At 39.7% G+C, this 72,089-nt stretch overlaps 1 protein-coding gene and 1 pseudogene across 1 annotated transcript; both read left to right on the top strand.

Annotated features, from left to right (window-relative positions):
- Positions 1-12,727: 12,727 nt before the first annotated feature.
- Msc (musculin) lies at positions 12,728-15,994 on the top strand. The gene is made up of 2 exons (XM_003480056.5): positions 12,728-13,918; positions 14,868-15,994. Exons 1-2 carry the CDS (start codon positions 13,382-13,384, stop codon positions 14,952-14,954), a joined length of 624 nt encoding a protein of 207 aa, XP_003480104.1. The 5' UTR covers positions 12,728-13,381; the 3' UTR covers positions 14,955-15,994.
- Positions 15,995-28,949: 12,955 nt separating this feature from the next.
- LOC100733472 (protein phosphatase methylesterase 1-like) lies at positions 28,950-46,363 on the top strand (annotated as a pseudogene).
- Positions 46,364-72,089: the final 25,726 nt, after the last annotated feature.

Genomic DNA, 72,089 nt, shown 5'->3' with positions numbered 1-72,089 from the left:
TACACAGTGCTGGGACTGTGTACATCTCACCCATGGTCTAAAAAGGCCCAAAGTTTCACCTAAGACTGGACTTAAGGTTCTGTGAAACCAGAAAGTGGAGGGATAAGACAGAATGATAAGCTGTCTGGTAAAGTGTTGAAGTTATGCCCCGACATGCATAGAGACAACTTCAGCAAAGACTGGGAAATTTATTGGTTGTAGGCATTTTTAAGGACATCTCTGTCCAATGATTAGATTACCTCTAAGGTAATCAAGTAAAGGCTAAAGTGACTACACATGATAAGTACAGACTCTACAAAATTAGTTCGGAAAAGTCAGCAAACAAAAATAAAAACAATCAGCAACACCAATCTGGATAAGGAAAAGAATCTGACTTCCAAAGTGGCTATACATACATTGTGTTCCGTTTTCTGTAAATATTTTTTTAAAAACCTTATGCATTATGTAAAGAAACAAGAAAACATGGTCCATTGATATGTTCTAGCTATCTCACTTTTGGATACATATCCAGGTGAAATAAAATCACATCAAAGAGGAACCTGCATAAAGGAAGAGAATCAACTGAAGCGTCCACTAATGGAAGATGTATACAATGCAATAATATTCAGATATAAAGAATAAAACCCTGTCATTTACACAAAGTGAATAAAAGTATCTTAAAAAGATAAATAGGACAAAGGAAGAAAAACACTAGATGTTGTCTCATGTAAAGCCAACGTATCAATCTCAAAGTAGAAGAGAATATAGTAGTGATTATTACATGGTATAAAGGGTAAGGGGTGGTGGAGAGAAGATGATGATGGATCACAAATAGATAGGAAGGAGAAGTTCTAGTTTTTCCCAGCATCATAGAGTGAGTATAATTTATAATAAGCTATTATATATTTTAAGAAGGGTTAGAGGAGAAAAGCTTGTATTCAAGTCGAAAAAACAGATAAAGAAATAGAAAGGATCACTACTCTGATTTTGTAGTACATATTGCATACATATATTGAGATATCACTGTACACTCAATGTACAATTACTCTGTGTTAATTAAAAAATAAAACATGCCCCACACATCCGATAGAAAACAGTTCCTTTGGAAGGCCAGACATTGCAGTTATCAGGTAAAATGTATACAATCAACTATTTCAAGTATGATATAAAATCTTTTAAAGGAAATCATGTCTCAAGCACTAGAGAATTATGAGAACCATGTTTCATCAAATAAAGAACGTCAACAAAGAGAAATTATAGGAAGTACCCAAAAGAAATTCTAGAGTTATGAATACAATAATTTAAGTTTCAAATTCAATAGATAAATTTCAATAGAAAATTTCAACAGATTTCCACCTAACTGAAAGAATTAGCGAACATGAGGACATTAAGATAGAGAATCCAGGCTGTCCAATTTGATAAATCATCTTTTTATGTAATTGGCACATTTTACATATACCAAACAATCACTTTCATCATAGAGAATTTGTACCTGTACATTATATATTTTGCTTCTTCTTTTTTTCCCCATTGCTATTTATCCTTTCCCTTTAACTCTCCTTCACCTCCTCATTTACAAAACCTTTGTTTCCATTTTTTCCTTCTGCTTTCTCTTTCCTTTCTCTCTCCTTCTGGTTCTCCTTTTCACTTGAACATTTTCTACCAATTTCCTAGTACCTATTATACCTTTGGACCTTACTTACACTTTTAGTTTCTCACACCAGAGAAAATGTAGCATTTAGGTATGTGTCTGATCTTTTTCTTAAGAGCATGGTCTTAAGGTGGATCCATTACTCAGAAAAGTCTTGATTTTATCCTTTCTGTTGCAAAGCAGTACTCCATTTAACTATTACAAACTCTGCTGCTATAAACATGAGTGTGCATATACAGAAGTACATAGCTGTGATATATGCTTTTAATTTTGAGGGGAAGAATCCAAGAAGGGAAATAGCTAGGTTGAATGGAAGCTCTAGTTTTAGTTTTTTGAGGAATCTTAGCACTGACTTCCACAGTGGTTGCACCACTCTACACACCCACTGCCCTATCAACACTTACTACTGGCTAATTTCTTGACAATAGCCATTCTTTCAGGAGCGAGATGAAATGTCAACCTTCTTATCATTTGCATCTCTTAAGACACCAGTGACAAAAAAAAGAAAAAAGAAAAAAAGAAAAAGAAAAAAGAAAAAGAGCTCTAATGGATATAACAGCAAGTGTGTTTGGGGGTGTTAAATAGCTGACTATATCAATGTTTTTGGAACATTGAACACAGCTGTTTGCAGTCTCCCTGTTTGAATGTCCACCTTGTGTTCTTTGATACTGTGATTTGAGGAACTATTTTCAAGAAGATAGTGTGTAATCTACTAGCAGGTGATTTCTTACTGATATGTTTTTTTGTTTTGTTTTGTTTTGTTTTGTTTTGTTTTGCTTTTTTGTAGTTCTGTATTGCGTGTACCCTTACGCCGCTTTGGTTTGTTTTGTGTTTTTCTCTTTTTCCTCTTAAATTAAAAAAAAAAAAAAAAAAAAAAAAAAGACACCAGTGACATTGAACATTTTTTTCACATATTTATTTGTCATTTCTACTACTTCATCTGAGAATGTCCATTCATTTTGCATGCTCATTTTTGGATTGAGTCTTTAAATTTTGGGGTTGTTGATTTTTTGGAGTCGTTTATGTATTCTAGATAATAGTCCTTGGTCTCAAAAGAACTGGCAAAAAATTTTCCCACTCTGTTGGTTGTCTCTTCACTCTGCTGGTGATTTCTTTTGCTGTGCCAGAGATTTTAATAACATGAGATCCCAGTTGTTGATTCTTTGTGGTATTTCCTGTATGAAAGATGATGAAAAATGACTTAGGCACCTGTAGTAGTCCATCAAGCATATCATATACTTTATAGAAATCCCAAAAGGAGATAACAGAGAGAAAGAAACAGAAAACTTATTTGAGTAATGCCTGAAATGTATTTGACCTTGAAAATGAAAGAAATCACTAGCACATGATAAAGCATAAGTGAATCTTAAAAACATAATGCTTGAGGAAATAAGATAATCAGAAAAAAACAAATACTGTATGACACGAGGAGATGAGTTATTATTTAATGGCTATAGAGTTTCATTTTACAAGATTAAAATGAGTTACAGGGATGGATAGTGGTTATGGCTGCTATCAAATATGTTTAATACCGCTGAGTACTATCTTAATCATTCTCAAATGTACTTATGTTCCTAGATTGCTAACCTAATGAGCCCAGTAATGAGTCGTTCTTACAACTCTTATTGCCAAAAAGGTATAGAGGTGATCTTAACCAGACTCAATCATTTTTTACCATAAATCATAGCATGTCAATTGCTGTGCTAGATCACTTGATGTTTATCAATGGTGTAGGTGTTGTCAGTTAACCTCAGCAATTGCTGGACACTCAGCACTGTTTGGAAATACTTTAACTTACCACTACTCAGATCCTTTTTTTATTGTTGAGTATTGTTACTCCACAATAGTTCCCATTTTTGGTCACCCTGAGTCCTAGTTATTTGAAGTAGTTATCTACTTTATACTCCATTGAGAGAATAGAGACTATTACGGAGTAATTTCTTTGACTGCCCAATGCAAATGAGCACTGGTCTGGAGAGGCATCCTACATTGTTTTCCTCTTTGTTTACCTCCTCTTCTTCAAGATAACCCATCTCTTTCCACTTAATGGAGGATTTTGTTCATGAAAGTTCACTTCTCTTTCTCATACTTTTAATATCTTTATATTATATATCCAACATCTTTCCTTAAAACAAAAGCATAGTGAAGCAACTCTCACCCTTAGAAATAAAATCAAAATTCCAATTAAGGGTCCAAAGACTTTCAATTATGCCAAGAATGAGATTTTATCTTTCTGCTAGAAACAACTGTAAAATAGGCAAAACATAAGAAGAAATGGATATGAAGAAGCAAAGGACAGTGAATCCTAAAAAAAGGAATCATACAAGTAATAGAGTCTGCCATCTGTGGAGTCAAAAGGAGGGGTTTAGGAGTTCGATAGACTCCCTGAGAACAGACAAAGCTGAGGGACTGAGGAGACCAAAGCAGCCAGCATTTGCAGAAAAAAGTGCTGCCAATCACCCTGGGGTCCTTTCCCTGGGCTCAGAGGAAAATCGTGAATCAGCAAAGTACATATTTGCTAGTAAGTAGTCTGATGTCACCAGATGCTGTTGGAAGCCAACAGTTGAGAGAGCCAACTGTTGCCTGCTGCATGATGTCAGCCCTTACCACCAGATAGCAACTAGTGCTGGACACTGTAGATCAAAATGTCCAGTGCTAGATTTTGTTGGCTGCTGATATCTGGAGCTCTTGGGTACTAACAACTGTAATGTTTACTGTTCTTTCTTTTGAGAAACAACTTCTCTGTCCACACTACTAGAAATAAAATTCCCAAGTAGATTTACAAGACTTTTGGAGTCCACACTATACAAAATATGAATCACGAGCAGGTTCACCAAAGCGATTCTTTATTTTAACTGGGCCTGTTCTGCAGCACACCGAAGCTGGTGAACTGGAGGAAGCCTTACTACACTAAGCCCAAGAAAAGGCTGGCGAGTGCCGCTTGTATAATAGCTGCAGGCTTATGTCAGTGCCGGGGGGCAGGCTGAAGCCTGAGAATCCTCTAGAAAGCTAGCTGTGATGATTAGAGATGTGAATAAGAGGCCCTGATTCCTCCCTTTCTGATCATAGGCAAGGTGCCCCTCCCCTGGTGACAGTGGCCTCTGAAGTGACCAGAGTGGGGGAGGAACACCACTGTGCTCATTTTGGAGTACAGCATGTCAGGTAGACTGCCAGAGAGGAAACTGCTGGACAGCCAGGGAGGAAACTAGCGCAAGTTGTTCCAGTCCACTGGGATATGAGGGGGAGCAAAGGGCAGGAGGAGGTCTGTGACAGCCTCTGCCAAGCTGTGTCCCCTCCAGATAGGGGCAAGGCAAGTGATAATGGGAAAGCCAGCCTGTATCAAAGGTACCAGAGAGCAGACAGACACACAGAGGCAAACCTGCAGAGGCTCCCCCGGAAGTAGTCAGCAAATCCTCAGAAGAGTGTGAGGAATTTACCAGGAGTGAAGGAAGAACCATCAAAAAAAGGGGTACTGGGTATCGATACGGAGCCAGGAATAACACCGGCCCCTGCCAGACTGAAAACTCTCATAAATCACTGGGCAGAGGGCTGTGTGTTCTGGAGAATCTCAGTTCAGTCATGAAGGCAAGTTATGAATATCTTAAAAATAAGACCCAAAAGGATCACACTTAACTATATCCCAAAACAAAGGCCAGTAGTACAATAAATATGAAAATACTTACAACCTAATAGGGAAAATTTACTATGCCTAGCATCAGACATCAAATTATCAGGCATGCAAAAAAGCAGGAAAATCTGGCCTTTAATTAGAGAAAAATGAAGTGAAACTGACCCGGGGAGAGCCAATATAATGGCTTGACCGGGCCACCCTGCCTTTGTTCCCTTACCTAGTCCCACATCCTAATATAAACAGTGACTCCGGTCAGTGTCCTTCCGCACATGGGACCATATTTTCCCTTTGTCAGCAAAGGAATTTAACTCCTGGATGCTCCTGTCTGGGAGAGGCTGGGGACCCTGGCCTGAGTGCCAGGCCCTCTCAGCGTTCACTTTCTGTTCCCTGGCTATTTCCACAAGACATGGTCCTCCTTCTGTTTTACCTTTTGGCTCTCATTAGGGTGCACAGCGAACCCTTCAAAATCTGACTAACAGAGAACCTCACCTGGAAATCCTCACTGTAATTTCCTAGAACTCCTCCCTGGCTTTCAGTAACACTAGTTTCTTGGTTTTCCTCTCAGCTGCTCTAATTATGACCCCTCTGTCTCTCAAACCCCCTTCCCCCTTCACGGTTACATCTGTAGACTTTTCAGTGCTCTGCACTAGGCCAGTTCTCTCCTGACTAGTATCTTTAGGAGGCATTATATATCTGTGTACTCCTGAAATTTTATGAAAATTTAGAATTTTTTTTCAAACAGGAAAGTAATTACAAAGTATACTTACAGATGGATTTCATTTTTATAAGAAGAAAGCTATGTTATTAGAAATAGTCCTAAAATTAGAGTTATAGTAAGTGTAAGTTTTCAGTTTCTCGGAAGAACTCTGGCAGTTGTGCCAAGCACAGTGTGTGATAAATGGGTATGTGAGCTACAGGCGAAGTAGCACATGTTCCTCAGAAGTCCATACACAGTCAAGGAGAAATACACTTGAGTTTCTCAGAGTACAGATAACAGGGTAGAACATAGAAATAAATCAAAGTTAAATGAAGAACAAATAATAAGTGCATAAATAAGACAGTATCTGACTTCCCTGAGCTTACATTTTAGTCTTTTTCTTTCCTTGTCTATTTTAATTCTGGAGCTCTGTTTCCTGAAAAGTGTTGCCTAAATATGATAATCTAAGAATAAGGGTGGGGGGGTGGTTGAAACATAGAATAAAAATACTTTATCTTCTGTTTCCAGCAGAAGTTCTCAACCTTAAGGAGGAACACAGTAGGACATGTTTCTTATTTTTTTTCTACTAAGTGGGCAGAGCAAGACAAATAAATCAACAAAAAAGAAAGCTTTCAATGTTTTTTTTAAAAAACAAGAAAAATTGGAGACTTTGTCCACCAAAGCTCCGTGTTCTGATAATCTATTAAAGTTCTTTTTGAAAGGCTGGGGGATGTGGGTAAGGGGTGAAAGAATTTAATCTCATATAATGCAAAAAGTCTAACCCAGGACATGCTATATGAGGGTAGCATATTTCTCTTACTAACTGCACACTTAAATTGAGCAAAACTGGAGACCACACACTGGAAACCAGAGCGATGAGTGCAATTTCAAGAGCTGTTTCAGTAACAGAGTATTTTCAGGTTTCCAAGTATTGCCAATAAAAATCAAAAGTATTTAAATATGGGAAATTCCCCCAAGAGGGAACTCTCTTAGATTCTACCTAAGAATGAAAGGGTGCCTAAAAGGATGTTTTAAAACAAGATTGCTCTCAGAACCATGAGCCACAGCCTTAACCCAGAATAGCGCATCCTTCGGGATTCTCTGACATCATATCTGAGCACCAGGGACCGTGTAAACAGGCCTCCTTTGGGCCCTTCCCCACAGGGCCTTTCCTTTCAGAACGCTGTGCTTTTTTTACTAACCAGGTATTTAAAGTCTTTTGCAGGAGATACATAACATTCTACTTGAGATTTGGTGTCTCTAAGATCAAAAAGACAATGCTTTAAAAAATGTACCTGAAGTCATCCACATTTTTAGCTGTCTAGACAGTAAATAAGGACTTTTTTTCTTCTATCTCAAATAGCAGAGAAAATTGTATCTCGACTGAATGTTATCACTTCCCCTCCTCTGCATGGCCCTGCTGTTCACTATTAACCTCAGCTTTTCTCCCTACTTTTGCCTCCAGAATCCTGATGCTCCTGTCACTGGCCTCCCTGCAGAGGCACAAAAGAGGGAGAAATATTAAAAATATTGTCACAAACTCTTTCATAAAAGCAACAGAGACAGATGCTTTCAGGGATGACAGGTGACTTCTGCCCTCCAGGCCAATTTTTCCCGAGGGGTCTGACCTCATGGCTGCCTGACCAGTGAATGGAGCTCTCTTTCTTCTCAGGTCAGAGAGTGGCAGGCAACATTCTTGGTGACTGCAAGTGGACTTGGACCCAGAGGAGGAACCAGGGTTTAACACTAAGTGTGAAAGTAAAGAACTTCTCAAGTTGGGGGAGGTCAGCCTCAATCCTGTACCCATCATGCAGCCACACACCCAGTGATCTCCATAACACGTGGCTGGCACACCACATGGGCTGGAACCGTCTTCTAGCTGTCCTGAAATAGTGTTTCAATCCCAGAGTTTCTGTGAAAAGACTCAAGAACTGGCAAGTGGAGCAGGAGGGCCTCACTCCAAAGCCGAGCATCCTGGCTGGGGAACCAAACCTTCCTCTGGCAGTGAGGGTTTCCCTGACAAAGGGCTGTGGAAATCCAACCAGAATCATCTCTCTGTGCTTGATGTGCAGGATGATTCAAAGTCACATAGTTGTGGAGATACAGGCCAGATGATAAGATGGAGTAAGGCAAGCACAATATAATGTGGGCTCCCCACACTATTGCTATTTCCCTCAAAGGGTGGAATTCAGAGTCCACACACCTCACCAAACAGGAGTGTCACAATGTACAGTCCCACAAGTAACCCATGCGATTAATCCCCCAATTGCAAAATGGCAGGGAATACATAGAGAATTTTAGATTTTTAGTAATCATGTAATTTAATATGTGAAATTAGTTTCAGCAATATATTTCATTTTAACTGAATATATCCAAAAATGTTAGGATTGTTTGACATATAGCTAGTAGTCTAAATATTCATGAGAAAGTTTACATTCTTTTCTTATAAGATGCTTTCACAAAAGTGCATGACTGGTCAGGTTTCAGGTGTCCACTAGCCTCATAGGGTTAGTGCCTTCCGTACTGGCCAGTGATAAACTAGCTGCTTTGGTCCTCCAGATCAAGGCACACAATTGCTCAAAAGCACAGGAAATTTCTGCTGTTGAAGATGTAGCTGAGTGGTAGAGCACTCACTTACCATGACAACAACACCCTGAGTTCAATCCCCAGTACCACTACCAAATAAAAACAGGGGGATGGGAAAGTATATCAGAAGGCTTTTGGGAGGGATATCAATGCCACCTGAAGAGCTCTCTACCCATTCACATGCATGGCCACAGCTGTTTTTGCAAACACCTACTCCTTGCAGAGACGTGGGGCAGCCTCTCTCCTTAACCCCTCAGCCCATCTCACCAGCACTCTAGGCTTCCTCAATCAGTATGACAGGTGGGGGGGGGTGAGGCCCTCTTTCTATGGTCTGTAATTGTCATCTGGCTATAGTGTACCTTTTCTAAAAGTCTACATTTTAAAGTATTTTTATATTATTAGGCAGATTATACATCAGCATGCTTATTTCCACATACATCAAGATCTCATTTAAAACTTCAACAGCTCTGATTTAAGCATTGTATTTCTTTTATTTTTCCAGTCACTAAAGTAAGGTGTGGAGAAGTGCTTGAAATTTATGAGAAAACTTAAGGGGCAAAAAAGTTCTGATGAAGGCCATCCATTTTTCCCTCAGTGAGGACTCTTGTGAAAGCTGTGGAAAATGTTTTTGGATACTGTGTACATCAGACCCTAGAGGCCTGCAGTCAAAGCAAATGAGACATTCTGCTGCCATCTGAAAATCAGAATAAGCCCTGAGGTCTAAAGCCTGAACAACTCCAGGCTCTGACACTAGCTGAGTAATAGGGCAAGGCAATTAATAGTAAAAACTAGCATTTGCTTATTTGCTCCCATATACCATGCTCTGATATAAAAAATTGCTCATATATTATTTATTCTCACAAAAAGATAATTCATTTTATATATTAGGAAACCAAGGCTCTACACTGCCAAAAGTCATGTAGCTAGTGAGCAGGAAAGCTAGGATTAGGAAATGTTATTAAATGTAATAACAATTGTTATTGTAGTCAGGGGTTGCAAGAAAAATGATTAAATACAGGACATATAATTTATAGTAGTAATTTATGCTAGTTGCCCAGAATCAAATACAAGAAATGCAGGAAATCTGCCTACACACTAAGGACCTAGAGAATCCAACTGAGGGCCTGAATCCCACAACAATATTCTGTATGAATTTATCTGAAAACCTAGAACCCAGGACAAAGCCTCCCAGGAGGCCTAGAGCCCACAACAATGACTCATGCAAGTCTATTTTATGGATCTGCCTTGGGAAGGCCCAAAGGTCAGTGGTAGAAGCTAGAAAGTCTGCATCAGCAGCAGGAAGGGTCTATGCCAGTAGGTAAAGAGTTCTTCACTGGAGCCAAGAAGCAACACTCAAAATAAGAACCAGGGCTCCCCAGAAAAGAGCTCCTCCAACAATGAGAACAATGGAGTTCATGTCAGGGAAGCCAGCATGACAAGCTCTTTCAGGAGAACAACTGCAAAATAACCAACAGAGCCAAACAGTCAACAACACTTAGGAGAATCCACAGTGCTCCTTTTTTCTCTGCCTGTCTCCTTTTCATGCTGACAACAGTCCTCAACTGGGACTCTGTACTTAGCACCATGCTGATTGAGTTCAGCTGGTGTTTAAATGGACCACCAGTTTTTACTCCACCACAACTGTTTAACAATGTAGTTTCAACCCCACTTATCCACTACTGCATATCTTAGAGAATGGCTATGTAAATGATAAACAGCAATATATACCTGCCATGAATATAAAAGTTTTTAAAAGCATAGCCAAATAAAAATTGGTGCCAATGTTCTTTATTTTATTTTAATTTTATTAGTACATACTGGCAGCACATAATGTTTACATTCCTTATGTGAAGTTCATACTTGTACATAATACATCTTAATTCCTTTTTTTTAATCCCCTATCCCTCTCCTATTTCTCTTCATTTCTTGATCCCCCTTTCACTTGAAAAAGATCTGTCTCCCTATTTATTATTATGTATCTTTTATTTTGTTCTGTATTTATAATTTTAGTTTCTTATATAAGAAAAACTATGGGAAAATTAAACGTGTATGTCTGATTTATTTCACTTAACATTATGGTCTCAAGATGCATCCACTATTTTTTATTTTAAACAGAGCCTCACTAAGATGCCTGAAATTTGTGATCCTCCTGCTTCAGCCTCCCAAGTATCTGGGTTTGCAAGCATGTTCCACCCTGGTCGACTCTGTACTGTTTTTTAATAGAAAAATCAAAGCTTTATTATTCAGTGATAGTGTGTGCTAACATCAATGAAAGAGAAAGTCAGCTTCTAAAAAAAGTAGTTACATTTACACGGTTCATCTCTCTGAGCACTGTAATCAGTCAGGGAGAAGCGAGAATAAGACTCATAAAAGAGTTTTTAAAAATCAAATATTACAAACATATAAACTGCAGTTACATACTATTGCGAAATAGTATATTTCTAAATCTTATTACCGATCTGTAACTTAACAAAAGGGTAAATGAAAGAAAATACAACTAGAAAAACCCTGAGGGGAAAATGAAAATGAAAGAAAAATAAATGCAGAAACAAAAATAATTGACTTTCTTATGTAAGTCAAGGGAGGGAGGAGGTGAAAAAAGAGAGGAAAGAGAGGGAAGGAAAAAGAGAAAGAGAAAGAAGGCAAGTGCTAGGAAATAATAAGCTCAAATTGTTAGGGTCAGGCTGTCTCTTCAAGAAAAGAAACTGGCCATGACCCCCTCAGCACTGAGTCTGGGTACAGTTTTGGCGGCTGTTTAGAGAAATGTAGTGCTCTACCCACCATTAATCTTTCCTAAAGAAAGACTTTGTTCTGCACCTGTATAAACAATCGGATTTTAAAAACCTATAGGCTTGCCCCTAATGTGTGAGACTCTGTATTTGTACTGATAGCCTCAAGTCATCCATAGGGGAGCAAAGACCTACCCTGTGCTCTTAGGCTCTCAGGGTGACATCTTTCTGCTCCCCACTCAGCTCTCTCCCTCCCTCACCTGGAAGCAAGTTCAAGTTCAAGGACTCCAGGAAAGAGTTCTATGCCCTGTCAACTAAATACTCCTGCCTCTGCTCAGGTCAGAGAGAACCCAGATAAGCAATGATCCTTTTCCTTAACTTGTCCCAGAATGAGCCCATCTCCAACCAAAGACAAAGATAGAAAAAAGAAACTTTTGAAAGAGACCAGGAGAGGAATCCTGTGAAACATAGCCCAAGAGGGCCACTCGGCCTGGTGAGAAGGTTAGACTGAGCCTAAGTGATGAGGTCCACCCTGGGCAGCACTCCAGGAGCACTGGTCTGCAGTGAGAATAGCAGAGCAGGTCTGGCCTGGCAGCATCAGGGCGCTTATGTCTCCTCTGTCCTGGACAGAGTGCGCCCACTCATTCACTTGCACTTTCATCTGGGGAGCCTGTGGACTCCTAGGGGAAAAGCAGATCAACAAAACCAGCTGCAAAAACTCAAGCTTTTTATTGTAAACCAGGATAACCACCTACACCAACTCTGGGTTTAGTTCCTCAGTAACCGCTCACCAGCCGCCAGATCCTCAGGCCATTGCTGGCCATTGCTATCCATTTCCACAGAGGAAAAGCTCGTCCACTGATCAGGTATGGCTACAGCCTGTCAGTTAGGAAACGCTGAAACCCCAAATCCTGTTGGTTGGAATGATGCTGTGGCTTTGCCCTTTAGCAGCACAATTGCGTAGACCTCACCCTCAGCACCTGGCAGCTTGCTCTTTAATACAGCCTCTAAGATAGTGAGGGACTCCCAGCACCACAAGTTAACCCTCTCTCAACTCCACGTTTGTAGTTTTAAAACCAAATCACACAGGAAACTCTCAAGACAATGGTAAACAATAAATTCAACATCCAGCGCTGTGGCTGTGGCAGGAGCCGTAGAGCTCCTGAAACACCAACGAGCCGGTGATTCGAAGCTCAGCTTTTTGAGTCCTTGTTTGTTTGTTTTAGTTGCTAGTGAGTCTGAAAATAACAAGTAGATTATAGCTGTTGTTAGAGGATAATGCAAAAAAAAAAGGGGGGGGGTGTAAGCGCCGTTTAAATCAGAAAGCTATATTGAAAGAAAAAAGAAAAAGCAAGTGAGATGTGCCTGGTGTATGTTGGAATTTTTTGCTTGTTTTGTATTTTCTCGCTGGAGCACAAGCTTTAGATGAGCAGTTATACACCCTGCGTGAGGAACTTGAAAAACTGAGTTCTCTTATAAGACTGGGAGAGAAGCAACAGTCGGGATACTGATTCTGCTCCTCCGAGTGTCCAGCAATGTTCGGTCCCCTGCTAAGACCAGCTGGAGGTGGGGTGAGTAGAAACAGGGTCTTCCTTTCCATTTCGCCACAGCACTTATCTTGCACAGACATTCTGGTTTCAGACGGGCATCGGGGCCCAGATCTCAGCTCGGGAGAGACATCCCTGACCCCCGCCCCCACCAGTCAGTCCTCGGGAGCAGAAAAGCGATTCCCACCCCTTCCACGCCCCTGCCCCACCTCTTGTCCCCCTTTTCAACCCCCTCTTCCTTGCCCGGTGTGGTTTGCTCCGCGGAGGACAGATAAATAGTCGTGTCAAAAGGCAGAGCTCGCGGCCGTGCGTGCGGAGCCTGGATCCTGGCGCCAGTGGCTGGGCTCCCTCCCCGGGGTCAGCGCCGGGGTGCGCGCGCTCACCGCCCACCGCGCTCTCCGGCCGCCGCCTCCGCCGGCGCTTCCCGGCCCCAGTCTGCAGTTCTCTGGGAGCTGTCCCTGGCCCCCGCCCCCGCCTCCGCCGGGGAGGGGAAGGCGGAGACCGTGGGAGACTGGCCAGGGCGGAGGAAGGCGGACGCGCGTGGGCGCGGGGGACGAGGAGATGTCCACGGGCTCGGTGAGTGACCCCGAGGAGATGGAGCTGCGGGGGCTGCAGCGAGGGTACCCGGTCCCCGCCTCCTCCAAGAAGCAGCCCCTCCGCGGCGCAGAGCGCAGCTACGCCTCGCCCAGTGACAACTCGTCGGCAGAGGAGGAGGACCCCGACGGCGAGGAGGAGCGGTGCGCCCTGGGCGCGACCCGCGAAGTTGGAGGCTGCAAGAAGAAGCGGCCTCGTGTGGCGGGGGGCGGCTGCCCAGGTGGCGGGGCCGGTGGCTGCAGTAAGAAGCCTCTCCCGCCCAAAGGCTCGGCAGCCGAGTGCAAGCAGTCACAGCGGAACGCGGCTAACGCCCGCGAGCGCGCCCGGATGCGTGTGCTGAGCAAAGCCTTCTCCAGGCTGAAGACCAGCCTGCCCTGGGTACCCCCCGACACCAAGCTGTCTAAACTGGACACGCTGCGGCTGGCTTCCAGTTACATCGCGCACCTGCGGCAGCTGCTGCAGGAGGACCGCTACGAAAACGGCTACGTGCACCCAGTGAACCTGGTAGGCAAACCTCGCTCGCTCGACCACAGGGCAAGGGGCCAGGAGGTGCCCAGAGCGCTCCCAGGCGCCGGGCAGGGGCACCGCGCTAGAAACAATCTGAAAGGGAAGTCTGTGGGACCAGTGATGGGAATTCCAGTTTAGTTTCTCCCAAATCAAGGGAAGAGGGACTGACCCTTTTCCTGGAAAGGACATCCAGTCTTCTGTGTTCGCATGATTCTGATCATATGCATGGTGATTTACCCAGTGACAGCTATTAGCTAACATTCTGCTTCCGGCATAAATCTTAGTTCCAACTGAGTTTATTACCCTGCTGCAAATTAAACAACAAATCCGACTCGCCCAGCATTTTCCAACAAAGAGCCTGGCAGGTTTGAACCAGCAACCCCTAGTTTCTTTAAAAGAGAAAACTAAGCTCTGTAAAAGAGCTTTTGGATTTTTAAAAAATGGGTGTGAGTAACACAGTTTCCACAGACCAGATTGTCTGGAAAGTCCCTGTGTGATCTGCCAACTCTCCAGGATTGGGAGAGACAGATCGCACCCCAACCTCCCAACCTATAGAATTTCCTACTTGGAATCTCTCTCTCTCTTCTCTCTCTCTCTCTCTCTCTCTCTCTCTCTCTCTCTCTCTCTAGTCTGTGTGTGTGTGTGTGTGTGTGTGTGTGTGTGTGTGCGTGTGTGACAGAGAGAGAAACCGAGAGAGAAACCAATTAAACAAACGACGAAATCTCAAACTCAAGAGTTTCAACGAATTTTCTTTAACCGACATCGAATGTCTGTCATAATCAATATATGCTAAGGTCACAAACTCAAATTAGAGACAAAATACATAAATTTCCAGAATGCGCGATAAAAAACTGAGCAAAGGATTTCTGGAGCTCACCTAAGAAAGTGGTTTCTGTTTGAGAAGCAGGTTTCTCGACAATATCTGACGCTCTTTTCAATTTTACAGACGTGGCCATTCGTGGTCTCTGGAAGACCCGACTCTGACACCAAAGACGTTTCTGCAGCGAGCAGATTATGTGGAACCACCGCGTAGACAGGACTCCAACTCACTTGATGGGATTGTTAACTCAAAGTGTTTGAGAACCACGGAGAACATGAACACCAGAGGATGGGTTGAAGGTCTTCCCTCTTCCCTGGACCTGAGAACTGGACAGTGGAAGTGCCCTGGTCCAGGCCACAACGCTGGAAAGAGTCTCCTTTTGTGTGGAGAGCAGCGTGAACCCAGGTTGGCCCCGAGTCTTAAAGCTGTACCCCAGACTACCATCTGAGCCCAGAGCCACAGGACTTAGGCCCAAGGGTTAGGGTTACTTTCCACCGGGTCAGATTTATCCTGTGCATCCTGGCAGATTTCCGCACAGCCCGGGGCCTCAAGGCTTTAGAAAATAAGAGTTCATTATGGAGCTTCCTAAAAGACAGCATCTTGATGTGAGGTACACTTGGGGATGTTTATCAAGAAAGACCAGTGGCATATCTGGCCAGTTGTCCATCCCCCAGGCAGCTCTCTGCAAGCTGACCGCCCAGGCGGGGCAGATAAAGTGTAATTCAGACTCAGCCCAGGCTGGTCTGCCAGGCCTGTGAGCCTTTCTGCTCTAAGGCTGCAGTCTGACCGGCCAGCCACTCTCCTAACGCTGGCGTCTCCTGTCCAAGCTCCCTCCTCCCTCTCATCGAGGCCGGCCCACCGGTTTCTCTCCTAGGCTCCCTCCACCCTCCACTCGCTGAGACAGAGGCAGCTCCTCTCTCAGGGGCCTCTCTCCCGTCCAGCTCAGGCTGCTAACTGCATGCAGTTCCCTCTTTCCACATTCCAGATTTTCCTCAACAAGCTTTCTCCCTCCAAGCTCTAGTCACTCCTTCCCCAGCACAGCCTTCTGCACCCACTTTCTTTCTGGCGCTCCAATTTTTCCCTGCGCGGCAGGCAGGCGCACTACAGGCGGCTGGAGCTATTGGCTGTCCGGTGACCTCGCACACTTAGGAGCCACACTGCCGCTGAGGCTGCACTTCCATAGGAATTAACATATGTAAATAAATTTATTTTTTTTATGAACAATAAAACTCGTGGTGAAGACTGTATGTCCATTGGGGCCTCAGGATGTGGTCTTTGTTTCCCTTTACTGAGAGTGTTTGGGTTGAAACTTAATTTTCAAGGTGCTGGTTTCAGCCTTGGGCAGGGCGTTGGCCCATTGTTTCTGGGACAGTCATATTCACATTTCCAAATGTCTGTATTGATGTCTGTATTTCCGATTCTCCTCCAGACAGGAATTCTGGGTCAGTGAAAACTTGAGTTCTAATAAAGCTCCTAAGAGGCATGCAGTCCTAAAGCTGATACAGGTGCACATCTCTTACACATGCGTGCGCGCACGCACACACACACACACACACACACACACACACACACACACACTCTGAATGCTTTTCCCAGGCTAAGGCACACCCCAGTGTTTATAGTTAAAAGTAGTTTAAGAATTCCTTCATTCAACTCTCCAGACTCCACAGAACCTACGTCTAACAGGCAGAAAAAAATGCAAGAAAACAACTTGTATTTCAGCAGAAATCTGTGTGGGTTTTATTTGTTTGTTCAATAAACTATTTGGGGTTCCTAATATACAGTACCTAATTTTCTATGCTTTTTTTTTCACTTTTTCTGCAGTAACTTGGAAAAATCCATACTAATTTTTAAAAGGTTGATCTTTTAAAAGCAACACTTTTGTACAACATTTACAAAAAAGTGAAGGATTAAAGCTACTTAAACCATGGCCCCATTTGGGGTTCTGCCCACTAATTTATAAAGCCAAAGAGCAGTGTTCTTGACCAGAGAAAACTCAGCTGGATTTTCCTCAGGAGGTGAGAGAGCAGTAGGGACCATAACTTCCTGTTTGAATGCTTCAGACATGCATTTACTGAGCCTTTATTTAGAGCCCAAGGAGGATCTGGCCCTTGGGGTCCAATCTTTAGCTGTCAGATACCCAGCTGGCAGTGGGAATTACACTGGACTCCGTGGCATCAGGGACTTTCCGGCAAAAGGGAACCATAAATACTGTAACTAGTGGTAGGAACATTTTGCATGGTCACAGACACTTCAGTTTTGAGTGCTGAGGGTGGTATGTCTGCTAAAGACCAGACCTTAACCAAGCTCATTTCCAAATCTTACAACAAATTAGGTCTGCTGAGGAAGGATAGGAGGCAGCTCAGTATGTTAACTAAAGAAAGCAAGAATGGCTAAAGAACCAACTTGCAACTGAAGCTCTGTGCCCCTCAGCCCAAGTTAGTTAACCTCTCTCAGCCTCAGTTCTCAGTGGCCCAATAACAGTGCCTACCTGAAAGACTGCATCAGGAATGAACGGCACAGTGCAGTGATGATGAACCTGTTAGTTTTCAGTGACACCAACAGTCCTGCGCAGCACACCACCATTGCCGGAGCACAGTCAGCCTTGGAGCAGTGCACTCAATGCTGGCCACAAAAATGTATCCAGAGGCATCCAGAGGAAACAGGGAGGCAAAGGGGGACAGGTTCAGGAGTGCAGTTTTAAGACTGGGTCCAAAGCTGAGCACAGTGGCACATGCCTTAATCTTACCTACTTGGGAGGCTGAAGTTGCAGACTGAGAAAGAATGAGCCCAGCCTGAGCAACACAGTGAGGTCTCAATTCCAAAACAGGCAGAAAAGACTGGGTCCAGTTTCAAGGCAACGGGACCACACTGTAAAAGAAGTGTCCCAAAGAGCAGACAAACAAAAAACAGAGAAGGAAAACCCAGAAAGGAGAAGTATGTTTATAGTGAATAGAAATTAGAACAAGTATTGGGATAAATGAGAAAATATTGGGGAAATTTTTCATAAGTAAAAGAACAAGATTTAAACTACTGTTTTTATAATTGTATTCCCTCAGGCATTTCAGGAGCAAAGACACAGATATTCTTCTTCTACCTCCCTTTCAGGTGCAAGTCACTGAGTCCCGTAGGTACAAAGTGGTGCTATTATACCCTGCGAGCTTATTTTTTAGGGCCACTGTATAAACCTATAAGTTTTCTTCCCCAACCAAAAAAAGAAAAATGTCTTCTCAAAATTTCTCTGATCCATGATTTCCCCATTAAAAGTCTAGAGCTAAGACTTACATTACTTTTTTTTTTTTAATTTTATTTAAGGAGAAAAGAAAAAAAAGCAGGGAAAGGGTACAAGTTATACAGATTTACAGAAAAAAAATGAACAGTAGGCAGTTACATTACTTTTTTAAAAAGAGAAAATGGCCAATTTCTAGTAAGTCTGAAGAATGAAAGTAAAATACTGAAGCTTTTGGGCAAAGGCCGTGGCTGGAAGAGACTCAAGCATCTAAAACAGCCTTTGCTGCCTCTGTCCTGACTGCAGTGTGCTCTGGGAGCCTCCCAAACCGTCCAAAAGCCTTCCTCAATTGGCCCTTTTCCCTTAGGAATCTGAGGTGGAGAAATGTGACCTGAGGCTGAGAACTGGACAGAAATGGGGCAGGGGTTGAGAGGAAAAGAGAAGTAAGTATATGCTGAGGGTTTCATCATTCCGATGCTGCCCAGAGAGGAGGGACATAGGGCAAAGAAAGTCTAAGAATGTAAAAAGGGCTGAATTACAAACAAAATGAGTAAACTGAAAAATGCTATTCGGGGGCTTTCTGAGGGAGCAAAGCTTCATTATTAGTGATTCTGACTCAATCTCAGAGAACAAAAAATCCCCTTCCACAGATACTTCCTAAGATGAATATTTTAAAAAGAAATGTTTGCAGCTCTGTAATTTTGAAACACTCAGGCGTTTCTCTTGGTTGTGGATGCTGAATCCATCATGTGCATGTTCTTCTGCACTGGGCAGGCTTCAACTCCAGTCTCACCTCAGTCTGCTTCTCCTTCGACACACAGTAAAAACGATGTCTGCAATCTCAAAGGCATTTTTACAGGCTCTGTCTTATTCTTTTATTAATAAATGCTTCAAAAATGAAAAGATAATAAACATCCCTGTCCATAAAAAGGAAACAACCAAGAGAAACACATTCTATTCTAGTAGGTAATAAGTAGATAATTTCGGTTGATACTTCTGGAAGATTTGGAAAATTACAATAATTCAGAAAGTTACTTTACTCATCATTGGAAGGGCCAAACTAAGTAAATTCATAATCTACTCCTCGTTGTCAAGTATCTAATTTGTAGAAAAAGTCTCTGCAAGGCATGCCATTGGCTCCTTTGGTGCCTGAGCACTTGCCTGCATCTCTTATTGGTGGGAACTTTGCATCTCAAACAGCCAAGGTAGCTGTATATTTTCACAAACCTCTCACCATATCTCTATCACTATTCTGCTTCATTTTTGTGGAGTTTTTCCTCTTTCTCTCACATATGTGAAAATTGATCCACAGAAATTCTTTGAGCTCATGACTCTAAGATCTAGAAAGAGCAAGGAATCTGCAAAATCATGTAAACATAATTAGTAATTGGCGGTCAACTGAATAGGCTCATCTCATCCTTCTCCTTTTCGGTTCTACCACCAAGATAGTTTGGGATCAGCTCTGGGATCTTCGCTGCTTGTGGTTAGGAAGACCATGAAGAGCTTAGGAGCTGGGGCTTTTGCTTGCTAAAAATAAAGTATCTGTATTGACTGCTACTCACTCATCATTTGTTAGATTAAAAAGATGATGTTTTATTTTTGGAATTAAAAGTCATTTTAAGGGATAAGAAAACCACAAGTTGCCAGGTCAGAAGTATCTGGTTTCTGTCCCATGTACCCTAGTTCTATGTTCTCAAGTACGTCACCTCTCCTTTTTGATACAAAAAAAAAAAAAAAATCCTACTTCACTGGCTGTTCTGAGAATGCAATTGAGTATGATCCTGTTACTGAACACTCGGACATGGATCTATAAGTGCTGATTTTAAAAACTAAAGTCTTGATTTTCTTTCCTTTTTTTGTACAGTACTTCAGATATTCTTCATCCTTGTCTGCAGATTTGTTCCACCATTCCCTGTTGCTCTTGTATCACCTTGCCCTTTTAAGCCATATCTACTTTTATCGTACTGACTTTTAGTTTTTGCCACTAAGGAAGGATTTTTATTTAGTTTCCTCTTAAAAATAAAGATTATGACACTGCATCAAAAACTATTCATGTGATTAAAAACAAGCTCATTTCAGAATGCTGGACAGACCAGTGAATTTTGAAGTAACTAACTATAAAAATTAATTGATATAATTTCAGATTCCTTGCTGCAGCCAATTGCTCAGAAACTGTACTTGGGAAGTTTGGATGTAGTATCAAAGGATATTTGTAATTACCTAAAATGACCATCAAAACAGTTTGCCTTTTACAACTATGTGTCTGAATAAGATTGGATTTCAACCGAAATAACATATCACAACAGAGTGAAACAGCGTGTATGAGAATCTGATTATCTTTTGTTAAGATAGAAGTCAAAGAAATTTGCAAAACAGTAAAACTATGCCTTTCTTCCAATTAAAGTGTTTTAAAAAACATTTTTCTTCAAAATGTAAATCATATTAACATGTAATTAGTTTATTAATTTAAATGAATTAAAAAGTAAATTTTTTTCTTAGTTTTGATTTCTAATCCAGTAAATGACAAAAGATATAAACCAGCTTCATAGAAAAAGTGTTTTTGAGTTTTTAACAATTTTTAAAAGGGTAAAGAAACCAAAAGAATTGGTGATGCCTTGCCTAGATAAACTTTTTCATTAATGAGTGTGCTTTCTTGACTTTGTAGAGGTCTCAGAAGGATGAGTCTGTAGATTGTGTCTGTGTTGGATGTAGGGGCAAACATTAGATCATAGAGATTTTCTAGAGTGTTCTGGGTAGACAGCTGGGCAGGCTTCCTCCACACGTACCTCTAAGTCATTTCAGGCATATCAGCAGGGTCAAAGTCAGAACTGGTTTCAGAGACTGGACTCAAAGATTTCTGTACCACTTGGTGCTCTTTCTGTCCTCGCCCCCGCTCTGTCTCCTGCTTTGGCTATGAATGTAGAGCCTTTGTGGCCCTCAGGGCTGACTTGGCTTTCCGATGAAAAAGAGAATGGCACTTCCAACTCCAGACTGTAAGACTCTTATTTCTTTTGCCTATATACTAACATTTCTGAGGGCCTTGTTAGAATCATGCCATTCCATTATCCCATTAGAGACTTTTATATCAGAAAACAAGAGAGTCATCTTCACTGATCCTCAAGAAAAAATCTTAATCTGTAGTTTTGCCAAGTGGTTTATCAGTATATTTATTCTTGATAAATAGGGTACATCACTAATGTAACTAAATACCTTGAGATGAAATTTGAGTACCAAAGAAACTAAAACAAATACGTAATAATAAACAAAACCCAGAGAATTCATAAATGCTTTGGAAGCAAGTCTTGTCAAATGCAAAGAAAGGACACAATAAAATAACAAATCCAGGAACATGAGGTTCAAGGAATTTGGATAATTCTTTAAAAACTAAGCAATAGCTTCTTATGGTGAGAAGAAGATCCCCTGCACAAAAAAAAAAAAAAAAAAAAAAAAAAAAAAAAAAAAAAAAGACAAACACTTCTCTGGCTAAGTCCAGTGAAAGGGCATCTAAATAAAAACTAGCAGTGATCTAAGAGGTGATAGGAATGGCCTTAAGAGCCTGAGGTGCAGGAGAGATAAACTGATATGAGAGAGCTTTAAGGGAAGGCAGAAACCAGTTTCGACACATACACAGAATCTAGACATTGCCAGAGATGTTTTGTTAGATAGGGGCTAATCTCACACTCTAAATGGAACATTGGAAGTATTTCTGTAAGTACCCTTGACTGGTTATTGATATGTCCCAACATCTCTGAGAACTCCAATTTTAATGTGCCTAATTTTAGGTTTTTCCTTAAGTTGTGGGGATGGGAGAGGCAAAGCTATCCATCTTGATGCTTTCAGGTGAGCCAGGGCCTTCAGAGTAAGCTACATTCCCAGTTCATTTTTAATATTCTGATTTTAATCCCGAGCAACTAAGCTGCCAGGGTTGGTCTAGGATTTGCGATCCTCCTGTCTCATCTTCCCTCTGAACTTGTAGAACCACACGTGTGGGCCAACACGTCACTATCAGTTTTTTTTTTTTTTTTCATTTATGTTTCTTTGGAGTTTGGGTATGAGATGGAAGTAAGTCTGTTAAATGATGGGCTGTTTGGCTGTCAAAAGTAATCCCCAGTGTACTAGACCCTTGTCTCCATGCTGTGTTATCATTCTGTACCTGTGCCTTGAGACTAGCTACTTCTGGGTTTAATGATTTGAGACCCATGTAGGGGTCTAGGAATGTTCCCAAAGCAACAGCACAGTGAAGTAAAAGAGACAGAGACCCTGAGACTTCCTGGGAGAGAACTGAGGACTTCACTGGCAGTGAAGACTGAGGCCCCAGACATAGGAACCCAGTGGTGCCTCTTTACTCAGCTCTGGAGTCATCTTAGTGGTGCATGAAGAAGCTAGGGAGGACAGACAGCTAAGATGAATGTCTTCCCAATGCCCTAATTCCTGAACCACAGAATCATGAGAGATTACAATATAGTTGTTCATTTAAGCCATAAAATGTAGCTAAATTTTTTACTCAACAGTAGATAGCCGAAACATATCACTGAATAAATTTTCATATTGGCCATATATTCAAGAATAACTGGTTTTTTCATCATCATCTGCTCTGAGCCAGAACCATGAGGTATAGACCTTAATGAACGACACAGTTGCCTCATCTCAGTGTTATGAGGGGGGAGTGGACAAATGGACCAATACTGAAGTGGTGTCACAAGTACCATGAGAGAAGATGGCACAACTGTTATGGGAGAAAGGGCACAAACTGAGCGTTGCATAATCATGGAGGACTTCTCAGAGAGCTGACGTGGTAGTTGAGCTCAGAGGCGAACTGGGAAGAAGGACATACCGGAAGGAACTATGAGTGATCCAGGCCTCATTCCTGACCCACTGACTGAATTTAGTGTCATGTGCTGGTAAAACTCAAAGAGTGACTTTAACTTTAGTGACTCAAACTCACTGAATCTCAGTTCTGTCACTTATAGAATGAGGATATAATAGAACCTACCTAAGCAATTTGTTGTAAAAATTAAATGCAACAGCAAATGTAAAATGCTTAGTACACCATTGGCAACAAACACACTAGCAAATGTTGGCCCTGAAGATGATGATGGTTATTACCATCACATCGGGATGACCTGGTATTCCTTTAGCATGCTTTGAGCAAGTGCCAAGCATATCTTTGACCACCTCAACTCTCTCATTTTTTCCTGGAGTTGGAAACATCTGAGCCCTTGAATGTGGTTTTATATCAGCTCTTCTCTAAAGAGGCTGATCTTTTCTGAGTTTTCAAAATCTTAAAATATTTACATAAAAAGCAACACATCATAATTATATAGGGGTTATCAGAATAGACTGTTAAAACATATTCAAGTCGTCAGAAGAGGTGGATTGCAAAATGCACAGATTATATGGCTTTTGTAACATACCAGAGTTAAAAACAATACCAACAACCAGAAGCCTCGGTGGTAGAAAAATTTGCTGCTTTTCAGTTCCTCGGGAACATGTCTCAGACCTCTGTTTGCTCCACCAGTTTGGAGCTTTCATCCCTTGCTTGCTTGACCAAGAAAGAGGTTGAGATGAAGAGAGGTCGTGGTGTTTTAAATATAAATATACATATATTTCCCAGATTTTGAGATTCCACCATGGCATTCAGCTCACTCAGTCTGCAGGCCACCAACAGGTTAAAAATGTGGCACCATGACCCCTTTCTCCACAGCTGTTGCCCCTGCCCAGTGGCCAAGGCCCACACCTGTCTGGCGTGGTCAGCGGAGCTTTTTGAGAACATGAGTTGTGGGATGACCTTGGGCAAACTCTTTTTCTCCCAACTGTGGTTCCTCACATAAAGCTAGGGGTACTGGGTCCACAAAGCCTTAAGTCTCTTTCGGTTCTAAAATGACTGATCTGCTTCTTGTTGGTCTTCTCAACAGGATCAACTATGTTTCCTGTGGCTGTTTGTGTGTCACAGTTCAGGGAGGCTGGAAACGGTGATTCCAGAGTGTTTTGTGCTGCTATAATAAAATCTCTGAGGTTCAGTAATTTGTAAACAACAGAAATTTCTCACTCTTCTGGAAGCTGGGAAGTCCAAGACCAAGGAGCTGGCATCTGGTGAGGGCCTTCACTGTGCCACCCCACAGCATCCCACAGCAGTAAATTCTCATGGTGCAAGAGCACATATGAATGATCAAACTCTCAGCCCAGGCCTTTTCATAGTTAGCATCACCCACTGGGTCAAGATTTCAGCCTCCCATTGAGCCTGTCTCCCATTACTGTGCTAGAAATGATTAAGTTTCCAACACATGCTATGGGAGCACATCTCACAAAGTCGATCTACACTAAAATGTTTTTGGTTAGCATCAAACCTCTCAAGTGTCCTTTGACTTATTCTACAGAAGATTGCTCCATCTTTTCATGTGGTTTTATTGTTGATTATTGAAGACTCATCATTTTTGTTGCATATATTTAGCCTTACAAAAGTACTAAAGGGCTGCTTCAGTGTGATACAGAAATCAAGCACAGTCGTGGTGGTAAAGATATTTTTTCCTAAAAGTAGATTTTCAGTAGTGTTAAAAAACATTAACACAAAATTTGTCAGACATTTTAACAAGCATAATTTACTGTGCTTGATCTTTTTGCCTTTCCTCTTTAAATTTATAATTTGTAAATTACAGCAAAAAGTACCAGATCCAAATGAAAGAAGTACCTGTGAAAAATATGATGTATTAGCCATTGTTTTTCTTCAAATTCTTGGAAGATCAGGAAATGCTGGAATGTCCATTTCAAAATTTAGTGCATTTCCCCCTCTTTCAGGTAGGACTTTTGCCATTGTTTTCCTGTGGCACTATTTGTCTTTCCCTGAAATTTCCCAAAATGCACTGCTTTGATCTTGCTTTGGTGTCTGCAGATGTGCCTGAGCGTGAGCTCCTAGAAGGTCGCTTTTGCTTGTGATGTACAGAATGGACTGAGGGGGACATGAATTGGACCATTCAGGCAAGAGAAACCAGGGCCACAGCTGGGATAATGGTGGCAGGAACACAAGGAATGAAGAGATATTTGACTGCTAGATTGAAACCAACTTTGTGGTTTTATGTTAGTAATTGTTGTGATGAAATTAGAGACTAGATGTGACTGATGAAAGACAGGAAAAAAAGTAATGATGATTACAAAGCTTGGTCCAGACAGTGAGCAGTACAGTCACCATGCGTCATCAGTTATCTCTACAGTTTAAAAGAGAAAGTTTAAAATGGTATGGAATTTAGAAACCATATCACTCACTTGAGAAATCTACTGCATTGGTTGAAAAAGATTATTATCAAATCTGGTTTTGTTCCAGGGAGCTGAAGACAGTATACCAACCACAAGAAGCTTATAGAGAGACAGGACTACTGAGCTCGGAGATGCAAAGTTTGAAAGCAAGATTCTTGTCTCATTTTGAACTATGAAATGCTTTGCCTTTTTCCTTTCATGGAATCCTAAACCTTTGCAGGGATCATTGTTTTTCAATTTGTATCTTTTTTTATTTAAAGAAAAAAAAACAGATAAAAAGGGTAGAAACAATACAGAATTTCAGAAAAATAAACAGTAAGAAATCACCAGTCGATAAGTTATATACTGTCATCTTAGAAATAGTTGCTCGTTACAAAATTAAAGCATGCAAAGTGATAGTCAAACAATGACACTGCAAACAGTTCTGCTCAATGATCCAACAAGAATTTAGTAATATGGTTTTCAGTCCTACACACTTGTTTTTTTATCTTAAAGAGGGTAAGATTAAACATAGCAAAACGTAACAAAACAGTTTATAAGGAAACAATTTAAAGAAACATAGATTTCAAAGCAAGTCCACTGGAGATCTTCACTGCCCATCTTATTGTCTCTAGTTTTCTTCCAAATAGTTGTCCACATCTTCACACACATTGAATATATACTGGACATTATAGAACTAATCAGGTCATTATAGGATGATGAAGGCTTTTTAGGTCTTCAAGACCTGATTTTGGGGAAACCAATAATGTCTACCATAATGTTTCTCAGTCTCTTCTTAGTAGCTGTCTTTATCTTTACGTATGCTGAAATTGAACATAAGAGCCTAGACTAATATCACTCTGAACAGTGAATGATAGGATTGCTAAATTTCATATCAAAACGATACAGAATTAGCACTGGGTTTCTTAGTGTCTCTTCTTCAGAGCATCCATGCATTACATCGTGTATTATATAATCTATTCCTGTAAATAGTTTAGAAATTCTTCCCATGTATGACTTTCTACATGTATATCTATCCTTTCTGTATTATATGGAAAAACAGATCAAAACAAGACAACAAGATAAATTCCTAGAAAACATGAAATGAAAAAGACATATAGGACCACAATATTAGGTGATCTACAGTAGTTACTATGCTTTCTCTTGTTATTTTCAATAGAATTGTCCACATCATCAGGCATAATATAATTGAACATAACATTACATAGCTATTTTATTAAAAACACAACTTTGAAGGAGTTGAAAACCAGAATGGATATCTTTTACATCTTGTCATTTCAGAGTAGTTGTCTCCACTCCCAGACTTAATACTGTCAAGGATACCATATTCGAATGAAATCAGTCAAGGCTAAACAGCGGTCTAACGAACCAGAGCTTCAAATAAGATCAGTCATAGTAAGACAATGTAAGTAATACAGGGTTTCAGTTTAAGTTAATAGGAAGTTAAGGATAGTTACCATGGTACAACCTGCTATTTTTGGATTAGCTGTCTGTGCCCTCAAATCTAATATGGGTAGACAGACCAGAACAAAATATAATCAAATTAAACAGAGGGATAAGACTACTGTGGCTTTTAAGTCCTGATACACTATTAACAATGTCCTCTGCCTTCCTTTTTTTAGACAATTCCTCCCTTTTCCCTTTCTCGGGATGCTTTGTATATTTTGAGTCCCACTAGCTCTTTTAGTTTTTAGATTAGGGGGCCAACCTGCTATCTATCTGAGTGGTGCTAAACCTTTTTACTCCTGAACTTGATCTTGAGCTGTACTCCTTTACTTACTAAAGTCACAAGGTTGTCCTTCCTTCTAGCTATGTAGCTCTACACTGCCCAAAAGTGTCATAGCTTTCCAGTCTATCTGCAGCTGCTGGACAAGTTGTCCCTATTTCTCTCTGGTTTCCTGTCAGATATAGCTTTGTTTTCTCATCTTTGACTCTCAGTTTATTAACCCTCTTTCAGGTTGAGTGTATCTCCTACTCAGAGCATCTCGATGGATCCTGCCTCCTAGTCTACTCTGCCTGTGTTTCTTGTTTTGTTAGTGTATCAGGGCTATCTATATTAAAGATTACAGCTTACTGTCTCTGCCTTATTTCTGCTATTTTATTCTTCTGTCATTATTTGTCCACTTGACTCCTTTATTCCATAGTCTTCCCTATTCACTGAGGCCTTTCTGTCACTGTTGCTGGAATCCTGGTATATTTTCCTCTCTCTCTCTGAAATGTCCTTCAGTGTGTTTTGTAATGTTGGATTGGTGGCCATAAACTCCCACAGTTCCTCCTTGTCTTGGAAATATTTTATTTCTCCATTAATTTTGAGAGAGAGTTTTTCTGGGTACATCAGTCTTGGTTGGAGGTTATTTTCTTTCAGGGTTTGGACTATTTCCCCCAGACTCTTCTCGATTTGAGAGTTTGTGTTGAAAACTCTGTTGTTATTTTGATAATTTTTCCTTTGTAGGTAATCTGCTTCTTTTCTCTGGCTGCTTTTAATATTCTGTTCTTGTGGTAGATTTCTGGGATCTTGATTATTATTTGATCTGTTTTGGTTGTAGGTGGCTGGAGTTCTGTATGCCTCCTTTATCTGAATATCATTTCTTTTTCCTATGCTTGGAAAGTTTTCCTTAATTATATCTGTGAATATTCTTTGTTGTTTATTTGTAGTTACCCCTGCTTCTTCACTTACATTTTTTATTCCTAAGTTATAAATCCTCTTGTCATCTTCTAGCCTTTGTATTGCTTCTTCTTGGTTCCTTGTTATTCTTAAGAGATCTTTTCTTTTGTGATCACACACTTTAAATCTCTCTTCAAATTTCAAAAGGCTAATTTTAGTTTCTGTCAAGGCATTTTGCCAGCTTTCAATGGAGTTTTTAGTTTCCTGGTAGTTTCTTTGGATCCGTTTCATGTATTCTAGATTTTGTTTATATTCTTCATGAAAGGTTTCTCTTCCTTTTCTGAGTTCCTCCATTCTTCCAACTGTGTTCTCTTGGGAGGGGCTTATCATTTCTTTAATTAATCTTTTTATATCTTGCCTCACTTTGATCAGAAGTACTGTTTTAAATTCATCTATGAGGTCATGAAGGTATTGCTTTATGTCCACTGAAGCTGTATCTAATATTGCATGATTATGCATTGTTTCTCTTCTGTATTTATCTCTCCTGGGCTTATTTTTCCAGGGTCAGTGGCTGGAGGTTTTTTTTATTTCTATCTCTTGTCATGTTTCTGGTTTCTTTCAGACTGGTGTGTCCAGGGGGTCTCTGGCCCTCTCCATATTGCTTAGGGTCTTTCTGAAGCATGCTGACTCAGGTTTTGCTGCCCTCCCTAAATTGCTGTTACCTGAGATATCTTAAACTCCCTCTCAGAGGCTTGGGATGGTATGGAGACACTCATCCCAGGCTGCCCAGTACAGTGTTCAGGGTGCAGGCGGACAGGCCCAATTCTCTGAAGCTGGTTGATCATGGCAGGAAACCGGAAGTTCTGGTTCTGTATTTTTGATTATCGTCTGAAGAAGTGTTTTCAGAAGCAGCTTCTCTGGGCTCCATTCACAACAGCGGCTCTGTGAGGCTCGGGTTGGCTGGGTCTGGAGGCAGCGAATACACACTCGCCTGCCCAGGGGCCTTGGGGGTGTTCCAGCAGCAGGGCCCTGCCCAGCACCAGCATCCTGGGCTCTGGTCCTTGCGCAAGTGGTGAGTGTGACAGTGCGGATGCGTCCCAGCAGGTCCAGTTCCATGCCCGTGATGCCACAGCACACCCTTCTCCTCATGCCCTACAGGACAGGGCCCACATCTGGGGAGTTGGCGGATGCAGGGGAGGAGGTGGTGGTGGCAGGGGCAGTGGCGGCAGCTTCATGGCGCTCTAGTCATGCATACCTGGCAGCAGCAAAGACACACTTGCCTGCCTGGGGACCTCGAGGGCTTACCGTGACGGGGTGGGGGGGGTGCTGCTCAGTGCCTGTGCCTCAAGAGGAGAGGTGAGTGCGAAGGTGGGGTGCGTCCCAGCAATGTGGTCCCAAGCCCACGGGCAGCAACCCACCTTCTTCCTCACACCCTCCTGGGTGTAGCTCAGATTGGGGGAGGAGGCAGTGGTGGCAGGGGTGGGGTAGCTGGTGGGTGTCGACAAGTCCTTCCACTCCCCCAGCCTCTGTCGGGCCCCTGGGACCGAGTCGGAGGCGGCAGCTGGAGGTGATGACACAGGGATGGCCTGTCTCACCTGCGGCCTGGAGGTGCTCAGGGTTGCACAGTGGCACAGACAGCCAGCAGTGTATGTTTGATTTATTTTCTCACCTTAGTTTCTTCTTGGGATGAGAGAATTCCTCTCCTTCTGTTCGGAAATCCCCATGTTGTATTATGTTGAGTTCTAAGTTGACTGTTCAATTTGTATCTTATGAAATTATATCCACTATCTATTTAGTATAAAATAGATGATCAACAAATATTTGATAAATTATCCTTGATAGAAAATAATTATTGCTGCTTTTAGGTTGATATTCATTTCTCTCATGTAAAATTTTGGTGACTTGACTTGAGAAAGAAAGCCCACACTCAAGTGCCACCGAACTTATACAATCATTATGGATAACCAGGAAAGCATGTTTACTTAGCCTTTGGCATTACTACCCCTGCTGCATGTAGGCAAATACCTCTGCCCTTGAACTGACCTTTCAAAGAATCCTCCAGGGAGAAAACGAACTTATTGACTGAGTCCAGGAAAGGGAAGGGCTTTAAAGTAAGAATGGCCCATGCATAAACATTGCAAATATTACTCTTTTAGCCTCTCATTGGAATCATTTAATATGTCTATGATTAGCTTCCTTCACAGAGCTTTAATAAATTGCTGGTCCACCCAGGGACTGAGTGGTAGTCAGAGTTTGAACGGAGTCTTTTGTCACTCAGAATCTGACCCCTGACCAGTCCCGTCCTGATGTCTGCCCTGCTGAAATGAAAGACCAGACCGTAGTGGGGAAATGATAGCCACCAACAAATCTTAAATGCTAATTCAAAGCAGAAGATGAGCCACAGCATTAAGCCTACTTCCAAGAGCTTACAATAGGATGGAGGTGAAAAAAGGACCCAGAGACAGCTCCTTGGTGGTGATGCCAGCCAAAGCCACTCAGGGAAAGGCACTTGTCTATGAATAGATCTTTTTGTTATTTTTTTACCTTTTTAACTGCTATTGAAGATGACTTAGAAGGCACTGAATTTGTATGTGCTGACTCAAAACAGAAGCAATCTAGTCTGATGTAAGATTTTTAGCTCATATAACTACCTGTTCCTAGCAGCCCTGCAGTGGAGATGGGCAGCAGCCAATCTGAATAAGAAAGAAGAGCTGCTAGAGGGGAGACTGAGATGGGGAGAGCCGCAAAAGGCATCACTGGGTGTGCAATCTTGTTTTCTCACTAGGCCTGAAGTGGCACATTATTTTTGTATGCATTTAACAGATACCAAGCCAGTAGTAGATAGAGATAACTTTCTACTGTTTCCACTGGCAACAGGTGGTCCTTTTTTTAAAATTTTATGAGTGACACAAAAAGAGAAAATATGTCTGAAATGTAACAGAAGAGAACTAGCATCAACTTAATGAAGTAATCTGAGAAAGAGGTTTGACATCCATCTGGGATCAGGGGTTAAGAAATTTTGTAATTAAGGAAGAGTCTGTTGTACAGATTTCATAGACTCAGAAAATAATGATACAGTGGGTCCTTGACTTATGACTTCAATTCTTAATGTGGGAGACAACTCCATGACTCCCCTTGAATGCAGAACAATTGCTGCAACTTTATATGGAGACTGATGTCCTTATACTGATATGTAGAGAGCTGGCTACTGCATTTTCTTCTCTCTACAACTGGCTCTAAGCATTGCAAATAAGGCTAGCAAGGTACTGATATATAATCTCTAAAGCCATCAGACAGTCCCCTGTTTCATCACATAGTGCTCTCTGTAGTAAAAGAGATGAGCACATCAGTGTCAGGATGTTAGAGCCATTAGCTCCAGGAATGTCAACTGGGTGTGAACCTCAAGTAAAAGGCTATGACTCCCCAGGGCACAAAAGTTTACATATCAAAAACCAAAGCAACAGCCTTCTAAAATAATTCAGCTGCTACCTTAATTGAATTATGCAAACTGAGCCTTCTGCATATCCTTATCTCTGCATTTTGCAGAGATGCTTTTCTCCCTACCTGGCTGGCCAGCTTGAGCTACTCACGTAATTCCCGCCACCCTCACTGTCACTCATCCTCGAGCCACCCCCCTTCCTCACAAAATAATAAATTCTGGGAGAGGCCTAGGATGGAGGCCTTTGTCTGCACATCCTCACGGGGACTGGACGTAGGACCCCTTGGCTGGCCTTAACTCAGAATATGTCTTGGTGTCTCTACTTCCCCAGTGGGCTGCTTTGGAGGTGGTACGTTGGAATTAACATGCTGGGATTCCAATAACATCTCAGTGGGATTACAAATAAAACATTTTGGATTGTGAGGAAAACTAGAAAAAGGATTACAATACTTGAATGATTGTACACAATATTTAGGATTACAGTACTTAAAGCCTGGCTGTAACTTTAATTGGTATAAGTCAAAACTATTTTTCCCAGAAGACACCCTTAACATTTTCATAATAAAAAAGGTTTGTAATAGTGTGTAATTTACCAGAAACATCAATAGTTTTTCCACTGTATTCACCAAAAAGTTATAAAATGTTTATCACAAACAACAATTTGTTGCCATACTCGTCATATAAGTTGACATTGTTGGCTTTCAGGAAGGGAGGATGAAATGGAAGGTGGTTATTGTTTGGAATGAGAATCCTTTCCACAAGAGCATGAGGAATCTGGCTGTGTGGTGTCCTTTGTCTCCTTGGGAGAGTCCATAGCCCACTATGATCTGGTCTTGACTCAATAGGTTTCAACTTTTTCAGAACTAAGAACTGGTCTAAAGTTGTCTGTTTTTGTCTTCTTTCACATCGTTCTGTGGTGTGACATGGCGTTATCATTAAGCAAGTGAACACAATGATTGCCTGAGTGGATTTTCTCTACAAATGTTTGCAGTTCTCTCCATTTTTTTCAGTATTTCCCTCATTTCAGAAGAAGAACTTTGGTGCACTGATGGTTGATACTCTGTTTCCTCTTCAGAAAGAGTCTGTGTCTTCAGCTGCCAGAAATTGATGAAGCTCCTCTGTAGATGATTCTTCTGAGTGTTCCTCCACATCAACATCAGATTTGGAGATTTCAGTCTATGACTGGTTGGTGCCATTACTTTTGGGATTGGAGAGACAGTGGAGCATGGGGAGAAGCCTGTGGAGGAGCAAAGCTGTTTACCTCATGGCTGGGAAGTGACAGAGACTAAGAGCTGGGAACCCCACATCCCTTCAAGTGCACCCCCTTCAAGGACTGAAAAGACTTCACCTCATACATACCACTTGCCAGTAGTTCTGAGTTGGAGTTGGAGTTCCGAGCATTTAATGATGGGCCTTGAGGAACATTCCAGATCAGCGCTGTACCACAGGTAGAAGAGTCCAGACACACAGCACCACGTACTGCGTGATTCCATTTACAGGAACTACCCAGCACTGACAAATCCACTATGACAAAATGCAAATGTATGGTTTGCTATTCTTTTTTTTTTTAATTGTTACCAGGGATCAAACTTACAGCTGCACACTTGCAAGGCAGGTGTTAATGCCACTGAGCTAAATCCCCAGCCTCCCAGAAGGAGTCTAGGAAGACACCCCTTAATGAATAGTTTATAGAAATGGCTTGGAAAAGAGATAGTAGTATCATAATCTTAAGAATATACCAAACTGTTCTCTTGAAAATTGACAATTTTATATCACAAATTTCACCTCAAAAATGTGTTATGGAAATGTGTTATGTGTTGGAAAGCCAACTTTAAGGGCAGTAAATACATCTGTCATTGGACCTATTAGCTGCTCACATGCCCTTGATTTCTGGTCTTTTGAGAACTCAGAGCAACTCCAGCCCTTACCACAAGATGCAATAGGAAACCTAGCTGAATTAAGAGCGGCCAGAATTCTGTGCTCCAGAAGCCCTGTCCCTCTAGGTGATGTAGTTATACCGCCACCTTGTGGTAATGTTGTAAATTGCAGGAAGCCCCGGCCGGCATCTCTTCCTCAAAATGAAGTGTTTTAAGGTCACCGGGATCAAAGATCTGGATCACACACCTTCGCGTTTTGAATCTTTAATACTGAAACCTACTATCTTTTTATCTGCGATTCCCTGGAAAACAGAGCCTGAAGCCAAATGCATGTGATAAAATTTATATCTGGAACTGCAATCTCAGGAGAGTCAAAATAGGAGAAAGGGAACATAAACCCCAGAGACTGCAGGTCTGGGCTGACCGGAGCTTTGGGCTCAGCAGGGCATCCTCCGAGAGGCCTGGGAAAGTCATTGGCACCCACACAGCGCTGGTGTGGGTATGGGTCGAGAAAGGACAGGGCCTGGTGACACAGAGCTTGCAGGAGGAAACCTAGAAGGCAGAATAAACTGATTCCGGGGTGCACTTACTCGGCCAACGCTCTGTCAGCGGGTGGATTCTGTTTAAGCAAGAACACTGTGGTCATAACAGCTCTTCTAGAAAACAATCCTCAGAAGCCAGTGAGGTGGGCATCATTTACTAAGGGTGTCTAGCTAGCTATTGTGCTTTGATTCTTGATCACATTTGCAAGACATGATACAATTCTGCACTGCTTTTCTTAGAGGAAGTCACTGGTTCCTGGAAGATACTCATCTCCCGCGAACTTTACAAATCCTCTGTGAGCTAAGTCAGGAAGATTGTAATTAGCTTCTCGTGTCACACAAATATTAGGTCAGGCCTCCTCTCCAAGAATAAATGTGTACCACTCACCTTGTCATTTTGAAAATACTGCCATCATTCCATTCCTCATGGACATCCTGCATTCTACACATGTGCCATGATTCCGTGTCCGTGTTCTAGAAAAACAGAGCATACTAAGCAATACTGCTTTCCGCTTATCTTTTCCATCTCGGCCCCTCATCTCAACCAGATCAGAATGTTATTGGTTATAACAGCATCATGGAAAAAGAGATAGAATATATTATTTATAAATAAAGTATATTTTTATTATTACATGATGCTTGCAACACATAATGATTGTGTTGATCGTGGACAGTTGATACATAAAAGGTTACAATTATGTTTTCATCCGTTTCCCTTCTATTTCCTCTCCCTCCCTCCATTTCTTGGCTCCCTTCCCATTTGCAAAAGGTCTGTTTCCCTGTTGCCTATTATCCTTTATTTTGCTCTTACACTTCCGGTTTCTCATGCAAAAGAAACTACGTAATACTTGACCATCTGTGTCTGATTTATTTTCTTAGCATTTTGGCCTCAAGATACATTTATTTTCTTAAAAATTATTCAAATTTATCCTTCTTTTTAGCAGAGTGATACTCCACTGTGTATAAATATCACATTTTCTTTCCTCATCCATAATTAGTGGACATAGAGGCCGCTTCCAAGATTTATCAATGATGAGTCAGTCCTACTGTAAACGTGGGTTCACAGCATGTGCCATGTAATATGATGGCTTTAATCATCTAGAAGGAAGCAGCAGGGGAAGTAGAATTTCTAGATTTAACTTTCTGAGGCATCTCCATACTTATTTGCATTGTGGTTGTACGAGTTCACATTCCCTCCAACAATGTAGAAGGGCTCCTTTTTCCCCAAAGCCTCCCCAGCATTTGTTGTTATTTAATATCTTGATGGCAGCCATTCTTTCTGGAGTAAGATAAAGTCTTACTGTTATTTTAAATTGCATTTCTCTAAACGTCAGAGATACTGAACATTTTTTTCCATGTATCTACTGTCCACTTTTGCTTCTTCTGGGAAGTGTCTATTCATTCAAATTGTCCATTATTTGATTAGGTCTTTTCTTTTTGAAGATCTAATTTTTGGGAGTTTTCTGTATAGCCTGGGGATTTAGCTCAGCGGCATAAGCGCCTGCCTTGCCAGCAGGCAGTCGTGAGTTCGATCCCTGGTACCGATAAAAACGAAAAAGACAAAAACAAAAAAAAAACTGTATATTCTAAATATTAGTCTTCTGCCTGAGAAATAGCTGGCAAAAATTCTTTCCCTTTGTGTAGGTTGCTCCTTCACTTGGTTATTTCCTTTGCTAAGCAGATTTTAAAACTGGTATAATTCCATTTGTTGATTCTTGATATTATTTCTTATGAATTGAGTTCTTTTTAGAAAGTCTTCACCTACGTCTTCAAAAGTGTTACTTAGGTTATCTTCCATAAGATTAAGTATTTCTGTTTAATATTTGCGTCTTTGATTTTATTTTAGTATACGATACGATAAGGAGATGTGTTTAGATTCCATCTTATTTTATTAGAGTCCACTTTCCTAGTATCATTTGCTGAAGAGGCCATCTTTGATTTCAATGTATTTTTTGTCCCTTTGTCAAAGATCACTTAGTCTTCATACTCATAAGTGAAATAAATCAAACTCACATGTATAAATATCATATTGTCTTCCTAGTATAAGAAACTGAAAGAGTAATAAGATATGAAATCTTTAATAAGTATTGTGAAAGGGTGAGAAACTGCTCAAAGTGGAAAAAACAACTCAGGGAAAAGGAGAAAAGAAGGAAGGGAAAGAAAAACATATAAATTTGTATATACATTCTTAAGATAGTTAAGATGATTGTGCTACTTTAACTGTCATAGGATTACTTAGGCTCCTACCACCTTGTTTGAAAACCTATATTGTCATCGTTTGGGGCTCTTTGTTGTTATTTGTTTCTTGTTTTTCTCATAATTTGTTTTGTTTTGTTTTGTTTTGTTTTCCCTTGTAGTGTCCAGAAAGGATAGATGTACATGAATAGGCTTATCTACACCTGGAACTTGTCCTAAAGAGTTTACAAGAATTGATTTTATTATGTGTGATCGTATGAACAGCTACTTTGAAGAAAATGAGACATTATGGTATCCACTGCTGATTTCCTATCATCTTGTTGTGAAGTCCAGTAATGCTTTTACTATTTGTTTTGATTGGTTTTAGTCTGCTTTGTATTATTTAATTTCAATATGTGTGAAGGTACGGACAGCTATTTTGAAGAGAACAGGAGACATTATGGTAACCATTGTTGATTTTCCTATTGTCTGGTTTTGAAGGCCTTTAATGCTTCCATTCTTTTGTTTTGATCGGTTTTATACTATTTTGTCTTACTTGAATTCATTGTGTGTGAAGATATGGACAACTGTTTTGAAGAAAACAAGAGACATCATGGTAGCCACTGTTGATTTCCTGTTCTCTTGTTTTGAAATCCTGTGTTGCTTGCATTATTTTGTTCTGATCTGCTTTGTTCCGTTTTGTTTTATCCTACTTAAAATAAAAAAGATCACTTAGTCTCACTGTTCTTTGTTCAAAATGCTAGCATAATTTTTGTATTACAGAGTAGTGAGAATGGTTTAATCTGAGGTCAAGTAAATCTGGTAATTCAGTCCACAGGTACTGACAATCTGTATGTATACTGCCCTCTTGTGGTCAGTGGTATTATCACAGAAATGTGTTCTTGGTTGTTACTAGAATTTAGTTGTTACTGCCCCATCGTTAGCAGTTTAGATCCATGCATACATCCACACACATACAAGTTTTTAAATCCTGTTTAAAAATGTGCCCATAAATGTTAAGAAATTTCAAATTACATGTATTTAAACAAGCCATGCTTTGTGTTTTCCTCCTCACCTATTTTTTAGGAAAAGAGTGCCTTGACAGGAATTTCAAGGTTCTTGTCTTTGAATTAAAAACTTTAGTGTTATTGTTCTTCTCTTTTAATTTGAAGCCATGGTTTGCAAATTTTTATATTTTTCTAGAGAAATTTCAAAATGCATCGCAAATGGGATTATTTTGTCAAATTAGGTTTTTCAAAAAATTAGTTTCCAATTACTGCCATCATAATTTCAAAAAAGAAAGCATTTTTAACATTCAGAACAAAATGTAGGAACGATGTATTTTAAATATTCCTCTCCTCAGAAACCTCACTACCTGCTTTTTAAATTTTTTTTTCTTTCTCTGGTGAACACCAGGAGCGATTCCTCCGGGTTCTCTGTAGCAGCCTCTTACAAGTCACTGAGTGAAAGCAAAGCCTGGAAAATTGAGTATTTTTTCCAGATTAGCTAGAACGAAGGTCATATTCACAGATGACAAGACACAAAATGTGTATTTGGGAAAATTCAAAAATTCTTTGCTTTGTAAAAAAGCGGGTTTTCCTTCCCTTCCCTGTATTCCTTCCCAGTCCACCTGGTGGGTAACTGCCGATTCATTCACAAGATGCCAGCTCACCCTCCCACACTAACCCCACCAGGCTAGGGGCAGCCCTTGCCCCACGACAACACCCTCTTGGTATTTCTCCCTCCTCCCTGGCCACTTCTCGTCAGTCTCTTTGCAGGCTCACATCTCTGCCTTATTTCATAATGGACAGTCAAGGGTGCGAAGACATCGTCTCGTTACTTCTAAAGATATTCTTCTAGCTGAGAATGAAATCTTCCACTTGATCTGCATACTAGTGTGCTCGTCACTGTCCCTTATGCATGTTAGAGTTGTGGATGTCACCATCAAGAGGAGCCAGGAATGGCTCCGGGTAAGCAGACCACCTAAGCTTCCTTCACACCATCGTGAGGTTCTACTAATGCATCCTGGGGTTCTCGGGGCTGAAAAGCACATAACTTTCAGTTCTTATGCATTTTGTTTACTTGTTCTCCACAAATTCCCTGCTTGATTATTTAATCTCCACTGGGACAGTTGCTCTTTTTGATCCCAAATTCATAACTTTGTTCGTATGCTCATTCAACATTGAATCAACAAAATTTAAATTAGCCTTTAAGATTTGTTCTTTTTGTTGCTGGCCCAATTAAATTAGCATTAGAGTGCTCAGTCACTGGAAGTAAATTTTTATTAATTTCTCAACTTTTCTTCCCTTTTTGGGATACTGACAAAAACACAACTTTTGGGAGACTCTAGTAGCTCAGCCAATGTGAAGAGACTGACAGCACCAAGAAAGTGGCTTACTTAAGCACTTTATTTATTTTTGTTTTTTTTTTAAATTTTATTTAAAGAGAAAAAAAGCAAAAGAGAAAAAGGGTAGTAATAATACATAATTTCAAAAAAATAGTAAGAAATCATTAGTTGATAAATTACATATTGTCATCTTAGAATTAGTTGTTTAAGTTACAAAATCAAAGCATACAAAGTGGACATTCAAACAATGAGAATGCAAATAGTTCTGCTCAATGATCCAACAAAAACTAGGTAATATGGTCATTTATTTTACACACTTAAACACACATGCAGTTATATCCTTTAGAGCACTTTCTTTTTCTTTCTTTTTTACAATAGGAATTACACATTTTGGGTTTATTACTCCTATAGTTCTTATTAGTTTTTACACTAGAGATACAATGTAATATTTATAAATATGACTCATTTATTTCACTTACAAAGATAGTCTCAAGTTGCCTCCATTTACCTATGAAGGCCTCAAGATCATGCTTTTTTATGCTGAGTAGTATTCCATTGCATAAAAATACCACATATTTTTCATCTACTCTGTAATTGATGGACATTTTGGTTGTTTCTAAGATTTAGCTATTACAAATTGTGCTGCTATGAACATGGGTGCACATATATCACTGTGACATGACCTTTTCAGGTTTTCTGGGAAAATACCCAGGAGGGGAATAGGTAGATTGAATGAAACTTCCAATCCTAGTCTTCTGCAAAATCTCCATAGTGATTTCCATAGTGGCTGTACAGTCTACACTCCCACCAACAATGGAGCAGTGTTCCTGTTTCCCCGCAGCCTTGCCAACATTTGTTACCAGTTGTTTTCTTGATGGCAGCCATCTTTCAGAGTGAGATGAAATCTGAATCCTGTTTTAATTTGCATTTCTCGAATGAGTAGTGATGGTGAACATTCTTCATGTATTTGTTTGCCATTTGTATATCTTCATCTGAGAACTGAGTGTTCATCTCAGATGCCCATTTTTGGAGAGGGTCTTTGAATTTGGAAGCCTTGATGTTTTTCAATTCTTTATATATTCTGGATATAAGTCCTTTGTCTGAGGGGTTGCTGGCTAAAATTCCTTCCCATTCTGTGGGGTTTCTGTTCACTCTGTTGGTGATTTCTTTGAGGTGCAGAAACTTTTCAATAATATGAGATCCCAGTTGTTGATTCTTTGAAGTGTTTCCCATGCAGTTGGCATTTTGTTCATGAATTCTTTGCCTACCCCTATGTCTCCAAGACTTCTACCTACCTTGTCTTCCAGTAGATTTGTTTTTGTTTTATATTTAGATCTTTGATCCATTTGGACTTTAGTTTTGTGCGTGGTGATAGGCATGGGTCTAGTTTCAGTCTTCAGCATGTAGAAAGCCAATTTTTCCAACACCATTTATTAAACAGGCTATCCTTTTTCCAATGAACATGTTTAGTCTCTTTGTCAAATATAAGTTGGCTGAGTGTCTTTGTAGTTGTGTTTGCATCTTCTAATCTATTCAGTTGATCTTCAGGTCTATTTCTTTGCCAGTACATGCTGATTTTATCACTGTGTCTATTAGTATAGTTTCAAGTCAGGAATTGAGATGCCTCCTGCCTTGCCTTTGTTGCCCAGAATTGCCTTTACTATTCTAGGTTTCTTCTGTTTCCAAATGAATTTTATGAGTGTTTTCTCTAGGTCTGTGAGGTATGTTAATGGTATTTTGATCGGGACTGCATTAAATTTGTATAACAGTTTTAGGTATATGGCCATTTTCACAATGTTGGTTCTTCCTAGCCAAGAGCAAGGAATATCCTTCCATTTTCTAAAGTCCTCTTCAATATCCTTTTTTAGTATAGCATAATTTTCAGCATACAGGTCTTTTACATTCTTAGGTTGATTCCTAAGTATTTCATTTTTTAAGAGGCTATTATGAAAGGCAATATTTCCATACTTTCTCTCTCGGTGAGTTTTTTGTTTGTGTGCAGGAATGCTATTGATTTTTGAGCACTGACTTTGTATCCAGCTACACTGCTGAATTTGTTTATTATCCCTAGTAGTCTTTTAATGGAGTATTTTTGGGGTCTTTTATATAAGAGTATCATGACATCTGTAAATAGTGATAGTTTAACTTCTTCCTTTCCTATTTTTATTCCTTTTATTTCTCACTCTTGTCTGATTGCCCTGGCTAGTGTTTCCAAAACTATATTGAATAGGAGTGGTGATAGTGGACATCCTTGTCTTGTTCTTGATTTTAGTGTGAAAGCTTTCAGTTTTTGTTCACTTAGTATAATGTTGGCTATTCATTTGTCATAGACGGCCTTTATGAAATTGAGATAGACACCATGTATTCCGAGTTTCTGAAGAGTTTTTATCATGAACATGTGTTGGACTTTATCAAAAGGTTTTTCTGCAACTATTGAGGTGATAATGTGGTTTTTGTTTTTGGCTCTGTTGATGTGGTATATTACATTTTTTGATTTGCGTATGTTAAACCATCCCTGCATCCCTGGAATGAATCCGACTTGGTTGTGAGGTATATCTTCTTGATGATTTGCTGCATTCTATTTGTCAGTATTTTTTTGAGAATTTTTGCATTTAATATTCATTAGTGAGATTGGCCTATAGTTCTCCTTTCTGGTTGGATCTTGCTCTGGTTTATGAGAGTAACATGCCTCCAGGAATGACTTAGGGAGTATTGCTACCCTTTTGATTTCATTGAAGAGTTTAAGGAATATTGGCATCAGATCTTCTGTAAATTTCTTGTAGAATTCAGCCATGAATCCATCAGGACCTGGGCTTTTCTTCGTTTTTAGGTTTTTAATTACATTTTCAATTTCAATAGCTGATATTGAGTTATTCAAAATTGCTATATCTTCTTGGTTGAACTGTAGGAGTTCATATGTTTCTAGAAATCTGCCCATTTCCTCTGTGTTTTCTACTCCATGGGAGAAGAGATTTTCAAAGTAGGTATTCATGACGTTTTGAATTTCCAAGGGATCTGTAGTAATTTCCCTCTTTTCAGTCCTTATTGCATGAATTTGGGTTTTTTCTTTCTTTTTCTTGATAAAATTAACTAGAATTTGTCAATTTTATTTATTCCTTCAAAAAACCCACCTATTTGATTCATTAATTCTTTTTTTAAAAATTTCAATTGTAATGACTTCTGCTCTAATCTTTACAATTTCCTCTCTTCTATGAGCTTTGAGTTTAAGTTGCTCTGTGTATTCTAGAAGCTTGAGATGAAGCATTAAGTTGTTTATTTGTGCTTGTTCTGTTTTCTTGAAGTGACAATTTATTGCTATATATTTCCCTCTTAAGATCACTTTCATTGCATCCCATAGATTGCAATATGTTGTTTTTGCACTTGCATTGTAGATATTGCTTTATTTCTTCTCTAATTTCATCTATAGCTCACTGGTTATTCAGAAGGTTGTTATTTAATTTCCATGTATTTATGCAGGTTTTGCAATTTATTTTGCCATTAATTTCCAATTTCAGTGTGCTATAGTCAGATATTATGCATGGGATAATTTCAATACCTTTGCATTTACTTAAGAATGTTTTATGAGATAATGTATGTTCTATTTTGGAGAATGTCCCATAGAAAGCTGATTAGAATGTGCATTTTGATATGGTTGGGTGGAACAGTCTGTAAACATCTTCTAAGTCCAATTGCTCACAAGTATGATTCAGTTCTATTATTTCTTTGCTGACTTTTTGTCTAGTTGATCTATCTCTTTGTGACAATGGGGTATTAAGGCTCCCTGTTATAATTGTGCTTTTGTGTATTTGGTTTTACATGTCCATTAGTATTTGTCTTATATTGTTGAGTGCTCCTGTATTTGGTGCATATATAGTTATAATTATTAGTTCTTCCTCTTGAGTTTTTCCACTAATGAGTATATAGTAACCTTCTTTATGTCTTTTAATCATCTTAGGTTTGAAATTCACATTGTTTGCAAATAGAATAGCTACCCCTGCTTTTTTTCTGGGTTCCTGTTGTATGGAATATTGCTTTCCATCCTTTGAGTTTTAATCTATGAGTTTCCTTTTGGGTCATATGTGTTTCTTGTATACAGCATATTGTGGGATCTTGTTTCTTGATCCGTTCTGTCAACCTATTTCTTTTGATAGATGAATTGAGGTCATTTACATTTATGAATATAACTGGTATATACTGGCTCAACTTTGCCATGTTATGTTCCAGTTGTTTGCTTTCTGCTTTTCCCCTTTAATTGCTTGTCCTACCTGGTAGTTTCTTTCTGTTGTGGTCATTTTTATCTCTATCAGATATGTCATTCAGCACTCTTTCTAGGATTGGTTTGATGGACATGAGTTTCTTCAGTTGTTTTTTGACGTGGAAGCATCTTGTTTCTCCATTAAATTTGAATGAAAGTTTTCTAGGTATATCAGTCTGGGTTGAAAGTTGTTTTCTTGACTTGAGGGTTTGTGCTGAAAAGTCTTCTGTGATTCTAATGGGATTTTCTTTAACATCTTTTAGTATTCTGTTTTTATGCTGCATGTCTGGGATCTTAATTATTATATGTCTGGGTGTAGATTTATGTTGGTTATGATTGTTTGGTGCTCTATATGCCTCACTTATCTGCATATCAGATTTTTTCCCATGTTTGGGAAATTTTCTGCTATTACTTCACTGAATATTTTAGTCATGACATTTGCATTGACTCTTGCATCTTCACTGATGCCTATTAGTCTTATATTGTTTCTCTTGGCATCATCTTGAAGCTGCTGGATTGTCATTTCATGCTGCTTTGTTATTTTTAAAAGTTCTATCCTTTCTTATAAGTTCTATCCTTATAACTGCTAATTGCAATCCTGTCCTCAAGGTCCAAAATTCTATCCTCAGCTTCATTTAAATGGTTTTGCCAGCTTTCAATAGAATTTTTTTTCTTGGATGTCTCTTTGAGTTTGTTTCATGAATTCTGCTTGTTTTCTGTATTGTTCATTCAAAGTTTCAGTTTCCCATACTCCTGTACTTTTAAAAATCTATTTCATCTCTAGCTACACTGAGCAACTCCTTTACTAAAGTTGTTATTTGTGTTTTTATATGAGAGATTACTTATAATTTGATTTCCTCTGTAGCCTCGTGGGGCTCTTTTTAAATTTCATTTGCTATCTATTCAGAGATTTACAGTGTGTTACTTTTGAAGTCCTCTATTTCTGTGTCTCCTGTACTTGCTCCTGGTGGACTAGATGTTTGAGATTTCATTTTGCTCTTTCATTTTGTCATTTTCCCCTTTTGGGTTAATATGTGGTCCTTTAATCCCACTAGTGTCAACTGTTGGTAGTGTGTATCCTGGGGTCCTACTGTAAGGTTGATGCTTGTCCAATTGCTGTGTCCCACAATAAAGAAGTGGGTCAGTCACCTGAATTCCCCCTGCAGGGCCTGTTGTGGGAAGCCTTTGTTCTTAGGCTTGCAAGCTTAGGAGTATTGATGGAAATCAACCTCTAGTTTCCTCTGTTATTATATCCTCAGGTTGTTCAGAGTCACCAGATCTCCCTGTTTATAGTGTATGTCTTGTCTGGGACCTACTGTGTCTCTGGGTGCCCCACGGGTCCCCTTAATTTTTTCCAGATTGAGGGAGGTCTTGTTGGCCTCAACCTACCTGATATTCTCTATGTGGAGGAACGACTCACCCACCCACTTGCCAAGCTTGCCTGTGGCCTACTTCTGGAGGAGGCTTCTCTGTTGCTCCTGTTTACCCACTGAAGGTGGCAAACTCTATTCCTATTTTAGGAGCAAACTCACCTCACTGATGGAAGCCTGCTGAATTCTTCTTACTGAGTCTCCCCTCAATGTTGCATGGTTAATCCACTGCAATCCAAGGTTCTGGGGGGAGTTGTGGGAGCCAAAGATCAACAGCAATGCTATGTCCTGGAGGTGGGGAGGGTCCCCAATGGCAGTGGTGGGACTGCAGGGATGTGTGTCAAGGGTTGGAGTTCCTAGGTCCTGAGGTGGGTGGCCAGGACTGTGGGACATAGGAGGGTCCCGGTTCTGGCCCGGTACTATGTGTGCCTCTGGCTGGAGTTCCTGGGTCTTGCAAGAGCATCTGTGGCAAAGGCTGGAGTTGTAGAAGGGGCCCAATTCTAGCCCAGCCCCAAGGGTGCCTCTGGTTCTGCTTAAGCACTTTAAATGGGCTAACTTGAAGAAAATTTCTAAACAATGAGAATACAGCTAGCTTTCTGATAGAATGCAGCTCTGCTAGTTTCCTAGAGCAAATCATCACAAACTTGTTGATTTAAAACAACAGAAATTATCTCCCACAGCTCTGGAAGTTAGAATCCCAAACCCAGGTGTGAGCAAGGTTGATCTTCCTCTGAAGCCTCTAGGAGAGCATCTTTTGCCTCTGCTTGGTTGGTGGCTACACCACTCGTCTCTGCTGCTGTCTTCACACAGCCTTATTCCTTCTATGTCTTCTCTCTCTTATGAGATCTTCATCACTGACTTCTGTGTTCTGGAGCATTTACTCTAATTGGGGAAAATTAGGAAGAAAGTTAATGTGACTGTGGATTGAATGTTTTATTTCCTCAAAATTTATACCCTGAAACCCTAGCCCTCCATGTGACAATATTTGGAGATAAGGCCTGTGGGAGGCAATCAGATCAGGAGGGTAGCTCCTTCAATATGAAATTAGTGCTCTTATTAAGAAGAGATTTGAAAGTCAGTACATTCTCCCTCATGCCTTTCAGCCCTTCTTTTTTCTCAGTCATGTGAGAGCACTCACCAGACCCTCAGCATACTTGCTACCTGACCTTCAACTTCCAGTTTCTAGAACTATGAGGAATAAATAGATGTCTGTTAAGAAACCTGGTCTATGGGTGGGGGCAAAGCTTAGAGAGCCTGTGGGTGAGAGGCGGTGCAGCCTGTTTCTGGGTGCCAAAAGACAATAGGACATCTTTAGGGGAGCTAGATGTGATTAGTCGGGCTACACTTAGCATGGGACCAATTTTGTGCTACTGTTTGATGACGTGCATCCTTCCCTTGATGTTCGCCTCAGCCATCTGCCCTCTGACCCTCCTCTCCTGGCAGCTAGGATAATCAGAGGGGAGAAAATGGGCTCTAGAACAAAGTGGCATCCCCCCGCCCCCGCCCTGCTCCTTGGAGTCAATATTTTGAGTCCACAGAAGATGTGGAAGTAGAGAATGAAACTGGCAACTTTTGGACTTTACAAGAGTGGCTCCGAGTGTCTAGTCCTGCTCCTTCTGCATGGAAGAGACCAATTTGCCCTTTCAGGGGCCATGTTCACAACAGCAATCATTGGTAGAATTCAGTGGACTGTGGCTCTGGATTGAAGAGGTCACAGTGAAACAAAAGTCTAGAATTTCAAATATCTTTCTGCAGAAACAACAGAAAAAGATATCAGCAATGTGGTTGAAGCCATGTGCAGAGATTTCTCTCCTCAATTATGATGACTGGACATAGCATGGGTGGTACTATTGAAGTACAGGCAGCAGCATCTAACTTGGTGCCAAACCTCTCAGGTCTATGCAGGACAGATGTTGTGGATGGTACAGCTATGGATGCACTTAATAGCATGCAGAACTTCTTACATGGTGGTCCTAAAACCTTTAAGTCTTTGGAGGATGTTATTGAATGGAGAGTGAAGAATGGCCAGATTCAAAATCTATAGCCTGCCCATATCTTAAGGGTTGGCCAACTCAGATGGTGCAAAGGAATTACAAGTGCTGAAGGCTCAGAAGCTATAGTGGAAGGAATAATAGAGGAGGAAGAAGAAGATGAACAAGGAAGCAAGTCAGTAAACAAAAGGAAAAAGGAAGATGATATGGAGACTAAGAAAGACCATCCATATACTTGGAGAATTGAACTGGGAAAGGCAGAAACATAATGAGATGGCTGGTTCTGAGGTTTATCCAATCTCTTTCTTAGATGCCTTATTCCTACTGCTCTTGGCTCTTGGCTGGTGTTAATATGTTGGATGAAGATTTAACCATTGGCCAGACTCAAGGGAAGTTCCACATACAGGTCCTGCCTCAGTGTGGCCATGCAGTCCATGAGGATGCCCCTGACAAGGTAGCTGAAGCTGTTGCCACTTTCCTGATCTGGCACTGGTTTACAGAGTCAAGTGGGTTCCAGTGTATGTTTCCTGGCTGTCCTTGACCTGCTCTCCACCCCACCTTCAACATTGAGCTCGGTTGTAAATATATTGCATGGGAGGACACTGTGATACCACTGTCCACTCCTCACCATCCTCCCCAGCCAAGTGACACCAGCTCTCCATAGATGCACATCTCTAGATGTACAAACCCTGTACCCAAACAGGGGTATTCTTACCCAAAGCATTGTTTTCTACACTCCTTGTCCAGCACTGCCATTCACAGTATAGAGTCCTCATCTCTTACCCCTTCCCTGGGCAGGCAAAGCCCATGCCATGTTCTAGATGCCTTGCTTAGAGTGAAGCCTATAAAGCTACTACCCTGGGCTTTGATTCATGGCATTTGTCAATGCACTTGGGTCCAAATGTTTACCCAGACTCAGAGATCTTCATTCCTTGATATTATCCTTGGCTTGGGATGGACAGTGCATAGGGTGACCTTATTTCTCCCTTTCAAATAAAATATCAGTTGGGTTACGTTTTTAGTCCCAGTGTTACTTCTAAGAGGTTCAGAAGACCCAGAGAGGCCAGGATGCTGGCCTTAGGTACAGGGAGGGGTGGCATATAGCAAGCATTACTAGAAAGCAGCCTGAAAGTCAGGTCCAGCCAGTCCAAGCACATGGCATTCCATCTGGGTGAGCCCATTGTCCCACTCCCACATGTCCAGCACCTGCCCCGGGGCTGAGTCCAGGCTGCTACAGGGCTTCTTGAGCCCTTACCTGCCCAAGATCAATCCATTTTAATATAGTCCATGCACAAAGCTACAGTCTGAACCCTTTAGGATTTTTAAAATAATTTAACCATTTCCGTAGCTGTTTTTTGGAAGTGTTCAGAGTGCCCATTTGTGTTTTCTAGCTTCTCATTGTCATTTGTGGTTTCCACATCACTCTACACCACAACCTTGTACCCCCTGTCTTTGTCCTTGGCTAGCTGTCTCATCCCAACATTGTCTCCCCCAATGCCCAATGCCCAGGCACGCTATTTCCAAGGGCAGGGAGGGGAAGTCTCCTAAAGCCTCTTTTTTGTGACTGTCTTAGGTAGTCCCCTCCACCTTTCATCCAACAACTTCCTTTCCCTGCCCTGGTGGTTGGTTCAGAGTCTGGGACCTACTTTGTTCCTTTGTTATTTATGACCTTGTTTAAAGAAAATAAATTTTTACCAAACTTAAAAAACAAGAGAGAGAAAGAAATATGGTCTGTGATATTTTGCCATAAGAGCTCAAACCAAGAAAAATATGTACAAAATTTGTATCAAGCAGGTATGCAAATTATCAAGCTTTCTGAAGCCAATATCAACTCTTCTATGTTTCTGGAATTGTTGGATAATTCTTAAAGCCCATTAGGCATTTGCCCAGTTGTCTGTGAGGGCCCTGTAATGCATTTTCAAAAGAGCAAGGAGTCAAAGTATCACACTACCTCTCACCTTCTCTCTGTAGCTGTGGCTTAAAGTGCTCTTGAGGAAAATCAAACCAGTTTTAATTTGATCAATTGGTTTTATTCCTAAAAATAAATAGGAAAATTTATCTTATGATTTTAATCAAATGAGAAGATACTTATGGCTCTGAAGACATGATAAAGAATAAAGAGGAAAAAATGTCACAAACTGACAATCAGTGTAGTCAACACTGGTGATTCCTAGAATGGATTTTGGAAACAGCTGGACTGAGGACAGGCTTTCTCACTAAGTTACATACTTAGAATGATGCATTATTGGTGGAGTTTTCAGCAAGCAGGCAGGCACACACTATCCCCAGAGCCCAGCCTGTTTGGGACTTCTGCACCATCTGGGTGCAGAGGAAGGGCTGGGCAGATCTGGGGCACCTGCATCCGCTTCCCCATGTGTCTGGAGGACTGTGGATATCTCAGCAAGCAGACGAGCATCGCAGGTTCCAGAGGCCCTGCAGCCTGCGGTAAGTGCTCAGTGCACTCTGCCCCAAGCCCAGGCTGTTCGGGACCCTCCAGGCTTCCTGCTGCAGTGAAGTGGATAAGTGGGTTTGAGGCATCTACATCTGCCTCCCCATTCTGGCTGCGCTTGGAGAACTGTGGCGCTTCCAGCAAGCAGGTGGGAGCACAGTGGCCCTGGAGCCCAGCTTATCTGGAACTACGGAGTTCTAAACAGGCAGAAGAGGGCCATTGGTTCTAGAGGCCCAGTGGCTTGGGGAAACTAGGTGCCAGAGTCCCAGGAGTTGTGAACATAGAAGTGGATTTCCAACAGACCCTGAGGAAGATTTCAAATAACACTTGAAACACAGAAATATAGGAAAATGACAAACCGAAAGACCAAATTACAACCTCAAACCTCCAGCCCACCTCAAGAAACCCTAGGAGCGATGTATATAGAAGAAAATATATGCCATTCACCTCAAATATCGGACATAATAGCTACTGAAATTAACAAGCAACTCCAGAAAGCTTTAAAGGAATTCAAACTCAAAATAATGTCCCAGGTAAAAAAAGAAATGATAAAAGAAATGAAAGAGATTCTGAATATATCTAAAGAAAACACAGTTAAAAAATTGGAAGAACTAAACAAAAGGATAGAATCCCTAGATGAGCAATATAAGAACCAAACAGAATACATAATGCAGATGCACAGAGATATACAGGAAATAAAAAACTCCACTGAAAGTTGTAAAAACTGCCTCAGTGAAAGTGAAGATAGAATTTCAGACCTGGAAGACGGGATTGCAGCTAGTGAACAGGAAAGGAAAGATCTTTTAAAAATAACAAGAAATCAGGAAATAACAATTCATCAACTGCAAGATGATGCAAAGAAAAATAACATAAGATTGATAGGGATTAATGAAAAAGAAGGGAACAACATAAAGGATGTCAAGAGGATATTTAGAGAAGTAATAGCTGAAAATTTGCCAAGCATGAGATCAGAAACCAACATCAGGATCAGTGAAGCATATGAACTCCAAATAGTTATAACCAAAATAAAACTACACCCAGACATATAATGGTCACCATCCCAGAAATCCAACACAAGAATAGATTATTAAAAGCTGTCAGAGAGAAAAGACAGATCACTTATAAAGGAAAACCTATCAGAATCACAACAGACTTCTCAGCACAAACAATAAAGTCAAGAAGAGCATGGAGTGAAGTATTCCAGATCCTAAAGCAAAATGATTTGCAACCTAGACTGATATACCCTGAAAAACTATCATTCAAAATTGATGGTGAAATATGAAACTTCCATGACAAAGAACAGCTGAAGAACTTCATGAACACCAAGCCAACCCTGCAAAAAATATTGAAAGACAGTTTAGATACATAAATTAAAAAACCACTAAACAAAGCAGATAATTAAACAGAACAGAAAGATAAAGATGCAACAGCAGAGAGATAACATGTCAACAATAAACCAGCATTTAACAGTAATAACCATTAATGTAAATGGTCTCAATGCACCAATCAAAAGAAACAGACTATCAGAATGGATCAAGAAACAAAACCCAAGCATATGCTGTTTACAGGAAACCCATCTAACCCAGAAGAATACTCACAGACTGAAAGTCAAAGGATGGAAAACAATAATTCATGCAGCAGAAATCCAAAAAAAAAAAAAAAAAAACAAAGCAGGAGTAGCCATTCTGTTTGCAGACAACCTGAACTTTAAACCAACAATGATCCTAAAGGACAAAGGAGGTCACTACATACTCCTTAGGGGAAAACTCCAAGAGGAAGAGATAACTATCTTAAATATAAATGCACCAAACTCCAGAGCACACAGTTATATAAAGCAACTATTAACAGAAATGAAAACTCAAATTATCAGTAACACAATTGTAACAGGAGACCTTAATATGCCATTGACAACCAGGCAGAAAATGAGCAAAGAAATAACAGAACTGAATCACACCTGTGAATAAATGGATTTGATAGACATATATAGAATGTTCCACCCAACAACATCAGAATACACATTCTTCTCAGCAGTACATGGATCATTCTCTAAAATAGACCATATATTAGCTCACATAACATATGTAAACAAATGCAAAAGAGTTGAAATCATCCCTTGCATGTTATCAGATCATAGCACTTTGAAATTAGAAATTAATGATAAAAGATACTACAAAAATCCCACAAACACATGGAAACTGAATAACACACTATTGAGTAATCAGTGGGTCACAGAAGAAATTAAAGAAGAAATTAAACAATACCTACAAGAAAATGAAAATGCAGATACAACTTACTGGAATCTGTGGGATGCAATGAAAGCCGTCCTCAGAGGAAAATTTATTACACTGAGTTCCCACATCAGGAAACCAGAACGAATACAAATAAATAACCTGATGCTACACCTCAAACAGCTAGAAAAAGAAGAGCAAGTTAAGCCCAAAGCCAAAAGAGTAGAGGAAATTATAAAAATCAGAGCAGAAATCAATGCAATAGAGACTAAGAAAACAATCCAAAGAATCAACGAATCAAAGAGTTGGTTCTTTGAAAGAATAAGTAAAATCGATAAGCCCCTAGCCAACCTTATTTTAAAAAAGGGAAGAAAAACCTCAAATTTTGCAGTAATTCATTAATTTCCTTCACTCCTGCATTCATCAAGTAATAATTAGGGGCATGATTCTATGCTTGTTATGAGGAACAGCGTCAGGAAGCAAACATGTGCCTGACACAAAAGGGCTTGTGGTCCGGTGGGTGCAGGGAATGAAGAGGCACTGTAAAATGGTGCCAAACAGCAAGGCTGTAGACTGAAAGAACACAGCTTGCTTAGGTCTGCTCTGCACAAACACAAACTGTGTACCTACAACCAAACCACCTAATATCTGCACCTCAGCTTCCACACCTATGTAATTTCATGCTTAATGGGGGGCATGGTATGGTTTATATCCAGAGGTCTCCCAAAGCCTCATGTGCTCATCAGTGGGGCTTCTGAAAAGCAAAAAGGATCCCATAACTAATATGATGTTGAGGGGAGCATGCTAGAAAACATGGGTCACTGGGGTGTGATCTGTGTATCTCCCTCCTTCTTTGTCTGTTTCCTGGCCATCACGATGTGAGCAGCTTTTCTTCCATCATGCCCTCTCATCTTGGAACCAGCTGACTTTAAACCAAAACCTTTAAAAACATGAGCCAAAGTAAACTTCTCTTTTAAGTTGTGTTGAGTATTGTGTTCCAGCAATGAAAGTGTGACTAAGACTGCGTGTAGAAATAATACACAAAAAATACATCACCATGTTCCTTCCTTATTATGTGTATTCAGTAGATACTAGCCTTTATGATTATTATGAAACTAGATAATAAAGGATAATTGTACTTTGTTATGACATGAGATAATAGAAATATATTCTATGACAATGAATTCTGTGGTGATCATAAAGGTTCAAAACACCAAGAGTTTATCCAAAATGTAAATGAAAATGTAAATTTGATGAGCAAGATGCAGATGGGAAGGAATTCTAGGCAAAAACACCAGCTCATGCAAGGGCATGGGATGGAGCAAAGCAATCATGAGGAGCAGAAGAATCAGCAAATTAGCAGGAAGGAGTATAAGAAGGTGAAGCCTGGGATGCTTGAGAATATCTGTGAGTACTGCAAAAGAAAAAAAGCTCTTTTCACCTGGTTCCAATGATATACATATAACTCAGGCTATCTGTGAGTCCAAAACACAAGATTGTGATTCAAGGCCACACTGGACACCTCATTTCAAAAAGAAGCCTTTTTCCTAGTAACTCTCTTGACATCACTGCATGCATGAGTTTCAAAACTATCTGCTACAATTCAAAAGTTGATGTAATTTTGAGTTAATAAAGATGATTTATAAAATCAGAGTAACAAGCTTTGAATATCTACCAAAGGGTAAAAAAGGGAAGAGGTACAAAGCTAAATGATCAAATTCTAAATATACCAGTCCACTCTGTTCTTCTCTGTATTAATTGCATTCTCTTTGCCTGATTGATTTTTTTTTCTCTTAAAATACAAGAAAAATTTAAACAGCAGCAGGCAAAACAAGAATGACACTGATACCCTGATGTGCTCATCCACTTCCCCGGACTCTTGTAGATGGTAAGAGACATGGCAGTGGGTCTGGAGAAAGTTAATGTTTTGGCCAAATTGCTATGGATTTAAAAAAATTAATTAATAAAGATCTTAACACTTGCAGCGTTTCTACTGTAGTTACTACCTTACCACAATAGTGCTTCAAATTTTGAATGACCTGAGGATGAAGTACCAACTCTGGAGACCAAAAGTAACCCTGTGAGCCTAATGTGACATTTATTTTCCATAGCACGTGACTGTCCCCTGAGGAATGAGTCACCCTTGCTTTGGAGGGTTGGTGTGGAAAGGAGCTCAGTGTTCCCATTGCTCAGCCACACAAGCATCCATCTGGGATCAAAGATGAAGAAGAAATCACTGGAAAATAAAAAAGAAAAGTGGAACTTTGATTAGTCAGATAGTTATGAAAAAGATTGATGTTCTTGGTGAATTTTTAACTTATATTATGCTTTCACCTTTTTTTTTTTTTTTTTTTTTTTTTTTTGGTGTTAAGTACAAGTGGTTTCATCTCTCACTGAAAACCTTTCTGAAATGCAGTGGATTAGCCTGTGGATTCCACACTCTAAGCACAGTGAATTGTCTGTTGTTTCAAAGTTCTTTTATCACATCTAAATACTCCTTTTAACCAACTGTTGATTTAAATGGTAGAAAGGCAGACACTTATGTACATTCCAAGTTATTCCAAGAAGCTGGTTTTATTATTTCTCCTTTGAAATGATCAGGAGAAAAATCAAATGAAAACTTGCTAAACAGCTACTATACGCATGGCTCACTTTATCTGACTACAGTTTGGCAATGGGAACTTGTCCCATCAGCTGAATGTTTCTTCTAAAAGGGTAATGCAAGCGATGTTCTGCCTAGTAGTTCTGACCTCCCACTAAGTGAGATTTGGTGAGTCAAGGGATTATCACTGAGTGAACAGTGTTTTTCAGCTAAATGTGGAAATCATATCATTATCTTAGCCCATCAGTCTGAATGTTGGGATTCTGCCTTTTAGATATAAGGCAATCATACCTTACAGCCTTGTTTTACAAGGTACAGTTATCAGACTAGAGGCTGTAAGCTCACATTTTAACAGCAGAGGGCAGCCGATGCCCACAAAAGAAAGAAATTGCCCTCCTGCTTGGTGGAGCTCAAAAATATGCTGATCTCTGGTCACCTTTCTTCATACGCATTTTCCTGAAAATTTGTTAACTAAATTTAAATTGAGTTGATAGATGAATCTCAGTAGGTATCATCTTGAAAAGAACATGTCAGTGAAGAAATTGATCAATCAGACCCTGCCTATGAACTTTTGACATGGCCCTTTCACTAGAGAATGATTCTAAATTACTAGAAAATAATAGGTCCTATTTTACTTTATTTTTTGCAGTATCCTTTTTTTATTTTAAAGACATTAAAACAAAAGAGGACACAACAAAGCAGATCAGATCAGAACAATTCAAGCCACACAGCATTTTACCACAAGACAACCCATAATTAACAGTAACTGCCATATCTCTTTCTTTGAAATAGTTGAGCACAACTTCACATATGATAGTATCAAATTAACAAACAGTGTAAAACCGTTCAAGACAATTCAAGCATTACAGGGCATTCAGAACCAAATAACAGAGAACAAACAATGGCTACTATATTATCTCATTTCCCATAGAAAATTTATTTATACTATCACGCATAATAAAATCCAATAAGATGTAATATGATAGAACTAATGGAAACAGAAGGACAAAAGCATAGTAGGACTTCAGAATAAGAAGATATTAAATCAACACTATTATGTCTTGCTTTCTTCAAAATAGCTGTTCATACTATCACAGATAATAAAATCAAATAAACCAGGATAAAACCATTCCAACTAATGAATACAAACATTATAAGGCTTCAAAGCAATATAATGGGAAATTGTGATTACCATAATGCAGTATCCTTTTTTAAATGATAGAAAACTTAAAGCATGTAAGAAAGTTCAGAAGACATTAGAATAGATAAAGTACTTACCACTAGAGACGTGAAAGCTAGTTTTATTAGATTTAAATTTGTATTTCTTAGGGATTAAAAAAATTTATTTATTATTATTATAAATTATTATTTACTAGCAAAATCTGGCTAAAAATGACAAATAATGGAGACATGAATGAAGTGTCAGAGCTCAGAGTTATCAATTTATGCTTACTGTTTAATCATTAAAGATTTTGAAAATATTGCTCTATCTATGTAATGCAAAATAATGTTGGCTCAGACAGTGTGGATTTTGACCTTAACTCTACTTGCTCCTTACTTTATATAACTTGAGTAAGTTATTTGAGCTCCCTAAATCTTAGATTTCTCATCTATGAAATATAGATTGATAATTCTATGTCACAGAGTGATAAGGATTCAGTGTAAATCATACACAGCGTTTAACACAGTATTTGTCACATTGTACATGTAGAAGGGTGTTATTAAACACCTTAGGATCCCATGGTTCTTCCAGCTTGAATTGAAGAAGTTAGGTCTGTAAGTGCGCTATCTATTGAAGCAGCTGCATTTTACATGCATCTAGACTTCGATTGCTAACACCCTACCAGGTTGTATGAACCAGAGATGATCCTATACCTTCAATATAAGACTTTGTGAGTAGATGTTATAAACCTGAATCTTCTTGTTGGACATAAAACATACCTCAGGGCCACAAGCTAACAGCTCTTTATCTAGTTATTTAATGTATTCTTCTATTTTTATAGGGAAATATTATACTGCCTTTCTGTTCTCAACTTAATTTATTTAGAAACATTTATTGGGAGCCTGAAATGTACAAAGTGCTTCCTAGCCATTGCAGCAGAAAGCTAAACAAGACACAGATTCCCTCCATCATGAGACTATCACCTCATAGAAGAAATTAACATATAATATCACATTGCCCAAATGAACAAAAGAATGTGGCGAATGCTGTTAGTAAAGTTTATTCATATCCCTGAGGGGACTGGGGAAAAATACTAATTAAGATTGAAGAAATGAGTTTTCAAAAGTGGGTGGAATTGGGGAGGATGAGATGAGGTGAGCATGTGGTACAAGCAGGAATACGCCAGACAAGAGAAGGGTTTGGAAACTGGAAAGGCTATTTTGTGGTCAGGACTGATGAAGGTATCGGTTTCAGGATGGGATGTAGGAAGGGGTATGAGGGGAGAGGTAAACTGGGGCCAACTTGGGAGGGCTTTGAAAGTGAAGTGAAGGGCTTTGAGTTTAGGAGGAGTAGTGAGAAGAAAATGATGCGATGAGGCAGTGCGGGGAATGGGCTGGAAGCAGAAATAAAACAGGAACAGGAGAAATAGAGCAAAGATATGACTGAGTTGTTAACTCTATAGACTGTTTGGAAAAGTTCAGATTAATAGGATCAGGAGCCAAAATGTCAAATCTGCAAAGCAAACATTCATTCTGTCATTTTATATCCTCTTCTCATATTCTATAATTTCAGTTTTTAAATGGAAAGTCAATTGCTCTGGATTTAAGTCGCTCTATTTCTAGTGTTTTGGCTTTTTGTTATTTATTTCTGATGTAATGCAAGTTTTGCATTTCTCTACACATGCCTGCGTGTGTGTGTATGTGTGGATGTGCGTGCAAGACACAGAAGGGACAGAGACAGAGACGGGGAGACAGACACATAGAGAGATATTTCATACTGGATTATTACTTGTTTGATAATGAGAGCAAGTTTCTTTCAGCAAAATATCTTTAAAGTCACATTTGTCCTTTGTGCCACTCTCAGGTTTTATCATTGTTGATCATTATTGATGGGATTTTTGCCTCATGTGAGCTGCACACCCTAGAAGCGAAGCATGAAGTTTCTACCCATTTCTGCCACCCTGACACAGTCTAGGCCAAACCTAGGATTTGAGGGTGAAGAGGACTGGGGAGAATGATGTCCACAGGTACTAGATGAGTTCACTTTACAAGATTTTAGAACTTGTGCACTGTGACCTCATAAGACCTCTCAGCCAAAGGTCAAGCTCTCCCTTCCTTCGTGCCCTCAGGGATTACCATGGATTCCAAGGTCCTTTTTCTTCAAATCATTTAGGCTGTGATGTGGCTGAGAGGCAAAGGCAGAACCTAAGCCAATGCACTGCTCAGCCCAAAGGCAAAGCCCTTCAGACCTGGGAGGATTCACATGATGGCAAAATTTCTGCAGCCATCTAAATCATGTCCTTATAGCATTATATGATAGTATGATTTCTACTACCATAATGTGGTTCCAAACAGAAGACTTGTAGGGTCAGTTCATCTAAACATTTATCTCAGAGAGAGGCTGAAGATGAGGTTGTCAAACTGGATGAGGGGGGGTAATGAGGAATAATTCTGATGTGATGTGTTCCACTGGAAACAGGAGTTCATGGCTACTATGATGCCACAGGTGCTTGGTCCACGAGAAAAAGATACAGGCCTGAGGCCTCCATGGACCTGCCTTCAAGTTGTACAGCTAGAATGCTGTTCCTGCTCTTTGGTGGTTCAGGAATGAGTGTAGGAGAGACTGAGTTCCAGAAGATTAGGCATCTGATCATGTATCATTGAGCATGCATCACCAAGACTAGAGGGTCTCTGAAAACTGCAGCCATGCAGCCAGTCAGTCTTATGAGTCTCAGTTCTGCATATTTTTCTGCACACAAGTTTCTGACCTGACATTAAATACACAGAAGATTCCCAGCATTTTCTGGGTGGCACAAAGAGAACACATGTTGTAGGAAATGGAGGTCACTATTTTATAAAGGGCCAGCCTAGAGTGAAATTAAAGAAATCTCTGGTATACAATTGGTTTCAAGTAAGCAATTCCCAGCTTTCAGCCTGTCTACCCACAAGTTGCCAATACAATCTACAGTAAGTCAATGTAGTCTAGAATGAGGCATGTGGCGTCTCTAGGTTTTCATCCCTTATTAACAATATTAGAATAGGAACTAGAAGAGTTTTTAAAAGTATGACTCAGGACAACCAGCACCAGAATCTCAGCAATGCTTATGCTATGGAGTTCCAAATCTTACTCTGAGCAGCTGACCAAAATATCTAGAAATGGGCTGGGAGACTGCATTTTTACTAACTCCTCAGGCCTCTTCTAATGCACACAGTACTGCAGTACTGAGTAGACTTGTCTCTGAAGTCCTCTGTAAGAAAATCACTACAGGGAAGGTAAGACCTGAAACAAAAGTAGGAAAGTAGCTCCAGACAGGCTTTGGTTCTTCCCCAGCGCTTTGGCCTCACCTTCCCTCCTCCTGCCTCACCTTTCCATCCTCACATATTCAGTGTTAAAGGCCCTGTGGTTTAGAACTTGTTCTTCTCTGTTCTTGCCCTAAGTCTAAACAACCTTGACTGTGATTATTTCCTTCCCCTAGCTGCATCTGCCAATACCTGCAGGGGTCAACTTGCAAGAAGTGTTTTGGAGTCACAAAGAGATGTTCAGCTGAGAAATCAGGTATGTCAGAGTGCCAGCTCAGAGAGCGGCACGTGGGGCTGCTCCTCGAAGTCAAATTATTACTCCCTCCTAAGGAAAGGTCAGTGTTCTAGAAATAATGACTAATCCAAGGAATAAGTCCTCTGGGGGAATTTTATACCCAACTGTAAGTGGGGAGAGCACATCCCATCAAATGGCAGAGGGATGACTATATTTTGAAAGTCATAACTTGTTACAGTTCGGGGAATTTTCACTTGCTATGCCGTATGTCTAAATGTTTCCCCCAAAGCCTCACGCAGTCATAGGTGGGGATTTTTCAGAGTTGGCTGGATCTAGAATATGCAAGGCTGAGATTGATTCATGGCGCAATGCTAGGATCAAAAGTGCTAGGATAAAAGATATGAGTACTACCTGCCCTCAGTAGCCTGAATAAGATATAAAGGATAGAAAGACCCGTGGTCAGCCCTTGCTGTTTTGCTACCTCCTGCTGCCCTAAACTGTTTCTCCTCTGTGATGTGTGTCTGCCACACTACCCTGCCTGGGAGCCAACCAACTGTGGACTGATGCCTCTACAAACTAAAAGCTAAAAAACCTTTTTCCCTGTAACTTTGGCTGTTGGGTATTTTGTGTGAGCAAAGAGAGAAAAGTAAGATATTACTAATAGGTCCCTATGAGATAAATCAGTTCTTCTCACAAAAATGTATTTGATTTTACCAATACTGCTTTATGGTAGGAAATTCAGTTAAAATACCTTGAAACATGTGGAGAAATTCAAAATACCTAGAGACCAACTTGAGTTTTCAATTATTCTCTCCCAAATGCATGTGAAAGTATAGATTTCCAGGGTCCTAACCAAATATACCTATCTTTTCTAAGTCACATATTCACCTGTTGCTTACATTTTTCTAGTCACTCAGACTGCAAAGATCATGTACTAAGGGCCATTTCTCCTTTCTCATAAGGACTTGTTTGCTCACTGTTGAAAATGTTCATTTTCTCCCCAGACTCTTTATTCATTCTCTGTGGATTCGATATAACCATAATGTTTTAAAAGGATGAAGAAGATCTTCATACAGAAGCCCAGACACCAGGTACTGAAGATTATTTTCTTTTAACTTACAGCAAAATCATGAACATATGATTTCGTTGGAAAAATATGGACTGAGCCTGTTTTGTGTGTGGTATCAGCAGACTTGAAACTAATGAATCCCATCACTTGGACAAATTGTTTTTGAGATGATTTTGTGTCACTTGAGTGTATGAACATCACACCCACGTGAGCAGACAATCATAAGTCTGAGGTTGTCATGGTTTATGTCAGTGGCCTCCATGCCTAATGCAATTATGCATTTATGATTGGTTCATTGTCTAGCACTTGGATTGGTGGTATGAATGCTACACCCCTCGTGGTGGAGCCGGGATATGATGACGGAAAAAAGGTCTCTCTCTCTCTCTCTCTCTCTCTCTCTCTCTCTCTCTCTCTCTCTCTCTCTCTCTCTCTCTTGCCAGTTGGCACCTTGCTGTTTACAGCTGCCATGAACTGCAGCCCCACCATGCCACCCTGCCTTGGAGCCAACTGAATATAGACTGAAACTTCTAAGAACTGTAAGAAATAAAGCTTCCTTCCCTAACTTTGAGCATCATGTATTTTGTCTCAGCAACAAGTAAAAAGTAACTAAGACAGAGGTAAAGACTCTCTTAGTTTTACCAAATAAATGTATTATATGAATAACAACAATATCAACCTAACAATACCATGTGAGCAATAACGAATATTTATTTAGTCTTTACTGTTAATAAAGGCCTGTATTAAGCTGTTTCTTTGTCTAGCATCATCTAATTTCTTATACTGGCAGATATCTATGATTTCCGCTTTTATAAATACAGAAGCAGATATTTAGAGAAATTTAACAGCACCAAAAATCAAGTACCAAGTATTAATTCAATGATGCAGAACTCAAACCTAAAATCTGTACTCTTAAAATAGTATGAAGTACAATTTGTGAACATATGAAAAACTAACTCCAACCCCATTACTCAAAAAGTATCATCTGTAATATTGCTGCTACATGTTTTTCCAGATTTTCCCTATGAATATTGTATATAGCATTTAGTTTTAAATGCATATGTAAGTATCCATCTTTTGAAATCCTTTTTTAAAAACAGTCCATAGCCTAGAAATATTCCTATGTAAGCAGAGTTTAAATGAAAGATAGTGCAATAGTCCTGTGGTTGTGAGTGCACCCAAGTTTTGGCATCAGCCAAGTGCTTACTCAGCCTGATGTCCACAAAGCACCCAAGGCAATAGTTCTATAAAACACAAAGTCAGGTACCCAAGTACGTATCAAGACCACAAAGTCCGATGGCTTTGAAATTTACTCCAGCACGTTCTCACATTCCTATAGTTTACAGACAAGGGTATTGAGCCCAAGAATTACCACTCTGCACCTTCAGGGAAGTGAAAAAAGCAGGGTTGTTTTCCAAGTAACCTGATGCCTCACAGCTGGCCCAACAGCCAACAGTGCCAACCTGCTTCCCCTCACCTCCTCTTCACCACTGAATGTCACGGTGTGCCCAAGACTAGGAAATGTGTCCTTTGATAGGATGTATAACTGCAAGAGGGAAGGAGGTTTTACTGGCTTGTGGTTTCGTGGCTCCTAGAATGTTGAGTACGGCCTGTGCACTGGCTGCAGAATCTGACAGACACTGTGGTGGTGGAATTGATTAGTTCCTGTTGGTCTCCCTCTACCGCCAATATCAGTACCTGCCTCCTGATGAATAAATATATGGACACACTCCCAGCCAAGGTCCTGAACAGCAAGCAATAAAAATGTACCTTGACCTACTGAAATAAATTGTACCGAATGGAGTTATTGTTTCCATTTATTATTTATTAGTCATGTCCCATGGAGTGGTTTAGTGAAATATATATTTTTTCCACTGGAAAGTGAGCATGTATCCTGTAAAGAGTAACTCCACAATCTGATGTAATAACAACCACAGAACAAATATTCTTCCCAGCTCAAGCCAAATCTAATTCTCTCTACTCTGAACAAAATTCCTTTTCCAGATCAATGCATTTCTTTTTGTAGTTTGATCCTTTCCCAGTCAGTATCTCAGATTATTTCTCTTCAGTGTCTATTCCCTGCGTGACCACCACAAAGGGTCCCCCAGTAACCTTTGTCAGATGCCACGGTTTAAATCCAGATAGATTTTTTAAAGCAGAACAGTCAGGGTACATGCTTAAGACTGATTTAAGAGAACAGTCACTTTAGTATTTTATTTGAAAAATGAATATATATATCACTTACTGACAAGGGTGATATATTCAGCATTGCTGTCACATTAGGATGCCTGAAATCTATTGAGAAATTGATGAATTTATCTTATCCCTAAAGATGACCTGAAAGAAGATGGGATAACTTTTATTTATTAACTTCTGGTATGTACTCAATAATTTGGTAGCTAGGAAGAATAGTGTCAAAGACTGATCAAGCAGTGAAAGGTGTTACCTTATTATTTTTGCCATGGAAAATAGTTTAAGACTTTTTGCCACTAAAATATTTTTGGCCTTTTATTCATTGCAAAATTGTAAAAATCAGCAGAACATTTAAATGTAGGTGTTCCTTAATTAGTAGCTTCTCCATGAGCCTAGAGGGGAAATGCTGAGTTGCCTTTGAAGGTCCCTGGAGCTGTTTCTATCTCTTCTTCTTCTCTATCTTCTTCTTCTCCTCCTCATCATCCTCCTCTTCCTTGTTCTTCTCTTACTGATTCTTTTCCTCCTCTTTCTCCTTTTATCAGAGTACACTTTCTAAGGAGTAGTCAAGGCTGTGAATTAAAAGGTCAAACTCTCCCTTTGATTATGAGGCTAAAGTACAAATCTTAAGAGTGTAGCTTAAAGGGTTCCTACCAGTCTGGCCTCTGTTCATTAATTCTGCTGCTTCTCCTTATTCTCTACTCTGCGGTGCCAGGGTGAGCTGCCCAGGCTCCCCTGATATCATGTTGTAATCATGCCCAGGCCCAAGTATATACTGGTCCTCCTGCCTGAACCCTAGAGCCCACAGTCCCAGCCTACCAGGCTGCCTATACTTAGGTCTTCACTCAGAGGCCATGTTCCTGACTGCAGTAGGTAGCACTGGTGTAAACTACCTTCATGTTCTGCAGCGCTCTGTCAGTTACACAAAGATCTTACTTCCTATATGTTTTTTTTTTTTTTTTTTAATCAAGAAGTCCTGCCCTGTAAGCACCTGCCTTGCAAGCAGGCGGTCGTGAGTTCGATCCCCGGTACCGATAAAAATGAAAAAGACAAAAAAAAAAAACAAAAACAAAAACAAAGAAGTCCTGCCCTGACCACTGTTGATACACACACACACACACACACACACACACACACACACACACACTACTAGCACTCTCGTTCTATAAATAAGACCATTATCTGCAGTCATCTATTATCCCTCACTAAACTGTCAATTCTGCAGGAAAAAGGATCTTAGGTTTTGTTTACTGACCATTCCTAAGAGAAAGGTTGGCCTGGTACATAGTAGACTCTCAATACATACTTATTAAAAAACTAATGCCCCTTTTATCTCTTAACTTTTAAGGTTTTCTTCTAAGCAAAGGTAATTTTTAGTCCTTCATACACTGGCTAATCTGTTCTTTTGTGACTTTAATGTTCTAACTCATTGAGATTACCTATTTGCTCACTTACAATTCCCACTAGACTAGCTTTGAGTTCTTTGAATGTGGCAACTCACATACCTTATTTATTGCTTAGAGCATCTTAATAAATAATTTACTTGAACTAGCGAGCAACCTTGAGCTTTTCACCTCTTGTTATGATTTAAATCTGAAATGCCCCCAAATGTCCTATGTCTTCAAGGCAGGAATTTTGGAAGGTGACTGGACCATGAGGGCGAGATACTGACCTGTGGGTTAATTCACTGATGGGTTCATGGCTGAATGTGGCACTAGGAGGTCGTGCCTGGTTGGAAGTGGATCATGGAGGATGTGATCGGAAATGTATTCTTGTTTATGGCTCCTCTCTTCTCCCTTTCTGCTTCTGGCTGCCACAGGGTGAGAAGTTCTCTTTTATCAGGTCCTTCTGTTTTGCTGTTTCTGCTTTGAAATCAAGCAGCCCTGGATTGAATCCTCTGAAAGACAACAGCCAAAATAAACTCTTCCTTTATGTTGCCCATATCTAGCATTTTATTTCAGTGATGGAAGGGCAGACTAACGGTACTTCTAGAGCGCCTTTTCCCCTGTTACTTTGAACTGCTCTTGAATCTATTATGTTCCTGGAACTCCAACTCTGCTACTTTACCCAAACAATGTCAGTAAGAGCAGTTGTTAAGTCCTTTTAAAGTTTGAGCAGACATATTACACAAATCACATAACCACATGTCCTGGGTCAGGTGTGCGTGAAGCAGCCTCCAGTGTGGGATGCTCTGGGTTATAATTCAGCATTCATCTCCAGCAGGGTGAGGTTGTGGTCACTGAACTTCATTGTAAGCTTTGACCCTTGGTGAGTATTCGGCAACTTCTCATCAGACATTCATTTTATGTGGGCACGTGCAATGGTACCTCAGTTCACGAGCGTAATTCTTTCCACGATTCTGGTCATAAACTTGATTAGACAAAAACTGAATCAAATTTCTCCATAAGATCAACATTGAACCTAACCACTGAATTTGATTCAGTTCTTATCCAATTTGGTTTGGGACTAGAATAGTGAAAAGAATTAAGTCTGTGAACACAGGCACCACTCTATATCCATAGGTACATTTACATTATTAAAAATCAGTTTGTCTGTTTGGATGTTTTGAGGGGATGTCATTTTATGATTCTTCCTATTTTTAAACTATATTATCTAATTTTGCAAATATTTCCTTATGTCTCATTTAATAGATTTTTTTTGCTTTCATTTTTCTTAGATGTGTGTTAAAGTAAGTTTCATTCAGGTCTTCTCATTTGTTTTTGCCATGAGGAGCAACACACTAGATTTTTATAATCCTTTGGTATCCAAGTAACATGCCCAAGACTATATATCAAGCCAAAGGAAAAGCCAGAATTCCAAAACATATCCCTTCTGCCTAACTGACCAGGAGTTCTATTTTAGGAATAAGCTTTTGGAGAGTCAACTCTAAGGGAGTTATTTGACTTCTGACTGGGGACTTTCTCCACACTGTCCAGTACTTCCAAAACGTATGTTCTGTTTCTCTAGCTTACAGTATGAGTTGAAGTAGCAATGTTCATTTCTAAAACAAGAGCAAAGGGTCTAAAACATGGTTTTAATTATCAAATTTATAATACTGGCACTGTTTTACTGGTATTTACTTATTTGATGGACACCTTCACATTTTAGCATACCGTAGCTGCTGAAGGTAAATAAAACATTTTGTGTGTGTCTCCTTGAAACCACAAGGTGAATTACACAGTGCAAAATATCACTAAGCAGTTGTTCTCCAAAACATACTTGGGTATGCAAGGTATTAGGATTTTAGAATTTTGTTGATTACTGACAGTTTCGTATATGCACCAATTTGGCACTGTCATGGAAAACTGGGGCAAATTCCTTCTAAGTTGCTGTGAATTCTTTTAAAAAGTGGCTCTCTTTGCTCTATATATGTGCAAAAATGATCCTAAGCCAGTGTGTCTGTGTATGTTGGTAGAAGCTGTGATGTAGTAAGATGTCTAAAGGATGACAGAAAGGTGGGAAATGACAGGGACATATGCAAGAAAGAGAGACGGGGCATGCTCTGGCATGAGGAGAATATGAAGGAAACTCCAAGATGCATTCAATGAGGTGCATGAGCTAGTGAATCAGCTTCTGAAGTGGCAAATCATTTGGCTACGAAGATCAGGCCATGCATTCCTACCATGCTTTGTTTATGACATACGTTTTGTCTACCATGAATTGCTGAAAAATCACAAGTTATAAAAGTATAACGAGCCTATCATGCAGACATGGTCTCAGCTATTTTACTGTACCCTCTAGTAACCTATGATAGAATTCCTAATCAAAACAAACCCTCATGAATATTGCAAGTGCTCATAAGTCTTTTGAAATGAAAACTGATTTTAAAAATATTGAGTTACAAAGCTAATGGAGCTTGTACATTCTGTCACGTGTTCATTTTACCTGTGCTAATAATGGGTTGGAAGATAGTTTGCCAGGTACTATATGGATGTATGAATTATCTCATGGAGCTGACAGTAATTATTCTTATGAAGATTCTTGAGCTCCATTTTGTCTTTCAAGAAAGATCTCCAAATCTGACAGTGATTATGCTACATGATGTGTATGGAGCTGTCAAAGAGACGTAAGGAAAGGATAGGATACTTAAAATCTCACAGCAATGTAAGTGACTGGGTGCTTCATGTACAGCAAGGACAACCTTACATCACTGTGGATGCCAACACATGGAAGCAATTAATAGAAATATTTTCATGAGAAATAGAAGCCAATCTATGGCCACTGCTGAAATGCATTAAACAAGGTGAACTTTTTGGAGAAAGTGAAAAAATAATATTTGCTAAAAAAATAAAAGCTTTTGGCTGTTGCACAGCAATGTTTAATACTAGTGTTCCTGAGGTTCCAGTCTTTCAATCCTCTTTACACATGAGCATTTTTTGGAAACAGCAGATTCCTATTCAAATCACCTTAAATTCAAGGACTTCATTAATATCTGTTGGCCTCCTTAAAGAATTTTCTTAGAAAGATTATGCTGTCTGGCATTTTATTTATTTGTTTTCAAAATGAAGTAAAAGAATTCAGAACTGGACATAGATCACACAGTGTATGTGCCTGTTGAGAAATTATTTGTTGAGAAATCATTCACATTCCAAAAAAAGCAGAATTGTCCCCCACCACACTTCTTTTACTTTTTAAGCCCCAAATGACTTGAGCTTAAAGATACTTGAAAAATAAAAGTCTCTAGAGGATATTTAACGTGTGGAATGAATTAAGAGGAACCACAAAGGCAGTAAAGTTAATAATTATATAGTAAAAGAATGAAAAGCTGGCATGCTTCTGAAGTTAACATAACAAATAGGGAACATGTAAGAAACACTCTGCCAAATTTAGAATGTGCTTAACAATAGGAACTTTGAACTAGAATTGTACCTATCTTGCATGTTAATTCACCGAAAGGTAATTTCTCTTTTTTAAAGGGGGAAATCCTAAAGATATATATTTTATAGGTAACAAAAAGCTGTTGGACATTAAATGGCTCTTAGAAAATAATACTTTCATGATTCAAATGTAAATGAGCCAGAAACATATGGATTAGATTTCCTTTAAATGTGTTCAAATATGAGGGTAGAACACATTTGGCAAATGTATTGGAAGTTTTTCAGAAATATGATGTCTAAATGTAGACTTTAAAGCTATTAGGAAGCCTGGATTCCCCAAATACTTGGTGATTGGCTTAGTAGTAAGTAGATCATATAGTTATAGAAGGTTTATTTTAATGTTTATTTGACAATAGGAGCCTATATCTTCACCTCAGAAACATTTGCCAATAATCAATGGAAATTGGAGATCCACCTGTAAAGCAAAAAAGTTTAAAATCTCGTATGTACGTGGACCAAGCAAGGCCGATTATAGACAGTAATTTTGATTATGTATTTACTTTATAAAAAGTCATATATACTTTCAGACTTTTGATAGCTATGCTGAGCTATATGGTGACTTTTTGTATATAATCACTTTCAATGAGGTTCAAAACATGTAACTCTAAGGCACAGACACCACAGTTAGAAGAAGTGCTGATGTCTCATCTCAAAAGTGGTATATGGCAAGAGCTACCTTTTTAGAAGTGTGAAATCAATGAAAGTAAGTGGAATATGTTCTGGAACCCTAGAAATAAAGCTGTGTAGGATTCAGTTTCCTGTTAGTATATTTTAGAGATACATGTCAATACCACCAGATATGATTTGGACCAGCAAATTGTGCCCTTCAATCACGTTCTGGATCTCATTCAAGCCTCACCCACTGCCATAAATTCCTGACTCTCACCATGGGGTGGTCCAGGCAAGAAGCAACAGAGGTCAATGCTCATTTATCTTCCTTGCCAGAAAAATGAATCAAGATTCAGGGCCTAAGACCATATGAAGGACGTTATTATTTGTGTAATAAGTCTGTGATTATCTGTTTTGGACCTCACTTCACCACAAGATCTTTCAACTTATTTCTTGATGATGCTGTATTACAAGGAATTCTTTCCTAATCAACTCATTTTTATTTTATCTGGCAGAAATAGATGGCTTATGAGAGTTTTCACTATATAATGGTTCCACGACCATTCATTTTTTTTTTCCCTCATCAGCGCAGAACTGATCAGAATTAAGGCTCTTTTCCAACCTTAGGAAAAATATGTGTATCTTTGTGTGTGCATAAATATGGGTACCATATTATTTACTTTTAAAGTGCTCATGGATGTTTGGATTGCTCAGATTTATTTTTGGGCTTTCCTTTTCAAGAAAAAAATTCTCCCTAGAGAAATTTTGCTGTATCTATACTTTTCCCACTATAGAAAAGAGAGTAAGTCTTTATGAACCAGTGGTAAAATGCCTGCCCCCAAATATAGACAAGATATAAAAAACATGAGACAGCAGGTTTTAGAATAACATTAAAATGACTTTTAAACAATAAAAAAAAATTTGTTATGCTCCTACCACCTTGTTTCGAAAGCCTACATTGTTATTGTTTAGGGCTCTTTGTTATAGTTATTTATTTGGCTCTGTTTCTTGTTCTTCTTACACTTTGTTTTTTCCTCTAATACAGAAAGGACAGATGTACATGTATAGGCTTATGTATGTCTAGAACTTCACCTAAAGAGTTCATAAGAATTGATTTTATTATATGATGGTACAAACAGCTACACTGAAGAAGAGAGATACCCTGAGATACCAGATAGCCACTGATGATTTCCTATAATTTTGTTTTGAAGTCCAATAATGCTTTTATACTTTGTTTTGATTGGTTTTAGTCTGTTTTCAATTATTTGATTTCAATATATATGAAGGCATGGACATCTATTTTGAAGAAAACAAGAGACATTGTAGTAGCCCTTATTGATTTCCTAGAGTCTGATTTTGAAGGCCCATAAGGCTCTCATTATTTTGTTTTGATTGCTTTTAAACTATTTTTGATTTGTATTAACTTAAGGAATGGGCAACTATTTCGAAGGAAACAAGAGACATTATGGTAGCCACTGCTGATTTCCTATTGTCTTGTTCTGAAGTCCTGGGTTATTTGCATTTTTTTCTGATATGTTTGTTTGTTTTGTTTTACTCTCTTTAAAAATTAAAAAAAAAAACCTCAAAATAAAAAAAGCTATTCCATGGCTTTTAATGATAACTTTGGGCAGAGAAAACTTAGTGTAAGGAAACTTTTATTCTGGCATGATCTATCATTTGTTTGTAGGGAGTCAAGGGAGATCACTTTCTGAGCCCTAACATTTCAGGCTTTAAAATGAGGAGAAAAAATATTTAAAACTCTGTCGCAAAATAAAAGACAGTTTTAAGTCACACATGTTACCCTAAATACATGACTCTATCATAGATATTACCTATTAAGTGCTGGTATATATGACACTGTAGTGACCATTCAACCCACACAGCAGTCCTATAAGGACTTAAACTATCTCTACTGCAATTTTCTTAAATGTAATCAGAATAATATTAACCTCTTAAAGAAGTTTTGAAGATGAAATGAAATGATGAATGTAAAACACTTAACATAGTACTTGTGGAAAACATAGGAATTGTTATCTCTATAATGTCTCTTTTAAGAGAAAGCAATCAGATCTTGGGAGGTGTTAGAGCCATTTATTTGTTAACATGACAGCTCTGATAGTCTCACACTTGCTTGACTTCAGAATCTACACTTGCTATCATCTGAATATAGTTTGTTGTCACCAGAACTCATGTGGAGTCTTGGCCCCTAATTTCACAGTGTTGGGTTGATTTATTTAAAAGAGATTAATGCTATTCTCTCAGGAATGAGTTTTTGCTTCCCCAGGACTGGATTGGTTACTTGAAGAATGGGATGTTACCTTGAGAGTGGCAAAAGACAGGCACTTCTAAAGACTCACTTCTGTATGCACCATTCAGTACAATGGTGCCAGCTTCCAACATGATGCCATTTGCCATATTATCATGCGGCCTGAAACCCAAGCCAGATATGGCTGCCTCTTCTATCTTGAAGAACTGTGAGCCAAATAAGCTCCTTTTCCTATACAGCATCCAGCACCATGCATTTTGTTATAGCAACACAGAACAGACTAAAACCATTTTCTTAATCTCTGAAATCTGTCTCACTATCATGTATGCAAATATATCAGTTCAGAAATTTTCCTATTTATCTCAGTATGCCATTAGCGTTTTCTATTTACCCAGGATCAATAAAATTGATCTTATTTACCCAGGATCAATAAAATACTTCTGGTTGTATTTCTAAGAACATGTGAGGTTTTTTTTTTTTTTTTTTTTTTTCTGTTTCCTTGTTCCAAAGGTAAATATTTTAAATCTGGTGAGTCTTTGTAATTATTTCACCCAAACATGATTATATGTAAGTTGAAAATATTTCCAGGTAAATTCCCAGCTCAACATTTTAAGGCTGTACCATGGAGATCATGTTCTGCTCCAGTGCAGATTTCAGTGAAATGGACCATGCAATTTTATAATCATGCATAGATCTGATTTACCTGAAACCTCATTTAGTCTCTGTGGAAGCAGCAGCTAACATCTGGCTTTACTTTGAAAGTCCACAAAAGGGTCTTGTATGTGAGTCCACCACATAACGTCATCCCTCCAGACCTATGCACAGGAGAGGAAACTTAAGGAGTCCTTTCATAGAAGTCTGGGTGGCTTAACATTCACTTACTGAAGTTGCCTTCAGAGAAGGAGGTACAACTCTTGCCGTTGGAAAACAAATGTCAGTTTCAGAAAGGTATTTTGAATATGCCCTCGATTCACTCTAGTGACCATAGCCTCCTTTGGGTTTGAGAACAGTGTTGGTATTTTATTGTTTGCTTCCATGTGGTTCTGGCTGCTATGGGAACCACCCCTCTGGTATTCTAATGCTCAGCACATTTGACTCACTTTGGGGAAAGGTATAGTAACGCTATGGCACACTTTCAGGAAAAAGCATGGAAAGCAAAACAGAATCTGTGACCCCCGTAAAATAAAAGGAGACTGTCTGACATCCAAATCAGGCTAAGCCTGAGGACCCGGCTTGGCATTTACAGAGGAGCTCAGTTCTGATGTGTCTAGGCAGTGGTGATCTTCTTAGAGTGGAAGTTTCTCTAGTCACACAAGCAAATGTTTTCTTTTTCTTTTTCTTTTTCCTTTCCTTTCATTTCCTTTCCTTCCCCTCCCTTCCCTTCTCTCTGCCTGTATCTGTCCCTCTGTCTCTCTGTCTCTCTGTCTCTCTGCCTGTCTCTCTGTCTCTGTCTCTCTGTCTCTGTCTTCTCTCTCTCTCTCTTTCTTTCTCTCTCTTTCCTTCCATTTTTCCTATTCTTTTCTTTGCTTTCTTTTCAGGCAGGGCTTTGGTATGAGCTATATTCACAGCCCTTTTTAAATTTTTGTATTGAGCCTGTTTTACCAAGTTGTTAAATTTCCCACCCAGGGCTTGAACTTGTGATCCTCCTCTTTCAGCCTCCCAAAGTCTTGGGATTATATTATCAACTTCTTAATTACACTTTTAAACAGGTAATAACATGTGTCATGACCCCACAGTGGGATTCTCAATATTTTCTTTATGTCAATTACACTGCATCTTGAGCCAAACTGTGAAAAGAATGTGGATCATTCCACATTTAACTAAGTTCCTTCCAGGGAGCTCAGCAATGGCTATTGGGTACCCTAGTATTGCAGCTTGAATTTGCCTTCAGCTCTGACTTCTGTCCAAGCTCAACCTTGTACCTCCAGGAGTACTATGAAGGCCAGTCTGTTGGCTTTTCCAGAGACCATAGATCTGTCCCATTTCAATCTTTTTTTCATAACATCCATGACTAGTCAATCTATCAGAAACACAATTCTAAAATATGTACTCTTCCTTTCTTACATTACAGAAAAAAGAATTGACATCAAAATACTATTCATATTTCCAGGTCCCATAAGTACTGTTACTCCACGACAGGAGAAAATGTGGAGACAAAATTTTCAAAGACTAGTGTGTAATGGTAAAATGGGAGATTATACAACATAGAATATGTCAGTATAAAGATGATCTATCAGCTAAGAGATAAAAAGAAATAGCTATTGGTCGAGACATCAGACTCTCATTTCTCATAATGTCTAAGGTCATCAGTTAACCATTTAGAATATTATTTGAAGACTTTATAGCCACGTGCAGCCATATGAGGCCCTATTTTTTAAGTCATCAGACGGCAGCTAAGATTCTAATCTACTTAAATTTCAAGAACCTAAAGAGTGGTTCCTGGAGAAAGTTATCTCCATAACAAATGAGCATAGATGGAGAAGTCATTTTAACTTGAAGTCATGAGAGACCAAACTCTTTTTTAAGTCTACACTTAATAAGAAACCCCAGCCCAGCTGAATATTCAGAGAATTAGAGAATTCTAGCATTAACCATCTGCAAAGTAAGGATGGAGATATCAATTTAATATAAGCAACTCACAGAAATGGCTAAACAATTCTCTTTATTTATTAATTTTGGAGAAGTTGAAAGCCTTCTGGAAAGCCTAAGTAAAAACAAGTAGAGTTTCAAAATTTAAACAATGGTTCAGCTGACTCTCCAAAAATGTCAAAACCTCATATTTTTATGTATCCATGTTTGAATTGGGAAATTTACAGGGTTCAGAGATGTCTGTTGATTTTTTTTTTAAATGAAAGAGCTCTCTTTCTTAAATTTGGTTGAAAAATTCAGATGTAAGACTAGTAAAGAAACTTTAGACTTAGGAGTATAGCTTAGTGACAGGGCACTTGCCTGGCAGGAATGGCGCCCTGGGCTCAGTCCTCCACACTACAACCTCCTGCCCACCAGAAAAGAAGAATCATTACAAAGGCACCTCCTGTCTTATATGGGACTTCAATCAATTCCTTCCTGCCTTCAAACCAGCTCTGATTTTTGCCTGCTCCATTTCCCAGTAAGACTTACACACACTCCACACTTTCCTTGCCTGGTTCACCATTGGTGAAATCTCTACTCTTCCATGGCTGTTTCTCTGCTGGAATTCCCTTCTCTAGGCCCACCCAGAAAACTACTCCTCACCTCTGGAAGCTCAAGGCCCAGTTCCTAGACACAGGAAGAAGTAAGAAGAC

The sequence above is a fragment of the Cavia porcellus genome, unplaced genomic scaffold (assembly GCF_034190915.1).
Source record: "Cavia porcellus strain 051 isolate PalLab524CR breed Dunkin Hartley unplaced genomic scaffold, mCavPor4.1 scaffold_10, whole genome shotgun sequence".
Classification (NCBI taxonomy): domain Eukaryota; kingdom Metazoa; phylum Chordata; class Mammalia; order Rodentia; family Caviidae; genus Cavia; species Cavia porcellus.
The sequence above is the reverse complement of the archived record's forward strand: the minus strand, read 5'-3'. Positions and strand labels throughout refer to the sequence as shown.

Bases quoted from the DNA above. Each gene is read 5' to 3' on its own strand.
- Msc (XM_003480056.5), top strand. From the start codon at position 13,382: ATGTCCACGGGCTCGGTGAGTGACCCCGAGGAGATGGAGCTGCGGGGG. The intron at 13,919-14,867 runs GTAGGCAAACCT...TCAATTTTACAG, and splicing joins ACGTGCACCCAGTGAACCTG to ACGTGGCCATTCGTGGTCTC.